Raw genomic sequence first — 61594 nt, 5'->3', positions numbered from 1 at the left:
GGGGGGAGGGGGGGGGGGGGGGGGGGGGGGGGGGGCAAGGATAAACCCCATTTAGAGCTGTGGGGTTTGGGGATTTGCAGTCAGTGCCTTGTCTATGCACAAACAGATGGAAGGATGAAGCCCAGAAGAGGCAGAGAGCACAGTCGCTGTGAATAGTCTCATGGGCATTGATGGGCACGTGGAGGGGCAGAGCCTGAGCTGGGACAGCACATCTCAGGGTGCTGGCATCCAGGGAGTGGATGGTGTGCACCCTGAAGGACAGGCCACTCCTCCACTGGGTTTGCTGCCTTTGCAGGTGAAAGGACACCCTGAAGGATATCCTTGAAGACTGGAGTAATCAGGCTTGGTCTGAGCTTTTATTTCATTCACTGTTGAGAAACATCTACTTGATCATCTCTGGCATGGGGAAATTCTAAGCAAATAGATTTGGTGACACTTAGAATTCTTAGAAGAAGTGATAAAGGGCACAGGAGAGGGGAGGGCTGTGTTCCCTGTGTTCTGAGCTGGGCAGGCTGCAAGGGCAGATGCTCTGCACCCTTCTTTAATTAGACAGTTAATCACAGCACTACCTTTGGAGGGCAAGCCTTGCCCCTGGTGGCCCTGTGCTCCTGCAGACATCCTGGGAGGATTGGAGGGGAGCCTTCGTTCACTGAGCAATGCAAGGGTTCTGACATTTCCTGCAGCACATGGATCCACATCACTGCCTGCCTCCCTCCACCTTGTGGGCTCAGCAGCCACCTGCCTGGCAGGAGATAAATCATCCTTGGAATGGCAGCCCCCAGATCGGGGTGAATTGCTGAGCAGATCTTGAAGGCCCCACAGCCGTGGGGTGAGGGCTGACATGAAAACCGTGCCACCCTTTCCCTTGCCTTGGGGCTGTCTCCACACAAGTCCCTGGGGAAGGCTGTGCTGCCTTTGCCCTCACGAGCAGGAGGAGTGGACTTGGCCTGAAGCTTGGGTACCTGCTCACGTGCTGTACAGCTGTGGAAACAAAGGAGAGCAGGAGCTCAGAGGATGCTGAGCTCCTGAGCTGGCCATGAAGGGCTCACAGCACTGCCTGAGCCTGGAGAGTCACTGCTTCCCACAGAGAGGGGCCTGGCTGTGCCACTGACAGAAATTGTGACAGAGATTCTGCCCACGCCTGCACAAGATGGAAGTGGGACTTCCTGAGGCTGAGATAGGCTAAGAGGAAGCAGGGAAGCCAGACTGGCAGGGAAAGCATGGGCAAGAGGCTGCATGGGGCAGGGGAGGCATTGCTCAGGAGCCTGCAGCTCCAGAAAGCCATGATCACAGCCAGGCAGGCATAAAAATAACATGTGGAAAGGTTATGTGGCACGGAGACAGGATCAAGTCACAAGAGTTCAGAATCTAATGGGAGCAAAAACACCCAAGTGTTGGAGATATGAGAAAGGCACCTTGCAAGACAGTGTGGGCATGGGGGCTGAAGAGTTTCTCATTAGAAGGGGGAGATATGGGAAAAGAAAGAGGAGAAGGCTGCTGTAATACCTATAGAAACAAGGTGCTAAATGCATGAAAGACAAAATCGTTGTGGCATTAAAAATAAAATATATCAGGAAAGCATGGGCCAAGCAGGCAGCATTTAAAACTTGTGAAAGAAAATAGTTATAACAACTGTGAAAAAATATGATTCTGCACACCCAAATGATGGTAGAGGAGTAGGGTTATTGTTGGCACTATAAAAAATCAAAGTAACTGGGGTCAGTCTTGCAGAAAGCAGTGGGTGAGACAGAGACTGTTTTAAGAACAGTTTAAGTTCTTCTGATACACCATTTGTGCCTCAGCAGCTGGAAAGGGAAACAGGGTAGGAACTGAGCAGGGAATGGAAAATGCCATTTTCCTCAACTTTAGAAAGTTCCCTCTTAATTTTGTGAGGAGGGAAAGCAGTGAAATTACAGTAAAAGCAGCAGCAATCACCCAGACGCGTGCAGGGTGGGAGATTTCTGTATTCCTCATCAGGCTGGGAAGGAGGTGACAGTTTTAAGTCAGTGCCAAGAGGAGAATGGGGTTTTTTTTTATTTTCCATACACTGCATTTAAACCTCCTGCATCAGTCCATCCCTGCTGTGTCTGAGGAGGTGCATCCATTCTGTGTGACAGCTGCTGAGGGGCACACAGGGCACATCCTCACCCTGCCACAGGTGTGGCAGAGCTGAGCTGGCTGAGTGAGGGAACAGGAGCAGAGGGGTGGTGCTTCCAAGCCAGCTGTGCTGTGCAGGCAGGCCAGCTGTGCTGTGCAGCAGGGCAGCCGGGAGCGCCCAGGGTGTGCTCTGAGCACAACCCTCCGTGCCCAGGGACAGCCAGGGCTGTGGGCTGGAGACCTCTTTGTATCAGGCACTTTGAACAGGTACCCACTAAGGCAGGAGGATTGTACCTAAGCTCCTTGAGTATTCTGAGAGGTGTTAGGGTGGTTCTGTGAGGATGCTTGGGAGGCACCACCACATCCTCACTTAAACACCTCTAAAGCAAACCAGAGCAAATGACACAGGCAGGGTGGCCTTAGGAGGAAGGATTGCTGCCTCTCAAATGCTTTGCTTGTGACTGTAGTCTTGCAGTTAAATATAGCAGTCAGTGTAAATCACTGTCTGAAATTCCTGCACATGCCTTATCAACCGGTGACATCTTTGTTTGCCTTGACTCCTTATTTATCTGAAATCTCAAGGTCAGAGAAGAATCCTGCATGTTTTCCTTCAGCAGTATAAAATCACTCCTCTCCTGCCTCAGCTGCATGCTTCCCAGTGAGTTGTAGGTCCCCAGTGTAATTCTGCTGCTCTCTGGGGTACTGTGCTGTACCCTAAGTGCTCTGGTGCTAGTGGGCACCCTGCAGGGCAGGGCTTTGCCATTGGCAACGTTCCCCCTGCAGCCAGAGCTCTCCTCTGACCCTTAAATCCTGTACCAGCACAGGGAGCAGTCCTTCCTGGTGCCCAGAAGCACAAAGGATGTGGCAGCACCAGGGCACAGGTAGCCTGGCCAGCAGAGCCTGCACTTTGCAGGACAGTAGGAAGAGGGAAGAGGTTTTTGGATCCTGGCCCACAGGTGTAATCTGCATAACCTAGAGTCCAAATATTTTATTTCGGTTACTTTGATGCCTAGAGAGGCTGCCTGTAACAAAGGCTAGACAGTGTTAAAGGAATCAAGTAGGGATTTATTAAAAGGCCTTCAAAGGATACACCTTGGGCAGTACAAGAACCTGACTGTGGCTACACCCAGATGGACCCTGGGTCACGAGTTTTCACACTTTTATATTTTGGATCATTTTCATATTGGGGTTAATTGTCCAATTACAGCTCCAGGTTATGCAGTCCCATCCCCCTAGTTTGCTCTCCTCAATTCCCTGTTGTTTGCACTTTTGGGCCCAAAGCTGTGACAGTGTCCTTGGTTCTGGGGCTGGAAAAGGATTGTTTTGTGTGACTGAACTGTGAGGAGAACTTGCCAATACTTTAGATGAAGTTCAGAGTTATATACTAATGCAGTACAGAGTCTGGAAAATACGAAAGCTCAAACTTAAGGCATCAACTTTGACAAGTTACACTGCTGAAGTTTCACAAGGAAGTGCTGGCTCTGTCCTGCACCATGTGCACGGCATGAGTGGAGCCACACTTCCGACAGCAGGGCTAAGAATCTATCTGGTTATGCTGCTTTTTATTTTGGTTTTGTACATTGTGAAAAACAGAGTTCACTCCTTAGAATTTTTACAAGTTTAATAATAGGATTAAAAAAGGACAATATTTCCAGCACTGGGGTGCTTTTGACAAAGGGCCAAAGAGCACAGCAAAAAACTTAAAATCATGTTCTCTGTATACAGTTACATTGCTGGAGTGACATGCATATTCATTAGCTTATACATTATTTAAACATTCCTCAGAGCTTTTGATGATGCTAGGACTCCTTATGTTTAGGTTTCCCATCCTGACTCATCTGTATGACATCCTGAGATCAAGTCAATATATTTTATTCCTTCCTGTGATTCCATCCCCATTGTTTCACACTTTTCTGATAAGAAGAGGTAACGAGCTCTTCTCTGAGTCTTCTCTAGTGTTCTGTCTTGTGTACTGTTATCACCTGGAGAGGTCAGTCCATGGCTGGCTTTACACTGTTCTCTTGGTTACACAACAGCCTTTTCACACCTTATGTTTTGCTCAGGTCTATAGTAAATTCACTCATCACAACGCTATTTCTATAAGTGATACTTAGATATCATATTCATTACACTACTATTTCTATGAGCAACACAGGGCATACTTAAGATGATGGATTATATTATATTATATTAACAAGCAGCTAAAAAAAGTTATAATTTGTACCACATCTAAATATATTGTATTTGCAGGGTTACCAGACAAAGGAAGGAATGATGAATCTGATTTCATGTTCTTAGAAGGCTAATTTATTATTTTATGATCTATATCATATTAAAGAATACTCAACTAAACTATACTAAAGAATCCAGAAAGGATACTTACAGAAGGCTAAGAAGATACTAATGAATCTCATGACTCTCTTCCAGCACTGGGGTGCTTTTGACAAAGGGCCAAAGAGCACAGCAAAAAACTTAAAATCATGTTCTCTGTATACAGTTACATTGCTGGAGTGACATGCATATTCATTAGCTTATACATTATTTAAACATTCCTCAGAGCTTTTGATGATGCTAGGACTCCTTATGTTTAGGTTTCCCATCCTGACTCATCTGTATGACATCCTGAGATCAAGTCAATATATTTTATTCCTTCCTGTGATTCCATCCCCATTGTTTCACACTTTTCTGATAAGAAGAGGTAACGAGCTCTTCTCTGAGTCTTCTCTAGTGTTCTGTCTTGTGTACTGTTATCACCTGGAGAGGTCAGTCCATGGCTGGCTTTACACTGTTCTCTTGGTTACACAACAGCCTTTTCACACCTTATGTTTTGCTCAGGTCTATAGTAAATTCACTCATCACAACGCTATTTCTATAAGTGATACTTAGATATCATATTCATTACACTACTATTTCTATGAGCAACACAGGGCATACTTAAGATGATGGATTATATTATATTATATTAACAAGCAGCTAAAAAAAGTTATAATTTGTACCACATCTAAATATATTGTATTTGCAGGGTTACCAGACAAAGGAAGGAATGATGAATCTGATTTCATGTTCTTAGAAGGCTAATTTATTATTTTATGATCTATATCATATTAAAGAATACTCAACTAAACTATACTAAAGAATCCAGAAAGGATACTTACAGAAGGCTAAGAAGATACTAATGAATCTCATGACTCTCTCCAGAGTCCGACACAGCTTGGCCCCAACTGGCCATTAAGTCAAAACAATTCACATGAAACCAATCAAACAATCACCTGTTGGATAAACAATCTCCAAACACATTCCAAAGCAGCAAAACACAGGAGATGCAAATGAGATAATTATTGTTTTCATTTTCTCTAAGGCTTCTCAGCTTCCCAGGAGAAAAATCCTGGGCAAAGGGATTTTTCCAGAAAATACAACTACCACATAAATACTTATGATCAATAACAACATGCAAAAGCTAACAAATAAATTTGAAAGCCAATAGTATCGGGTCATTTTTAACAACCTTCTCTCTCCCATTTTTTGCTTTTAATGAGAAACCAGAAGTCACCTATACTAGTGCTGTAGGATGAGTCCACCAGAAGCATGGTGAAGAACAGCAATTTCTCTAAAACAAGCATGCATGCTGTGAATTTTAAAGACAGAAAACTTTAATTATCCTTGTCATACAAGTGACAGTGGCCATGGAGAGGTCTGACACACAGGAGTCATGTGGTGGCCAGGCACTGGAGCAGTGACAGACTTTTCCCCTGAGAGTATTTTGGAAATCATCCCCCAAAAAGAGGATGACCCCAGAGAGTGAGAGACCAGAGACTGTGGAAGCTCTTCACTTAAGTGCAAAGTCAGGCAGATTTGGATTGACTTTGCAGAGAAGCAATAATATCTTGATATTAAATTATAATAATCGACTAGCTTTCCTGACAACCAACCTCCACAGTGTGCTTCTAGTAGAAGAAATTCTAGATATTTTATTAAATCATGAAGCTGTAGAGCTCAGGGTGAGCATGGTCCCAGTCCCCAGATTGTCACATCAGGGCTCATATGGAGTAAATTTTGCTGTGATGCTACCAATGCAGCCAAGCTTCACACGCATTGTCATTCCTGGAAAGTGCTTTTTCAGGCACTGCTGAAGTAGGTGCTGTGTGAGCTCTTTTTAGCCCTATTTTGGACACAGTTTAAAAAGTCAGCACACCAGATAGCTGCATCCTGTTGGATACCTTGCCTCCCCTATTGTCTTTTCTCAAACAAGGATTCAAAGCATGGGCACAGGACATGCTGTAATCAGCATTTATGGCACCCTTACAATAACTTCCTCTTGCACTTCTTGAGGAAACCAACATCAAGACTGAACATGAAATACTTTTATTTGTTGACCTTAAAATTCCCTGAATAGCAGGGTCTAGAATTTGGAGGAAGTACACTTGAATTTCCAATGAACTGTCACAAAATGAGAAACCAAATACCTCTCACTACTCCAGACAATTCTCTGAAAATCTTAAAAGTGCAGAATCTGCACATTGCTTTGTTAAGCAACATCTTGCTGGGACTATGGGGTGGAGCTTCTTGCCCACATGAGTGTGGATCAAGAGGGCTTTAAAATCTGTCCCTGAACTTCCACATTTGTGACTTGAAAGTGGAGTTATTTATTTTGCATACCTCATGATGATGGATTCAACATCTGAAGGTGTAGAGCATATTAAGGATGCAGGTACATATATGATAATAAAACTATACCCAGGAGAAACAAGGGGAAATTGCAAACTTTCAATGTGAGTGACACATGGCAAGAATATCCTGCTGCCTCCTTGCTAGGGGTGGTGGAAAGCCTTACCCTTTCCAGCACAGGGCTGCTCAACATCAGGTAGCTGATTACTGCAGGAAGACCTGTTACACTTCCATCAGTTGAAAGCACAGTTCTGATTTACAGGAAAGAAGGGGTAATGCAGAGTTTGTAGAAGCAGGCAGGAATGGTGTGTATTTGGACATGAGTTGGCTTATCACGAGTTCACTAAAAGAGAAGGTAAGCAATAATTTCTCAAATTTTGCCTAACACGTGCTTTAATTCCAGCCCTGCTGTAGTGAGTCAGACAGCTCCATCAGCCAGATGAGAGCACCCTGCAGAAGTGTGCACGGAGCCTGTGCAAGGTCCCCATCACTGTCCCTTTGCCAGGGCCAGGCAGGAGCTGGGAGAAGTGACACCCTCTGATGAGCACAGCCCAAAATCTCTGGCCCAACCCAAAGCACTCCCTGCACACTCTGGGATCACAGGGTGGGTATGAAAACATGGCCTGAGGACACTGCAGATGGGGGTTTCTGCTGAGGCTGCCTTTCTCTGTTCAGTGTGTGCTGAGTTTTGATGCATCTTTAAAGGTTTCTTTGACTTACTGGGCTGAGTTCAGCTCAGATCAGCTCTTAATTCTGCAGCTCCACACAAACGTACAACAGATAGGTTGTGAAACAGGGGTCTGGACACGCTGTTTCTTAATTCTATCCTGGGCTGGAACATCTCTGAAGGAGAGGTTGCATCTGAGGAGTTGGAGGTCCTGATGAGAACTACTTTAAAATATTTTCTTGAATTTATTTTTCCAATTAACTAACCTTTTGCTGGATGTTTTGGGTGGAGGTTTTTTCCCCAACAAATGTAAGAAAAATATTTTTTATTAAATTCCATCAATAAAAGCACTTTGAATTGAGTGGTTTTCATGTTGGGAGTTTCTGGTTTTCATTAAAATGTTCTGTTAACACTAATGGCAGGTGCTGACCAGAGTGGCTGAATTTTTTTTCAGGGTCTGACTCTGGACTGCCTTGTAATGAAATGTTTTTTTGTGCACAGTCTAATTACTATAGACTGACAATCAAACAGGATGACTCAGCCAGCCCCAGACCAAGCTCATTGGATTTTTGAGCCATGTGGATTGTTTGCATTTCATAGGGGACAAAATTATAATATTCCTATAAAAGCAACTTCTGGCTCAGAATATTCCTCTGGACAACAAGAGAAAGACCCTGGCCAAATTCAGGGCACTGTGACCTGTGATGGTTTACAGTAGAGAGAGGAGAGGGAGAAGAGAACAGGGGTTTGGTGTGTTACTATTTCGGGACTGTGCAGTTCACATTCATGGGGAAGGCAGTTGCCTCCTCAGTGACTCCTTTCCCCACCCCTACACCCCCCCAAAAAAATTAAAATAAAACTGCCAAAACACAAACCCAAACACTTCAGAGACCCCCAGAGAGTGAGATACCAGAGCCTATGGAAGCTCTTCACTTAAGTGCAAAGTCAGGCAGATTTGGGCTGACTTTGCAGAGAAGCAAGCTGCTGCTCTCAGAGCTGGGCAAGGGAGATAATCCAGAGCTATCTAAAGTCTGGATTACCACAAAGTAAGCAAAATTTTGGGACTGTCTTCAACCAAAGTCTGAGTGGGGACAGCTGATGGTCATGTCTTAGCTGTGACATCTGCACTCTGCATCTGCAGAGGGAAGGGCAGGCAGGAAATCTTTCAAGGACAGGCACCAGCCTCTGCTGACCCCCAGGAATGAACACTGACCATGGACTGGCTGCAGTCAACTGCTCTCTTCCTGCCAGCCTGAAAAAACAAACATCCAGGAGAAAGAGACTCTGCACAAGGGCTCCTCTTGCCCAAGAGCCTGGCCTGGGGAACTCTGTTCTTGTGCAAGGAAATTTCTCTTGCTCATCTCTTGACCTCCCAGACTGTTGGCTGAGCTCCAAGGAAGACATCCTCCTCTTCTTCCAGAGCACTGCTGGGGCTGCAGCAGCCTGACTTCCAGGAAACAAGCTAGTGAAAAATTCCCAGTGCTCCCCGTCCCCTTCTGCCTGTAAGAGCTTCACCTGGGAAATCCCAGCTCCCTCCTGCTGCCGCCTCAGTAGGTCATGGCTCGCAGGGTAGGTGACACTGGACTTTCTTCCACTATTAGGACATTGCCTTAGATGCTCAGGCAGGAATTTAAAGTTACATTCTGAACTTAACCAGTCTACAGACTGGTCTTTGGAGGACAGCAGGTTCTGTGGCAATATATGGTGGGTTCAGTGCTGGCCAATCACCAGCGCACTCACTAGGATGTACTCACCCATTTCCTGCTGTGAGGTAGGACCAGGAGACAGGCAAAGCAGGCTCAAAACTTTAAAAGGGTATAAAGAAAAATTTATTAACACTAACTAAAAGAAAGAGTAATAATAATCAGAACAAAACCTTCAGGACACTTCTCCTCCCCTTACAACCTTTTCTTTCCCAATGACAATGTAAAGAAACAAAACCTAAAATTTCAGTCAGTTTACCACTTCTAGAATAGGCTTAAGTTCACTTAGGGAAAGAAGTCCCTCTTGTAAATATTATGGAGACTTCTCCACAAGAAAACAGTTCTCTCGTGGCTCTCTTCACAAATAGCAGCTTCCTGGGGAAATCTGCAATTGTGAAATCCCTCCCATTTTACACAAGCTTTTCCCACAGCTGTGTTTATGGGCCATGTCAACTTATGGGGTAGTGTTTTAAAGATGACCTGTCCAAAGAAAAAGGTTCTCATTATCTATTTCTGAAATCATCTTCTTCCTGGGGGCACAGGATTTTCATCACTTTTCTCTCCTCTGTTCAAATTTCTCATAGGGTCACAGCTACTTTAACATCTGCTTTACTTTGGCATGGAGGCATTTGCTCAATACCAATTTGAACCCATCATCTCTCCAGGCTTTCATGTGTTACAGGGAAACAGAGTCCTCTGAGCAGGAACACCATGTCAGAGATGGCAGCCATGGCCCGGCCCCACGGCTCTCTCCTCTGAGCAGGAACACCATGTCAGAGACGACAGCCATGGCCTGGCCCCGCGGCTCTCCCCTCTGAGCAGGAACACCATGTCAGAGATGGCAGCCATGGCCCGGCCCCACGGCTCTCCCCTCTCCCTGCCTGGCAGCCGCTGTGTGGGAATGCCCCAGGCAGGGGCCGGTCCATGGCAGGGGCTGCCCGTTCAGCCTGGCCGAGACAGGGCCGGGCCAGCTGTGCTACCTGGTTACCGGCCCAAAGGGAAAGAGGAAGTTCCCGTGTTTCTTATGTCTTTAACATGTGTTTTCCACAGAGGTGTGTACAGCTTTCCAGTGGCTGGAATCGTTGTATCACTTCTGTAAATGATTCACATGCAAAACCAGCACACAACAGCAAGAGCCTCAAGCTCACCCGCTGATGTTGTGTAACCTCCATGATCTGCAGAAAAGGATTTCCTTATTTTCTTTGTAGGAAGGCTAACCCCCCCTTTTCTTTTTTTCTAACCGTAATCAAGATAATGCGAGGGGAAAAACCTCACTCATAATCTGATTCTGCTAAGCTTAAAAGTATATGAGTTCCTTTCTTGCCTAAGTAACACTCAGTGCCATTTTATTCCCCACTTCGTAGTCTCAAAGAGCTGAAGATATCAGCAATGTACATAATCATGGATGTTGGTTGCAGGAATCATTCTAGTTCTTCATTGTTGAGACTTCAATCTTCTCTACCATGTGAAGAAAACAAAGAAAATTCTACCTGCAGTTTATTTTTAGCTTGGCTGGAACATAACAGCAAAGGGAGTGGTGTGATTTTTCTCATTGGCATGTGCATCATGATCTGGCTTCAGAGCAACCTCCTCCAGTGCCAGCGTGGGAGGAGGTGGGAGATGAATAGGGCTGGGTTACCCATGTCTGTGCATTTGGTGTTCTGCCCCACTGCTGTAAAATAATAATCACAGCCCTGGGAGGTTATAAAACAGCGTACATGGGGTTGTGCTGTGCCCAGAGCACGGCGTGGGGCCCTCCTGCAGGCAGAGGAGCAATGTGGTCAGTCCCCGTGACCAAAAACCACATCTGAGAAAGCCCCAGCTGCTGTGACCTGCCACACTAGGTTTCACTCATTCTCAAATATTCCAACACCCTGCCAGGCCTTGGATTGTGCAAAGAATCCAGCCCCCTGCCAGGGCCTGGTAAATGCAGTGCCTGGGCAGAGCAAAGAGTGACTGCTGTATTTAATGTGTGCTGTGTACTTAACCTCAGACCTTTCCCCCCTGCCCTGCTGTACATAGAGGCAAACCTGGGCTGTGCTGACAGGGAGCTGGGCACAAGGGCATCCCTGGTGAGCCACATCCCCGCTCGGGGTCTGGCCCCCTCTCCCTCCTCTGACAGATGAAGGGATGATGAGCTGCTGTGCCATCCAAAACTCTGTGCTTGTGCTGGTAGAATTGGAGAGGAAACCATGGCCCACAGGCTGCTGGGATTTGTGGTGACCTGTTCATTTGCAGGCAGGATTCTAGCTCAGAGTGAGATATTGCTTTCTTCCATGGGAGGCAACTCAGTGACACAGAATTTTCCAGCCAAAAAGATGGGATCTGCCTGTTTTAGCTTGGGCTGTGTGTAGACTTGCATCTGTAACGTCTGCAACTGAGATCTGAGACAATTGAACCTTCCTAATTGTTGCTGTGTGTATGTATACAGTGCATGTGTGCCAGCATGGATTATACATCCTCCCTTCCCCTTGCTCCTGCTGCCTGGGGTGCGCTGTTTCTGCCACAGTTAAATGTGTCATATTTTTATTGAATAGCAACGTCCCAACTGAAGAGATAAATACAACACAGGCATCATGAATCATGGGCTCTGTGGACTTGCTCAGCCCCAGGAGGCTGGAGCAGGCCAAGGGATGAAACACCGTGGGCTAGCTCTTGTTTTCTTCACTTTTGCCTGCAAAGGGCACCCATGGGAATTCAGAAAACAATACTCATCCTGCCTGTGCAAGAATCCAAGGATCCTAAATGAGCCAGGAGGAAAAGCATGTGCAGGAGACAAGAGGGCCAAGTGGCATAGTGCTCCTCTCTGCACAGCATCCCTCTGTGAGGAGGGGTCTGGCTGTCTGCTGCCTGGGGAGCCTGGCCAGGGGCTGGAGGGCACTGATCTTACCAAAAGATCCTTGGTCAGGCTGAACATGAGCCTCTAATGACACTCCCACTACCAGAAGAATAAATGAAATGAAGAATACAAACAGAAATGCACTTGTGCCCACCATGCAAGCCTTTCCCTCTGCTCAGGGCAGGGCAGGCTTCAGGACAGATGTCAAAAGATAAAGCCTGACTAGGGAAGGACCAGAGATGGGCAGCAAGGAAGAGTGGAGGACTTGGAAACATGACCTGTGAGGGCAGGAGGAATGAAGTGGCACTGATTAATCCAGAGGAAGGAAGACTGGGGAGACGAGTTAAGCCTTTAAGTGTATGAAAGACTACCACAGAGTAAGGCAGCAAATCAGTCTCCTACTGGGGATAGGGGAAAATTACAATAATATTTTGGAAAAGACATTGAGAGAAACTTTCCAACTGTAGGATAAATAAGGACTGGAAAAGATACAGGTTGGCATATCTCCACCAACAGATGTTTTTAAGACCAGGTTAGACAAACCTCTGTCAAGAATGCATGTTTTGGCAGCAAGGAAGGACAATGTGGGGTGTTAAGATTAATTTCAGTATTTTTTTTTTCTTAGCTGATTTCACTGTGCAGAAGCCAGAAGCTTCTGGAGAAAATTTCTGCCATTGCAGAGGGTGAAGGTATTTGTGCACATGCCAAACATGGTGGGACTTCTCTGCAACTGCTCTGCCCAGCATGTGTGGCTTCCCTGCAGTTCAAGGACAGTCAGGTCAGGCAATCGGGGAGGTGGCAACTTTTAATCATAAAGCTATTAGAGCTTTAAGCAAAGAGCTAAGAAATTGAAGATGCAGCAAAATATTTTTTCATGTAAAAGCCACTCAAACCCACCTTTATGGGCCTCTCAGTAAAGGAAGGATTCTTCGAGGAAGATTCCATTTAAAAGCCCCATAAAAGCATTATCTATTTTTCTCGACCTTCTAATATTAGCAGGCCCAGAGCATAAATATTAATCACTTCATTGAGCAGCGGCGTGCTGCTCTGTGATATTTCTAGCACTGCACAGGTAAGTGTGCCCCTTCTCTACTGATTTAGTCATGACTGGAAGTCACACACATTTAGCCCACAAAATCAGTAGTGCTGGGACACAGCAGAAGCAGCTGCCAATGCTGGGGGTGGTACAGGAATCCTTGAGCTGGCCTGGGATGTGGCTGGGACAGGACAAGAGCGTGCTTGGACAAGAGCCACCTTTATATGCTGTTCTTCTTCTGACTCTGCCCATCTCTTTAGAGTGACAAATCAAGAGGGGTGACTATGACTCCCAGCACTTTTCCCTGAACTGCTCATTCTGCAGCGTAGGAAAAAATGACTTGGACGAAGATGCTGATGCCAGCTTTGTTCTCCAGAAAGAAGCTCTGCTGGAAGGTAGGAGTCATGAGCCTGAAAAAGCCAGCACAGCTCAGCACAGCCCTGTGGAATTTGGATGCTCTCCCTCACTCCCTCTGTGGTCTCCAGTTGCTGCTTGCCTGGGGGCATGGCAAGGTGAGTGGGTGAGGTTCACCGCCCAGAGGCTCCTGGGCTCCAGCACACTGCTTTAGGTTATCTGTCGATTTTGTAAGTTTCCAAAGGTAGGGGAAGGGTTGTTTCCACCATGGGTGGTCCCTGTTCAGGTACCCTCATGGTCTGAAGCCTCATTACAGCAAGAAGGGAGGGGGTGAGCAGTGTGTGTGTGTTTGTGTCTGTGTGTGTTGGGGAAGTGTTACAGTGGTTTGGGGATTTCTGCACTATCCAGGCAGGTGAAATTTTTAAATTATTCTTCTTTCTGCAAGCAGCACAGCACAGGGGGAATCTGAGATGGAGTCAAGGAACAGTGAGAAGGGGACTTCTGCGAGAGGGGAGTGGGTAGAGGGAAGAGGCAGAAAGCAAGCCCTGTGTGTTCCTGACCTGAAGGGGGGAGCAGGGGGCTTTTGTGCAACTCTTTGCACTGACAGCAGGTACCTACCTCCACACGGTTTAAGTACAAAAGAACTGAGAAGATGCTGAGTGAAGGATCTCAGCCCAGGCTAAGACCTTTCTGAGCAAATATCCACATAAACCTACACCAGTTAGTGGTAAGTGTGGGCTGGCCAGCTGCCCATCTCACTTACATCCCTACTCAAGAGAGCCACAGGAACTCGTCTGCCTTCGGGTTCAGCACATATGTAAGGCTTAACTAGCTTTTAAAGGCCAGGAAGAGCCCTAAACCACTTTGCCTGTCCAGGAAAGTGTCTGCCTGCTGTGAACCCCCAGCTTCAGTGCTCATGCTCCAAGAGCGGCACTCTCAGCCAAGGGTTCTGAAGGGCACAGGGTGTGTAAACCCACCCGAGACCCGAGTCCTGCACCTTGTCCAGGCAAGCAGACTCTGCCTCCCTGATTCTCCCAGGCAGTGCATCAAACTGCTTGCAGGGAACATCCCATCCAGCCCCTCTGCAGCCAGGGAGAGGCACCAGGAGACATGAAAGCCACAATTCTCCCCTGTCAGCTCTCCCTCCAGCACCTGGCTCAGACTGGTGCTAGCTGTAATGCGAGTACCTGGGGAGTACCTATGAGATTGCAATGTGAACCTGAATGCTGCAACAGCTCTGGGAGCTATTTATTTTCTGTGGATTTATTTTGTAACACTTTATGTATCCTTGCAGGTGTTTCATGCTCTCTGATGCTGGAAAACCCTTGGGAAGACCTTGCTCCATCCAGTCGGAGCAGAGATGTACATTGTGTGAGGGAACATCATCTGCAGCTAAGGTGGGAGTAATGCACAGTGAAATGCTGATTTTGGACACAAACTTGTAGGATATAACCCCACACCAGATGCTGACTTCTTTCAAGTTAGAAAAACATGGATGAACCCCAGAAATAGTTTGCTTGCTCTTTCCAGTTAGCATTGGAAGCACAGCAGCCAGGATAGGCACAGTGGTACCGTGTCCTGCAGCCCCAATGGGGACTGGTGCTGATTCAAGCAGGGCATTTGTTCTGGCTTGCATGGCTCAGAGTCTGAGCTTTTATGATCACAATAATCAGGTTGCCTTGCCTGGACCCTGATTAGTACATAGCTTGGCAAAACGTATTGCACGCACTAATCCCTGAAGAGGCCAAAAGTAGTTTAAGGCAGTAGCCAGCTGCAGGCAGGCAATAGCCATGTGCCCCACTTTCCATGCTTTGGGCATCCCTGGAGGTGCAGAGGGTGCCCTGAAGGAGCCATGGTCCGGAGGGCTCTCCCTCCCCAGCACTGAAATAGGTGCTGGGGGAAGCTGCCTGCGCCTCGCTAATGAACTATTGATGGATCTGCAGCGCAAATTTGAAACGAGCCCCCAGCGACGGAGTTAGATGGCAGCTCTGCCAGCGCGGGGCTCTGCCGTGTCCGTAACGGGGCACGACCGTTCTTTGTGCCTTTCCACACAGAGCTCCCCCAGGCAGGCGGGCAGGGCCGGCTCGGGGGCTCCCACCGAGGCCGCTGCAGGGTGTGCGGCACTTTGTCCCGACCGAGCCAGCCCCCTCGGCTGGAGCTGGGGCTGTGCTCCGCAGCCCGCTGCCACTCGCCGCTCCCCGGGCCGAGGGAGCACCCAGGCTGGGCTCGGGGCTGTCGCTGCCGGGCAGCCGCTCCTCCTCCCCGCAGCTATGCCGTGAGGGGCGGAGGATGAGGAGGGCGAGGAGGATGCCCCATGCCCGCCGAGCAGCCGGGCTGGCGGCGGCGCCTCCCCCGCGCGGCGGCCCCCGCCTCCCCTCGCCTCAGCGCCTTAAATGCCTCGGCCGCGGCGGCAACAAAGGCGGGCGGCGGCTGTGAGTGAGGGGCCGGCCGGGGGTCGGCGAGGCGGGGCTGGCGGTGAGTGCCTCAGGGTCGGTGGTGAGTGCGGGGCAGCGGGGCCGGGCTGGCGGTGAAGGAGCCATCGAGGGTAGGCGGTGGGCGAGGGCTGAGGCGCCGCGGGGGTCGCAGGTGCCGCGGGAGGGCGGGAAGGGCCGTGCCCCGCCCGGCCCGGCCCCGTCCCGCCGCCCCCGGGGGTCTCGGCTGTGGCGTGAGGCGGCCCCCGGGTGTGAGTGGGCTCGGGCGGGCAGCGTGGGGCGGACGAGCGCCAGCTCCGCTGCGGCGCAACTTTTGTTATTTCTTATTATTTATGTTTATAACCCCATCAGTATAAAGTTCTGAGAGCGGCAGATGTGTATGGCGGCGCCTGCCCGGGCTGCCTGTCCCCCTGCTCCTGCTGCTCTCCCCGCTCGCCGGCGCTTTGGCAGCACAGAAGTCCCCGGTGGCTGCAGAGCCCGCCCGGTGGCGGCTCCGAGGAGAGAGGATGGGCGGGGGATGAGGCAGACCCCGGCCCCTGCCTGCCTCCGGCTTGTGCGCGCCCTTGCCTGAATTTGACAGACCCCTGCTGGCCTGGGTCAGCCGCGGGGACCCGCCAGTCCCGGTACCCGCCAGGAGCAAGGGATTTAATTTTAGATGTAGCTGCATTCGTCTCTACTAGCGCGCAGCAGGTCAGGCTGCAGAGAGAATAAATAATGTGTAGCGTGTTTTTTGTGCTGCCATGTACTAGTCTTTCAGGGCCAACCTCTGTTCCTGCGTTTATGAGCCCTGGTAAATCAGGGCAGTGGATGGGGATCAGCGGCTCAAGGAGTGGGAGCTGCTGCTGCTTTATGCTGTTTCCGTATCTGCTTGCTGCAACTGGATCTAATCACTGACAGTGTCAAAACAGAAATATCTGCAGGGGGAAAGGTGCCATGGCAGAGCAGCTGGATGTAGCAGGAGATTTTCTTGGCTGTGAGTGAGTGAGAAACCAGAGCTGCCTATTAATGTGTGAGGAATGAGTCTAACTCTCTCTGTGTGACTCCTCCTTTAGTGGCACACTCACAGGACTGCACTTGCCTAAAGACTGGTAGCTAACTTGGAATACTTTTTCTGAGCTGGGATAACTTTAAATAGATGGGAGTGCTGTGATACAAGGCTGCATCATCCTCCTGCTCTCAGAGGGGAGTCAGTGGAAGGAGACCCCAGAAGAATGGGGTAAGTGTGCATAAGGTGTGTCTCTGCGGGGGAGAGGGACAGCTTTCTGTTCTCAGCTTTTGCTGCAAAACCTGAGTATTACACTGACCTTGGTAGAGCATCTTGGAAAGTCCTCCTCATCTCTGGTAGCTAGGACGAAATACAAACACTCATCCCTTGTGTTTCATCACAGTGTCCGGGATGGTTTAGGTGGAGCTCCAAATGCCTGAGGAGCTCATATAGATATGAGTGATGCTAAATCTTCCCCAGGAGGAAGACTATTAGCAGGAAAAATCTTCCCCAAAAGGCCCCTGGGACAGAGGCCAAGAGTCTAATGAGGCAGACTTTTCCTGTTAGCTGCAGTTCTTGTGGGAGAGTGAGGGCCTGGGGGGTTGGAGTGAACCCATGTGGGGATCTCAGAGGGCAAGCAGCCTATCCCCAGGTCTGCTTTGGGCAGCTGATCATCTCACCTGGGCATAAACCACTGCTCTGGAGGTGATGCAGCTGCTGAGTCGAGACAAGTCATCTGTTTTCTTCTGGTCCAGCAAATAAATTGGTTTGGTGATGGTGCTGCAGGGATGAACAGCTCTGTAGTGCCAAGGTGTGTGCCCTGTCGGTGTTGGGACAGGACAGCTGTGCAAGGCTGCAGCTTGGCTCCAGATAAATCTATCCTCTGCTTTTCTTTCATTCAATGGTTGCTTTTCTTAGGTAAGCTAAATACAGTGGAAGGAGCTGTGTTTTGTGGGTGTAGTGGGAACATTGTGGGGTCCTCTGCCAAAATGTATGCCTCTGGCAAAAGTGGTGCATGGCCTGAAGATGGAGATGCTCACATTAGTGAGCTGCCCCATTATCACTGGAACAGCAGTGCTCAGCTGGCAGCAAATGTGAGGTTAGGTTTCAGAAAAGAGGGATATCTGACCATATCTACTTAATTCCTGGACACAAAAATATTTGCTGACATGGCTTTGAGCAGGCTGCCACTCTGGTGGCTGCTGTTTGTGTGCTCTGTGACTTGGTTAAAACCAAAGAGTGGAAATGCAGGTGTATCGTTGTTCATGGAGACCTAGTTTTCTAGGGACAAAATAGGTGAGTACTTAAACCTTGTTTTGCAGTGACTGCTGGCAGAGTCATCTCCTGCAGGAGCTGGAAATACATGAGAGGAGTTAGAGGTGCCAGTATGGGGTGGGCAGGGGTGGTGTAACAAAGGGCAGAGCAGATGCAGCCAGTAGTGTTCTGTCTTAGCTGTCCTTGAGACAGTGCTGCAGAGGAGCTAATTGCCGTACATTCAGAGGTTCATGTCCCTTGGCTCTGTCAGAGGACAGGCAGGTACTGAAGGGGGTACTGCACCCAGGGGTGTGTCCCCAACACCCACACAGACACCTCAACCACAGCACAGTCCCACGCAGCTCCTGTCCTGCTCTGGGCTGGGGGAACCAGCCAGGGATGGTAACGGGCCAGGTTGTGTTGCCCTTTGCTCTCAGGCTGGCTGGTATGGAGGACATGATTGAACTCAAGTTCTTTGACTGCCAGGGCTTCTCCTCACACCCTTAACCTGTTGTACTGGCAGTTTTTGGAAGGGCAGAAGTGCTGCTGCAGTCATTATCCTCGTCCCTTTCCACAGGAGAGGTTCAGTGATGTGCACAGCCACTGGTGAAAATGTCATTTTCCTGTGCTCTAGTCAACATTCGTAAAGATCACTGTAATAGGTCTGACAGAATTGTTTTGATGATCTTTTTCAAAGTATCCAGACCTTTTCCGTAGCCCTCAGATTTTGGAAGCGGGACGTAAATCACAATTCTGCACAGGATTAGCAATCAGAGAGCATTATGAATAAATCTGATACTTTGTCTTAGTCACAGCCCTTCTTAGAACGCTGACCTACATATTCCAGCTTTCACTGTAACTGCTTCACCAAGGACAGGCTTTGCTTCCCAGTGTGAGGTGGCCCAGTGGCTGGACATGTTTGTGTTTGAAGAACATTCCTGGTGGCTTCAGATGTGCTTGAAGTCTGTGCTGTTTGACTGGTTAACTTGTCAATGAAGTGTGAAATACAAGTGGTTCCTTTGAATGCTCTTTTAATTATAATTGTGCTGATTAAAAAAAACTAGAAGATGAAATGAGATGCTTTCTCTATAAAGAGAAAGCTCTTAGATGTCAAGCCAGTGGGGATCATTGTTATCAGATCCTCTAATCACTTGTGTGATTAAAAGCCTTGGAAAAACATGTTTGAGCCACTTGGTTGTAAGTAAAAATGAAAGTTTATTGCCTTTCTGAATGTGTGCTGTAGCTCAGCCTTTGGTGAGCTGTGAACCCAAAGCTTCTATGAAATATCTCCCTGTGGGTCACTGATGGCACTGAATATGAATGCACATCTGCTGGTTCCACTTGCAGATGAGTTTTCCTGCTGATTCCCAGAGCGACGAGGTGAACAATGACGATAAGGAGAGTCCAGAACAGTGTCTGCAAAGCAGTGACTTGGCTGATTTAGGGCAGCACTTAAGCCCATTTCTACCTGTCATTATGATTCCAGCTCTGCAGGATAGATTCTTTGGTTTGAAGGATGGTGGGAAGCAACGAGAAATGCATGTACTGGTGTGTGTGTGCTTCCCAGCACGTACCAGTAGCATGGGCCATGGTGAAGGTCCTGCTGGGTGGAGCGTGTGTGTACAGCAGCATGTTCACAAGCAGATCTTGTGTATGGAGCACAATTTGGCTCTATGGGTGTCCAGGAGCTCTTCTGTGAAGCCAGAACAGAGGAGGTCTGCCTTGTAGCTTTTTGTCTCAGCAGGTTCCAGGAACCTTTGTCTAGCTGGGTTTACTGGTCCCTCTGCAGCATTTGGAAGGTCATGCATTTGCCTGGGATGCTTGGCTTGGAGTGTCTCTGAAATTAAGAGCTCTACCACCAAGTCATCCAGGGGACTTCAATGTTTGCTTGTGGTGTGTTGCTCACAAGTTCCCACAACCTCTGCTCTCAAACAGAGGTTGGTTTGGAAAGCTGCAGCACAGCATCTTGCAGTTTCTTTTTCTATAAATAGCTAAAATAAAAAGGTCTGTTTGTGAGATTGGAAATGCTGCACATAACAGCTCACCTTCTAACAGCGCTATGCTGAAATTCAGGGAGGTCTCTGCTTTTCTACCTTTACTCCTGTGCCTGGGGGTGGTTTGTCTGTACAGGCAGAAGGGAGCTCCGTGCCAGACTGTGCTAACGTTTCTCTGCGCTCCTGATGTGTGTTAGCTCTGGGAACTGGCAGCTACTGAAAATGAGCTGAGCAAAGCTGCTCCTGGTACCTCGGTGCTGCTGAGGCACTGGAGAACCCAAATGCCCCCAGCACAGGATGCCTGTCTGTCTGTCTGGCTGTGCATCCCACACTGATCCCTGGGCACTGGCAGGTGTGTTTGTCACAGAGCCCAGCTTGTGCCTGGGACTCCTGGGGCTGGTGGAAACTGGAAACAAGCTAATACTCCCTTCTTTAATATTGCATCTACTCTGCTTACCGTGGCTGCAGCAGTTTGGATTTTCAGCTGTAAAATTTTGCAGAAAAATAAGAGTTGTTGACAGCAGTGATTAATTTTTTAATATGCATTGCAGCATATACTGTACTTTGTGGTACAGTGTTTGCTGATTAGGAAATCAGAGGGGCTCCAATCAGCCTGACTGTCTTCACTGGATTTTCTGCAAATACCCTGTGTGTGCCAGCAGAGTCCCAAATGTGTGGAGAGAGTGTGATGACCCTCACTGGGATGGAATGACAACAGAAAATACCATGGCAGTTGTGCAGCAATGACAGATTTCTAAAATGGATCTCCTGGGGACTAAAAGACATCTGTGCTCCTGGTTTTCCCCTGGTAATCTCAAGAACCTGCTTTTACCTTGAAATAACATCTAATGTAAAACATCAGAGTAATGAGTTTTTTGTTCTAAATTTGTTTGTAAGCCAGAATCTTTAGGAAAGGCTGCAAGTAGAGCTCTGTCTGAGCTGCTCTGTTTTGAAGGCACAGAGCATCCCAGAGCATCCTTAAACCAATAAATTAATAAAAGACTTCTGAGAAGATGTCTTCATGCTGTGATCTGCATTGCCTTGCAAGACTGAAAATTTGGGTGTGATCCTTTGTTAACTAAGTTGGGTTAAAGTTTATTTATTTGGTTGGTTTTTGTTTTTATCTCCTTCCCTCACAGTTTAGTTCTTCCTAAATTCAGGATTTTACTTTGGTCCAGGGATGGATGATCACTGTGTTAATTCTTGGTTATCCCTGTGACCTGACTGTGTTCCTGCCATTCTTTGTGCTTGCAAGGGGTCCTAAAGAAATGAAAAATTTAGATGTAGAAGATTGTAATTGTTGGGATAAAATCTCCCTGTTGGTCTCATGAGACCCCTCCTGGGGGGCTTCACCCACCTGGTCTGGGGTCCCCAGCAGAGACAGGAAATTTGCCTCTTGAAGCAGGTCCAGAAGAGGTCACCAGGATTACTAGAGGGATGGAGCAACTCTCCTGTGAGGAAAGGCTGAGAGAATTGGGATGGTTGAGCCTGGAGGAGAGAAGGGATCAGGGTGACCTCATTGTGGCCTTCCAGTACCAAAAGGGAGCCTGCAGGAGAGGGGGAGAGGGACTTTTTATAGGAGCCTGGAGGGACAGGACAAGGAGGAATGGCTTCAAACTGGCAGAGAGTAAGTTCAGACTGGATATTAGAAGAAATTCTTCTGATGAGACCCTGGCACAGGGTGCCCAGAGAAGCTGTGGCTGCCCCTGGATCCCTGGAAGTATCCCAGGCCAGGCTGAACAGGGCTTGGAGCAGCCTGGGATAGTGCCAGGCATCCTGGCCATGGCAGGGGGTGGAACAAGATCTTTAAGGTCTCTTCCAACCCAAAACCTTCTATGGTGATTCTATGTTACTTTATATTTTTTGAGTTGCTTACATTTTATATAGATTTATATTTGTCCTCCAGCAGAGCTTCAGTGTCAAAAATTGTCAGGGAGTTGGGCACTTTGCAAGTGAGGTCCATTAGCAGAAATGTAGCAAAGATGGAAAAGTTGTGTTCAGGCTCCTCTGGGCTGGATTTTCACAGGCAAGTCTGATTATTACTTTATATGTTTTATGAGAGTCTGGAAGGTGCTGGATGGGTTTTGCTGTCATCCAGATGATGGTGTCTGTGAATGTGAAGCTTGCTTCTTATTAACAGCCATTCTTGCAATCTTGAAATCCACTTTTCACAAATGCTTATGTCCATGAGAGTGTTGCTTTCATGGGAAGATCATCAGAGTGACTGGTTAACAAATTTGTTCCAGAGCTTGATAACATTCATTTTGTGAAGTCTGTAGCTGCCTAGGGAGCTACCTTGCGCTTTTCTGAACAGAGCCCATTGTGGGGGGAAACCTCCTCCCCAGGAAGGGATGGATGTGTTTTGACTTGCTTCCAACAAATGCTGCAGGGGCAGGTTTCATTTGGACAGGGGGGATTCCCAAAGGCAAAAATGGAATTGGTAGAAATAAGTGTTGCTTGTGCCTGTGACATGAAAGGGTATTTTTAGAGATATGGGAGTCCCCAGTCAGACAGGAAGGAAGAGTGGTGGCTGGAATGTCTTGTGTAATGGGTCAGTCAGACTTTCTGCTAATGGGACAAAGTGAGGGATCACTGGCATTTTTAGGCTCTTCAAATTTAATTTAATGCTTGTTTAAAGAACAGCTGTCTTGACTCCTGCAGACTGAGCAGCTGCCTGTGGATTGAGTAGTTTGAAAAGGTGGCGGAGCCCTGGAGCTGGGCAGTGGCTCCCTGTGCTGTGTGCAGGGACCGCTGCCAGGCTGCCTGCTTTACCAGAGGGGTCTGAGCAGAGCACAGAGGTGGGGGAACCGTGTGCATGCCGTGTAACTTTCTGTAGATTTAGCTGCTGATTTTCAGAGCAGTTGTTACTTGTATCTTCTGTTTTATTTTTTTATAACATAGTGTGGGTGTGGAGTGGCAATTATTTTAGGTTCTGTGGTTGTGGCTCAGCAATTTCAAATGTGGTTAGAAGTGCGTTTTAAAAAATTGAGGTTAGCTCCTTAAAGTATGCACCTGGGATAACAATCAAATTAATTTTCAAGTGTGATATTGCTCCACTCTCAATTTTGGAAACTTTTTACCACTTTGTAAATCACTTTGCAAAAGACCCGTCTCTTTCAGATGAACTACATGTTCCAAGGTTAAGAAGTTTGCCTAGTTATTAGGGGAGTACAGTTGGGTACCTGTTTATTAAATATCCACGGATGAATTGTCTAATTGGACAGATAATCATATGCTTGCAGTCTAAGGAGAAAAATTCAGAGAGGTTAATTAAGGAATGGTTAGAAAATTTGATGTCAGAAATGGTGCTAAGTTTCAGCCTGGACGCTCTTAATTAAAATTAGTTTAGTTCATGCTGGAAGTGAATGGAAATGAAGGAAATTTAAGCTTACCATGGCTACAGATGTGGGAGTAGCAAGGTCAGTAATGCATATTAACTCATACTTCTGAAATTAATTTCTGGCACTAATTTGGCTTGATTTTTCCCATCTGTCTTCATGCAGACAACACTCTGGAAGCCTCCCTTATCTGAGGTATTGCAGAAATGCCTTCCCCCCCCTGCACTGTTCCTTTGCAACCTCTGAGCTGAAGTTTAACTGGGTGTGGACGGCTAGTCAAACCCTGCAGGTGATGCTGCAGATGCTTAATTGTCCACCTGAACATTTTCCTGCTGCTGCCAGAGCTTCACATCTGTGAGGTGTTCTCAGGCAGGAAGGTCGTGTCCTGCCGCACGTGGGGTGTGAACCAAGGACAGAAACACCCTGGCTCAATGGGGCCTCTGCCTCCGAGGCTGCGGGGCAGGCGAGGGCCGGCTCTGTCCCGCTGTGTCTCCCAGCTCGTCCTGGCTCAGCCCTGCTCAGCCGAGCCTCAGCCCGCCCGTGTGCCAGAGCCCGTCTCTGCACCTCTGCTGGGAGCACATCGGGGGCTGAGCTCATCGAAGCAGTCACTGCTGTCAGAACATCTCTGGTCTTCCTTCCCGCATTCTACCCATGTGGATTTCCCCTGGTTGCTGTAACTCCCTAATCTGGAGGAGAAAACCGTGGGGTGTGGTTAAACGCTACGCAGGGCTCCCAGTAAGCGAGGGGAGCAGCTGGGAGTGTGTTGCCAACCTCCCACATTCCCCTGGCTGCTTGTGCTGTTCTTGGCCAGCTGGTGCTGGAGACTGCAGGATGGTGGTGATGACTTCTGGAGAGTGTGGACCACCGTGGCTGCCCTAAGCCCACCTGCCAGTGTTTCAGTAACCACAGGCTGTGTTTGTGGCTTACTTTTTCCGGCACTGGCTGCTTTTCTGAAGTAAAGAACTCAGGCTGTGTGAGAAGGTGATCATATCCTTCTTCCTCTCATCTGAGATTACCCCACAGGAGCATTTTAATGCTGTGTCTCATAGTCTTGAAGTTGTTTTGGAGCATTCCTTTGTCCAAATTCCTGGCTAGTCACATGCTCCTAGAAGTCTTCTCATCCTTCTGGTATTGCTCCTTGTAGCCCCCTTCAGTTCCTGCCAGATTCCTAAGCAGCCATCTCTTAGACAGTTTTCAGTCTCTCTGGTCCTTGAGCATCTTCTAGTCCTCCCACATCCTTGGCTTTTTCTCTTAGGCTTCATGAAAACAAACTCCCGGAGGAAAAAAAAAAACCCAAACCAAAATCAAAAATACCACTGTGAAAATCCCTACCCACTCTCCAAATGTCCAAATATCTAAATACGTTCTGCCTCTTTTCTCTGTAGTTGCACGTATTATTTTTCACAAAACTGAATTTAGCTGTTGGTGTTATCAGTAGTTCTAATGATTTTTTTTTATAGCCAGTTACCAGGAGACTATTAGCTGTGTGTTTGTGTCAAAAAGTAGGTGTAATGGTTCAGAGCAGATGAGCTGCAATAACTACCCCCTTAAAAAAGGCCTGTGGAGAAGCTAAGTTGGTGTTGCTCACTGGAGAAAGATTCTTTGTCTCTGGTTTGGGGAGGAGGCTCAAGAAAGTTCAGTTCATCTTGAGCAAGATGGGTTTGAAATGGAAATATTGGTCTTTGCAGTACCTGGGGAAAGCAGTGACAAAGTTGGTAGATAGGGGAAAAGGATCCTGCTGGGGCATTGCTGGGATGAGGCTGTGGCTGGGTGAGAGGTTGGATCATCCATACCTTGCACAGGTCATCTTTTGCCATGGCATGGCTCCTGCTTGAGCTGTGGCTGTGGGGCTTGGCAGTGTCCCTTTTGCTGCATCTTGTCCTGGAGGCATTCAGGAGACCCCGTCCTGCTTCAGCTTGCCTTGCAACAGGTGAGTTTCTCTGCTCCTGGAAACAAAAGTCCAGCAGCAAGGGATTTCCTCTCTAGGGTATCCCAGTAATGTCCTGGTAATTGTGTCTGTCTTTCCCCAGGCCTGTGGCCAGCCTAGCAATCAGTAACTGGTTTTTCAATTCCTCCTCCTGTTCTGGGTAGCAGAGGTTGAGGTCTGGCAGCAGTGATCACATCAGTCACATCCCTGACTAAGGCACTGCCCGAGTGCCTTTGCTGCTCTCTGTGTTCTTGGTTCCCAGGCCTCTCTTCTGCAGAAGGGATGGTTTGGGCTTGCTTGCTCTTCTGTGCTGCTGCTGAAGTTACAGTATTTGCACAGAGCCAGTTCCTCTGAGATGATGATCATTCTTCTGTTTAAGCACAAGCTGCCAACTTACAGAATTAATTGCCAGTAGTCTGCAGTAGCCCTTGACTTGTCCTAGAACTTGCTTTAATAAAAGAGAATAGGTCCTTAATGAAAGTGAAAGGACTTCTGTATTTTCTCTGGAAATACAGAAGGGGTTGCAAAGCCAGGCTCTCAGAAGGCAGGACAGCTTTTAAGTAATACAGCCCAGATCTGACCTCTGTGCACTGCAGGTTCTGATTGCGTGGCTCCACAGTTGCTGCTTGGCTTGATGCTGCCTTGCTCACTGTGCATCACTGATCTGCATTTGTAGTTGTCAGCTGGGGTTTTCATTTTCCTTTTTGCAGCTCTGAGGTTGTGCTTTACTTGTGTGCTTAAGCTCTGCCCCAAGAACGGAAACACAAGTTGTCCAATAGGCTCCTCCGTGGTGCTGCTCATAAATATCTGAGCAGCTGCAGTTCATGGTGTGTTTGTGGGAAAGCAGCTCTGTAAATGGGGAGCTGAGGCACGCACAGGGTACTCAGCCAATTCTGGGTGCTCTTCAGGGAAGCTTCCAGGAATTCTCTCCTCTTAATTTCTCATGAAGTGCGGTTCTGTGGCTGAGAGTTCAGCCCATGTGCAGAGCTCATCAGGGGTCTCTCCTTCTGCCAGGGTCTGGCAACAAAAGATAGGAGAAGTTTAAGGTTTGTTTGATTTCATAGCAGCTGTAAAATAAACAAGGCAGGAATCACTTTTTTGTCAACTTTTGTTTGCCTCTCCTGAGACTTCATCTGGCTTTTGTACCTTATTTACTACACATTAAAAAAAAAAAATCTGCTGGAAAAAAACAACCCACCCAGGTAGAAGGTTATTTCAACACTGTTATTCAGTGAGTGCTTCTGCTGTGTGAAAGGAGTATGCTGTGACAAAATGAGGTGCAGGATTAGGTCTTTTTTGTTTGTTTTACAGAGAGAGGAGAGGGCTGGGCTGTCCACCACACAGGCTCATCCTGCTTGATTCATCCCCAGGCAGTGCTAATGAAACATTGTCCTCCCTGTGGAGCCTCGGTGGGGAGGCTGGGCTGTGCAGTTGTGTTGGATTTGTTGGCTGGTTGACACCAGCGACCAGGGGAACCATGGGCTCTGCCAGTGGCCTGAGAGCAGGTATTTCTTTGCTCCAGTCAGTGCTTCTCTTCAGGCTTGTTCCCAGCCTGCCTTCCAGTCCTTGCCTTAGTGGTCTTCATGCAACAGTCCTGGTCTGAAGCTCTTCAGCAGCATCCCCTTCCACTTCTGGTCTGTGATGTTGTCTGGGTTTCACATCCCGGTCCCCTGTGTCTGGTAGACCTACTCCATTCTGGCTTCTTTGTTCCCCACATTTTCTCATCTGACTGATGTGATTAGAGGGTACTGCTGTCCCTGCCAGTGGTGGCATTGTTCGTGTCCCTGCTGCCCAGCTAGTCTCTGTGCCCTCCCAGCCATGCTGGCCCCCATCTGAGCCTCTGTGCTATGGGGCCTGGGGGCATTCCTGGCTGGTACTCTGCTCTGCAGAGGCTTTAATGATTTTCCATTTAACTGTGATTAACCTGACTGGCAGGGCTTTGCTTATTGCGTTCTGGAAGAGTTGTGGTGGCAAGATTGCTAGCTTTGGGATGAATCAGCATTAGCAATTTAACAATTAAGCTGTAAACAAATACCATTTATTTTACAAGACGACAGACAGCAGGATGTTTTCCTCTGCCAAAGCGTCCATCAGGCTATTGGTTAAAGTCTGTAGCTGGTAAGGAGGGAAGGAGAAATAATTCCTCACTCATAGAAAAAAGATAAGTCATAAGTCTCTGTTGACTGCCAGTGGGAGGGATGCTGAATGACAGAGGAGGCTGTTGCCTCCTCCTCCTGGTCCCACAGTCTGGTGATTACTGGCTGTTAGTGCACAGACCTGTCACATTGGAGCCTGGATGTTACTAGGGTGTATTAAATCCCTTCAGGCAGACAAACTCTGGGCTGGTACTTAATTTACAGCACTCTCCAGGATCTTTCCATATAGATCCTCTGTCTTAGGAGGGAAGAAGAATTAATGATAAATTAATGAAGACTCTTACATTGTTCTGAATTTGGGGGTAATTTTAGGCCCCTACTTAACCTTGTCATCTTTCAAGCTTTTGCCTCTTTTAGTAATTATCTGCTTGTTTTCCCAATGGTTAAACTTGCCATGTAGAAATGTTGCATTGATGAATTCCTCAAATTCTTTTGGTTTGACCAGAAGGCAAGGAGGTCTGATCACTCTTGTGCTCATGGCTTTCAGAACCAGTGCTGAGAATTCAGGCTCTGCCAAGGGACTCTGCCCACCTTGCAGCTGGTGGCTCTCAGCACCCAGTGTAGGCTCTGTGCACATCTGGCAGGTGCTGGGCTCTCAGTGCGCCTGAGCTGGCACTCTTGCTGTCCTGCTTTGCTCAGGGGCACATGTCCCCTTGATCCTTTTGCCTCCCAGAGATGCTGGTGAATATTTTTGAGCATTTTGCCCTGTTAGCAGGAAGGAGTGGGTGGATGGCTGGGAACCTCCCTTGGCCCCAGCCTGGCTGCTGTGCTTCCTCTTACAACTCTGTGGTTGCCCAGGCTCTGCCACAGTAGAAGTTGCATTGCCTCTGGTGGCATCTCTGGGCTCACTTTCCAGTCATGTATAAAGGCAAGACTTCAGCAGGGAGCAGGTGTGGATTGTTGTATGTTTTTAAAACTGCTGCCCCTGAAGAACTGCCTGGCTGGACAACCAGTGTGCTGGCCTTGTTCAATTGTCTGTGCTTCTCTCCCTCCCTTTTATCTCCCCTTTGCATCATTTTTCTCACTTAAATGCACCCTTTCTGCAGGCCACAAAGGCTGGTGTGAACACAGCCTGCAGCAAGGGGATCCTGCTGAGCTTGCAGGCTGGGGACTCCCTAGCCTGGCATGTGAAAGTGCTGTGGCTCTGGCTCACCATTACTCATCCAGCCTTCTTGGGCTGCCTTACAGCTGTCCTGGGGATCTGCCTGTGCAAATTTCCTCACTTGTTGTGATGGCTGACCCCTTGCTCAGTGAAGTGCTTCTCAAAGATGCAGCTATGCTGAGGTACTGCTGCAGGCTGGCAGACACCAAGAATGTTATTTTTCAGTCTAGCAGGTAGCTGTTTCTGGTTTTTCCCTTTTGACCTAACCCTCAAGTATCATTCTAGCTTCACTCTCTCTCGCCTGGCAGGAAACCTCACCAGCCTGTGCTAGTGGGACCTCAGTGCTTGAGGTGGGACACTGTGTGCCAATGTCTCTTTGCATGGGCAGCACCCCTCTTTTTAATATATTCCTCCTTTCTTGTTTTTTACCTCTCTTTTTCCCCGTCTTCCTTCTTTTCTTCATCACACAAAATGTGTACAGCCAAAGCTTACCTTTTTCCCACTGCTTTGTTTCCCCTGCTGTGGTGTGCTGCTGTGGGTTAGGATCCCTTGGATGGCTCCAGCTGGCAGTAATTTGGAATAGGGACATATTGGGACCTCTTACTAAGCTGTGAGTGCTTGGGGTCCCTACTGAGAGCAGAAAGCTGAGCTGCTGGACTTGAGGTGGAGCATATGCCAGGCCATGCACATACATTGGAAATGTGCCCAGGGCAGGATAATTATGAGAGGCAGTGTTTTCTCAAGTGGACTGTGTGCTCTTGCTTGCTAAACAGTCTTGTGATTAATATCTTATTTAAGAGGATTTTAGGACATGTGCTCCAGTTACACAGAGTTTCTTTCAGAAGTAGGGGAGAGGTTAGGAATATAAACTCTGTAAAGGCTCTTTTGTGTTTTCAGCAAGGGTCACCAGGTAATTGCAGTGCATCCCTGTTCTGTTGTGTCAGAGTAGGCAGTAGGTTTTGCTATGGATGGTTCATTGGGAGAGGGATCCTTGAAGGGCTTTGCAAATGTTTTTGTACAGGCTGCGTTCTTAAGATCTCCTTAGGGACCTGTAGCTCCAGCACTAAGGGTGAGTTCTTCTGCCCTGATGTCAGCATTACCAGCTCACCCTGGCTCCTGGCATTAGACTCTGATGAGTTCTGCAGCCAGCAGGTACTCACCAGGAGATTTTGCCTTCAAAACAAGGCTGTGTGTGGTGTTTTACTCAAGTAGTGTTTCAAGGTGTCAGCAGCTCGATTGTTTGCCTTATGCAGGACACATGGTGTGGACGCAGCACTATCTGCATGCTCTGGGTATTTCTGTGCCACTGCTGATTTGCTGGGTGGTCTTTGCTGGTGGTTGTAGGTAGTCTCCTTTCTGATCAGTCTGATGTGGCTGTCTGACATCTTCACCCTAATTTCTTTCCTAGGCTAGAGAACTCAATTAAAAGGGACATGGGAGCATGAAGAATTGCATGGAGAGCACAGATGTGCTGCCCATGGTGGCATCTCCTACAGCTCTTACCTGGCAATCTGCTGCTGCCTGGAAGGGGTTGACAGGAACCTCTGTGGACAGCAAAGGAACCTGGAGATGAAGGTGATGACCATGGCTCTTAATCTTTTTTTTTTCCCTGCCCCTTTTGTCACTTCCACATGTCTGCAGCAAGAGCAGGACTGTCAGTGTGACAAGGCCACATACATTGAGGCACGGCTGTTTGCACTGGGGCTATCTTGTGTTACTATCTGGAAGGATAGTAAAGAAAATGGGGAGGGTTCCCTAATACTCCCTTAGCAACTATCCTGTATTTCTCTTTTAAAGCAAAATAAGACATTTATTCTGCTTCTTTTGGGAGCCCTTGTAGAAGCTGCCATGTGTTGGTTGTGCGCCAGAGATTACTCATCTGATAAAGAGTCTGATATCCAATGTTTATTCTGACTTGCATAAAATGAATGAGATGTGTACTGGGGCTCATTTTGGTAAAGCTTTCCCTAGAAACCCTTTGGGGACATTGCCTTTGGCTCTAGGTTAGAGTAATTAGCTGCCTACTTACAAGCTGACCTCTGCCGATCATGCCTGGAGTGCTTCTGTTGGTGGTGCCACTACTTTTCCTGTCACTCTTCCCCACTGGCATCCTGCCCCTTATCACAGCATTGCAGTCCTTTGCCTGTTGCCCTTGAGGATGATGAGCATCATGTGAGCCATTGCAATGACTGCTGCTGTTGCTGGGACCTCCCTTTTTCTCTCATGCATGGAAAAGCTAACTTGCTAGGAAACACTTTTAGAAGCAACTGCAAATGTAAGTATTGGGTTTATGGCTCTTTTCATGTGTGAAGAAAGTTTGGGAGGACCTCATTATATAGCTGCTTCTCTAAATATTTAACTTGCTGGCATCAAGAATGTCAGCTGTTGCTCCTTACTTCCTTTTCTGCTGGAAACATGCTAATGTCCTCTCCTCCACTTAAAACCTGATCTTCAATATGGAAAATGCAGCACCCTTTCTTACTTTCTGGCTGAGCAACACTTCTCTCTCCCAGTGTTGTGTTACCTTTAGCATTGCAAACTCTAACACTTGGGCAAGGATGGTGGAGTTCCAGCAGCCCGCTTGCCTAGGGCCTGCTGGACTTCTAACCCCAAAGAGGGCAGAGAGCAGCCAAAAATCTGCACAGAGGTCAAGACAGAACAGTATGGAACGTGGGGAGCATTGGCAGGAGTGGGAATGTTCTGCTGGAGGTAGGTGAGTAGAAAAGAAAAAGCATAGCCCTTTGCCTTGACTATCTCTGGCAGCTGCTTTTTTCATGGGGAAAGAAGAAAACTAAGCTGGAAACAGCTTGATTTATCGTTAGGTGGAATTTGGGTGGCGAATAAAGGATTAAAGAAGCAGGTCAGCCAATCCTCCACTGCAAAGCTTCTTGTTTTGGTTGTTGTACAGAAACAAAGAGTTCTTTACTTCTGGTTTTCTTCCTTGTTCCTCTGTGGAAGTCTGCTCGCTGGACAAAGACATGACTTGGGGTGTGATGCCAGGTGAGCTGGGTGGATCTCATGTGGACATGGGAGCACAGGGTACATCCTTGTGCATGTGCAAGGCACAGATAGGCAGCAGGGACTGGGACTGCTGGCTTTGATTGGGTGCCTGCCTTTGGGACAGCTGAAACCCAAGGCCAAGCTGACTTTTCAAGCTCAGATAAACTTTTTTGTGTGGAAATATTCCTTCTCTTAATGAGCATTGGTAGCACTGAAGACTCGCCTTCTGTTTGTGCCAGAACAAAATCTTGAGCCCCTTTTGAAATGCTCAAAGTCTTCCTTGGCAAACAGTCAAACCCAGCCCTCTGTTACTAAGTCTGGTTTCAGACTAGGCAGGCCTGGTTAGGCCTGGTTTGCAGGATGGCAAGGCTGCTGGAGGAGATGGATATTTGAAAACCAGTAGAGTGATATATTTGGTCTGTAATATCTGTATCTCTGTCCAGCCTCTTCTCAACAGTTACATTGTTTTATATGTTAATATATAAAAGTGGAAAAGGGACTTTCCTCTGAAATAGGGAAGTAAAACCGAAAATAGGCACGCACCCCCCTTCATGCCCCAGTGCTCCCTGTGGCTGTGTGGGAGCCTCTGACCCTCTCCTGCTTTAGAAAGGGGCAGAGCCTGCCTGTTGGAGCAGAGGGTTTGTTGTGTGTTGGACACGGATGGGCAGAGGAGCGGGTAGGGATGTACTTTGGTGTGTGGTGTCCAGCTTTAGGAGTGGCCTTCCAAGGTGGGTGTCCAGGCAAGTGGACACCAGCAACAAAGGCTTTGACCATGTACTGAAGTAGTTTCCCTTCAGGATAATGGGATGATGCACATGGAATGGTACTGTGTAAGATAGACAGCACAGTTAATTCTACTTGTGCTGAAGTGCAGTGTGAACCCATCTGCTTGGCTTGGCTGCAGTTTCATGTGTGCTTTAGAGAGAGTCCCACCAGTGCTATCAGTTTTGGGCAGTTCTGTCAGGAGCAGGGTGTTGGTGTATGTGGCTCTGTGACCTCTCTCCACACTGGTGCTCGCTCTCTTTCTGTGTACCCATGGCTTATCCTCTCTCTGAGGTCCATGCTGTGGCAAGTGGCACTTACCTCAGACACTGCTTTGCACTTGAAGCATTTTGTGGGACTTGTGCACAAGCTCTGAAATGCCTGGGGTGAGCAGAGGCTACGAGCCCAGAACAGGCATTGCATGCAGTGGGTCTGGGAGAGAAGCGGGGGAAAAGCTGACCAAACCTGAAGAAAAGGGAAGGGCTTCCAAGAAGGAAGGTTGGTGGAGGGTGGAAGGACAGCTGGTAGTAGGATCTCACCAAGGCAGGAAGGCAGCTCTGGCTGCACTATGGGGAAAGGCCACCGAAATTAGGGCATCCCCTTGTGCTGTGTGGATGCTGGAAGGGATGTGAGGGGCCTTAGGGGAAGATTTCCCAGGGGGAAGAGGAGAGTCCTGGAGATGCAGACAGTAGGAAAGCACCCAGTTTCTCGTGGGTAGCACCACCAGCCTCCCTCCCCTGCTCCACAAAGCGCTGTGAGTCCCTGGACTCTGGGCTGAGCTCTTCACGAACCGCCGTGCGTGGCGATGGGCGCTCAGCCCCCGCGCTGCGGCTCGGCGGGGCCGGGCAGAGCAGAGCCCGGGGCTTTCATCTGCAGCAGCAGCGCGCCGGCCGCGTCCGAGCCTCTGGGGGAGCTGGCGCCTCCAGACCGATGTGCGGGGGATTTCTGCTCTGCTCCCCCCGCTCTCATGTAAATGATTTTCAGCTCTTTGGGCCATAATCTGCCGAGATTTCTGAAAGAGCTCTGATGTTAGCTTTTAAAAACCTCCCAAAAATGGCACTGGAAGTTTGCAAGTTGCTGAACCGCTGGTGCTTCCCCTATTTGAGATGCCGCCAGATAATGCTGTGCAGAGATCCAGACAAGATAAAGAACCTATGAACTAGGGCTGGCTTACAATTTTTAGCCTTGTACTTTGGGGAAAATATCCTTAAATTGCTCTTCTAGCAGACTTCAGAAAATATTCATCAGGCTGATGCATTTTAACTAGTGATTTCTATATTTGTTACTTCGGAGTGAGGAGGAAAAATTCAGAGCTAACGCCATGTGAAAGTAATTTCCCTTGACAACACACAACTCTGGCCTATATGTGTGTTGGACAGCTTATGAAAAAGCTTTTATTTCTGAAATGTCACTGTATTATGAATGCATTATTTCTGAACTCAAAAATAGAGGAGGCTATGTATGTAAATATGTAAGTACATGTATTTGTTACAAATCCAAGAGAGAGTACATGTTTCAGTGGAACAGAACCACTTTAGCTGAATTGGCCTGATTCTTCAAAAATAATTAGAAAAAAGCCCCAAACCAAAAAAACCACAGAAAGACCAGTGAAATGCAAATTAAAAATCCTAAAATAGTTTGACAGCTTTGCTAGGCTGCTCTGCTGTTTTTCTTTGCTTTAATATTAAAGTTCTGTGGTTCTTCCTACATGAGGAGTTATTCTAACCAACATAGCCAGAGCTTGAGGATTCTCTGCCAGTTTAGCCTCAGGAGATACAGCATGACAGTATGAGGAGGGAAAAAATGGTGTGCCTCTTGTCAGGAGATATCCAGGACTTTCTACCTTCAGATACCTGTGGAAGCTTACAACACAGTATGGTAGCAGCCAAGTTCCCATCCTGTTAACCTGGAGGGGAGTTTGTGGAGAGGAGAGTGAGGTACATTTCTGCTAAGGATCCTTTTGGCAGGAAAAGGAAGGGAAGGGAAGATGAAGGATCACCTGAGATCAGCTCCCGTGTGAGCTTCGCATCTGAAGTGCCTAAAAACTTGTCTCTTAGCAGTGTTCTGGAGTGAAGGTATGCAGATTTGTTTAAATAAAATTAATGAGTAACTTTTAACCTGAAACTTGGTCTGAGCCAGATCAAATTATTTAATGTTCAGTGAACTTTAAGCCCTGTGCTTTTCCAGTTTGAGCTTGGATTGGATGTTCAGCAGCAAGGAGAAACGGCCTTGTGCTAGAGGTGGCATGAGATCCTCTCCTGATCTGGAACACTGTGGGGTGTTGTGGCACTGGGTGAGATCACTGCTGTTGGAAACACCCAACAGCTCTTGCTCTAAAGCAGTTAGGCATGGTGTCCCCCCAGGGTGTCCTGGGAGTCACCCCAGCAGCTGGCAGCCACCAGCTGCACGTGGAAAATCTCTGCTGGATTTCTGCAGCCTCCTTGTCTGCACTGGGGTGCATCTATTCCTGGCATGACAGATGCCTGACTTCTGTGTCTGAGGAGAGTTCCCTTTATGAAGGAGGAAGTCTGGTGTCTCTGTGGCCAGGTGGCCCTGGGTGGCTAGAAGGAACTGTGTGTGTTTGTGGGCAGGAGTCCAGCCCTTGGCAATAACATCCCCCTCCCATCCCTCCATGTATCATCCTTCCTCACATATCACATCCATCTTCCAGCAAAGGGCTGGCTGGTTGCAGGAGAAGATGAGGACCTTTCATTGCTCTGGGAGGCTCAGAGAGCTTTTTTAAGTCTTACAGCCTATTTCTGAGACTGCAGAAACGTGTTGTACTAAAGGCAGTATGAGAGCCAATATTGAATGGAGGAGATACAAAAAAAGTCTGGTGCCTCCTTTACTGCTTTAGGGAGCAACTTCTGGTTTTTTTTTAATTATCTGTCTAGATCTCTCAAAGTCCCACATACATAAAATGTCTTAAATACCAGAGGGCAGAAAGCTGCCTGCTTCAAGCAGTGGGGGTGTGGTTCAGATCCATGATGGATCCATCCACTTGTCATCTGCAAGCTCTGCTGCCAGACTTGGTTCTGAAGTGCTGACTGTAGGAAGTGAGTGATGTGTTTGGGAGCAGGAGCTGGGTAGTGCTTTCCAGGCTTTACACCTGGTTTTCTGGTGGTGAAGAAAGCAGGCTAAAAACACTGGGAGGAGGTGATAAAAGACATTAAAGTGGCCTTTATTGCCTTCTTGGCCTCTCAGAACTCCAGTAAGCTTTACATGTGTTTCAAGCACGTTTTCCTCCCTCCAGCAACTGTGTAGACTTGTTGTGTTTCAGACCAATTCATGCCATGCCCATAGCAGCACTGATCTATCACTGGGATGCTGGCAGGATATGTAAGTGGATAAGAAAAAGGGAATTCTTTGGCTGTGATGTACATGCACCATGGAGCTGCCAGATGGATGGCATGCTCTTTTTGGGTGCTGACAGCTGGGGGTGGTGCTAGGCTTTGCCAGTCCTCCATCCCACTAAAGAGTGGGGATTGCACATCAGAGAGGCACCTGTTTGTTCCTGCAAGGTGTTCTCCATGCTGGATCCATAAGTGGAGGCCATAATCTTGGGTTTGGGTAGGAGGTGCTGCTGAACCTGCTTTTCTTTCCTAAGCATCTGGGAGGATGCTGAGGGAAGAAAATAGCAAGGAGGTTTCAAATGCAGGCTTTCTCAGGAAGGTTGCATTAATGTTTCCTGTTCTTCTAAATAGGTACATGAAACTTTGAGGGTGGAGGAGTGTCTTAAGCTCTTTAAATATCTTTGAATATGTCTAGGCGCCTAGTTTTGTGCTATGCATTTGTATTGCCTATGATTTATAAAATTGAATTGTATTCAGGCAAGGTTGCTTCACTGGCAATATTTTTGTGGGATTAATGACAGTAGATATATTTGAAATGCTGATACAGGGGCATAGTATTCCCAGACAAATGTGTTTGAAAAACAGGGCAGCACTTGCTGTTACTACTGAAGTTCAGCCGCACCAAGAGCTCCCTGTGTGAGGAGGTGACTTGATGTGCTTTGGCAGAAGATATTTGACATCTGCTACTGCAGGTACTCTGACTTTTGAGAACCTGGCTGCTGCTTCAACAACAGATGACGCCCAGGATCATGGGGTGCATTGACTCCTGTGTGTCTGCTGCCTTGGCTGCTCTGCTGCAGCCTGACACTGAGCTTGGACCTGGGCTTTCTCAACAACTTCAGTTATACCTGGCTTTCCTCTGGTTGTTTCAGTCTCAGTTTAACCAGTGGAAATGGTGATGTGAGATAAAAGTGCTATCAATTAAGTGTTCCAATTGCAGTGGTTATGGAGACTAAAACCAAGTGATTTTGATTTGTAGAAAAACATGGGGTTTTTTCCTGCATCCTTTCTTATCAGAGACAAAATAATTAACTCTAATTTGGAAGTTTCCATTTGTCCTCCATGCCTCAAGTTTCTTGCATGGAAATGAACTACTTTGACTTTTGCTGGATAAATAATTGAACTGCTTGTTACATGATTGTTTTTACAATTTCTTTGGTAGTTATTTCCTTTACTGGGTTCTAGCAGGTGTCCTTTCTAGTGCTCTTTTAATTGCTTCTAGTTGCCTGTCTCTCAGGTCCTGCCTTTTTTTCACCACCTATTACTTTTTGATAAACAGTCTTCACAGCTGTAGGTGTCTTTGCATTGTAAAATACAGATTTCTTAGTGAAAACAATTTATTTTAAATGTAACACAGGAAGTATTTTGCTTAACATAGAGTAGTTTGACTAGGGCTTTCTGAAGTCAGTGGTGAGAACTGACACTTTGCTTCTTTCTTCCAGTGAAGTTAGTGTGGTAGAACACTGCTGTTTTTTTAATTGCTTCTAGTTGCCTGTCTCTCAGGTCCTGCCTTTTTTTCACCACCTATTACTTTTTGATAAACAGTCTTCACAGCTGTAGGTGTCTTTGCATTGTAAAATACAGATTTCTTAGTGAAAACAATTTATTTTAAATGTAACACAGGAACTAGTTTGCTTAACATAGAGTAGTTTGACTAGGGCTTTCTGAAGTCAGTGGTGAGAACTGACACTTTGCTTCTTTCTTCCAGTGAAGTTAGTGTGGTTCGTTGTGTGCCAGCCCTGCCATCCCCAACAGGGATGAACTCTGGGTATGTAGAGAAAAATAAATCTTGGTAGTGCTATTGGACTGAAAACCAGCATTGATAGATCCAAACTTGAGCAAGTTTATTTCACTTAGTGAAAGACTAGGTCTGAAGTTAAATTGAATTAGAGTCTTCTTTGAGCAAGTCATAAAGAGTTACTGCATTGTCCTTGAGTCATAAATATGTTGTCCCCACCTGCAAAAGCTGGTGTCAGATGTATTATCCTGAGGGGTATGTCTGCAGCTGGCACACAGGGAATTTTATTGTCCTGGGGCCATGGAACACCAGTTACATGCCTTGGCATGCAGTGATATTTGCAGAGGCGTTAGTGTTGACCTGCCACACACTGTTAATTTCAAATAAAGAAGCATCTCCCGTTCATTTTGAAGGATGAACGTCATAGAGGAACACATGCCTGGGGGGGGGATGATTTGAAGGTGTAATGTTCCACGTCAAGTAAATAGCCACAAATGAGCAATTGCATCCTGGTCTTTAAAGCTGGGCAGGGTAGGGGGATTTTTGCTGTTGGCTTCAGTGTGGGAGTGGCTGTGATAAAGCTGACTAATGATGAAATTCTCACTTGTAAAGCCCTGACACTGGGGCTCTGGGTATGGAAGAAAAAGTAGCATTTTCAGAAGCTGGTGCTGTTCATGCCTGTACTTTTCTCCAACTGAAGGTGAAATTGGCAGCTTTAGAAATGGAAGAGGTTTGTTGCTATGAGGGGTCTCCAGGTATCTTGCTAAGTGAGACCCCCATGGGCACATGCCCATCAGGAGATGGCTTCTGTGCTGAGCTGCACTGAGAGCTGCCATGGTGGCCACCTGGCAACTGCACCCAAGTGGGAGCATGCTACAGGAGAGCAGAGCTGGCCTGGGCATGGAGACACCCCATGCAGATGGGGTCTCTTTCCTGTCCATTGCGGTTGACAAGGAACATTCAGCAGTGTCTGTCTGTCTGTCTGTGGGGTAGGAAGGGGGGTTTTGTAAGGGAGAAGTGCTGGTTCCACCTGCTGAGGGCTTGGTCCTGTTATGGAGTTCATAAACATGCTGTCCCTCTGGGTGAGCAACCCAGCAAAGAGGATGCTAAGCATGGTCCACTACGTTCACTTTTTATTTGGTTCAGTGTATTTCATAACTGGAATCCATATTATCAGCCACTAAAAGCACCCTCTATAGCAAGACTAAAACATAAACCTGATAAATCTGATATCCTGGATTTATGTGGTATCCTGTGGCTCAGAAAGCAGTTTTAACTTGTAAATATTATTATTTAGAATACTTTAATGGTAAAACTCGAGTATATGTATACCATGGTTAAGGTACTAGATCCATATAAAATACTTAGTATATAATTATTATATATAAAAAGCTGCTGCCTTTTAATGAGGGCTGAAGGGGAGGCAAAGTGCTAGGCACAGCCACCCTCCAAAACCAACATGGCATGTAAAAAAGAGCAAGAATAAAGGGCTGACACAGTCAGAAATAAAGGCTTCTGACTTACATTAAATCCCAATGTTTGTTGACATATAAAAAACTGAGATGAAACACATGCTTAAACTTACCCCTGTGCCTCCCCCCAGAATCTGCCTCTCCTGTTCTCTTGGGAAGATTTTTTTTCAGCTGTGACAGCAGCATATTTTTACTGGCACATGCAGAGGTTTTTAATGCAGGCAGGACTAAGTGAATGATTTATTTCATTACAAGTGACCTATATAGCTCTTCAGTGTGTCACCTGAAATTTAACCATGTTTCTCATGTAAAATGCTTTTTTTTCCTTCAAATCTCTATGTAAAGTTTCCTTCTTCTCCCCGTTCTGTTTGGTGGCATTGGAAACACTTAAATGTGTGGCTCAACAGATGTTTTATTTTCACAGCACAGTGATATTTTGGAAAGAAACCAATAATTGCTAGAAGAAAGCCTTCCCTGCTTATATATTTACAAAATCATGATACACACAGTTGAATTAACAGGCTGGGCTAAATAAGATATCTGAAACTTGGCTCCAGAGGGACAGACATTTAGCTTGGAAAGTGTTTTATTACCTTTCATGTGGCGTATCCAGCATGTGGAAAGTGTAACTTCTTCATTTGCAAAATGGCATGAGCATAGTTTGTTTATTACTATTAAGGGTCTTGATATTTTTTTCCTCAGGACAGGAATAGGGAATTTTAAGAGCAGATACAGTTTTGAGGTTATTTTTGAATCCACATTTTTTCTCATCTTAGGTTTCCTTGAGTATGCTATTTTGAACAGAAGAATTCAAGCCATACATTTCCATGTCTTTCTTCTTTTCCACACACGTGGGAACTCATTCACCCTCTGGTACCAGCCACTGCCCTTTTCAGAGATGCTTTACAGTGGGCGTTGTGTGGAGGAAAACGTTAACATTGAGAATGTATCCAAAAAAAAAAAGAATAGGAAGGTGTAGTTAAGTATAAAATCTTCATATAGGGCAGCATAAAAACATTCAAAAATACATCAGCAAAAGTTGGGAACAAAGCTTTCCTACTTTGTGGGCAGGCACAGCATAATTGTGGGTGCAGATGGATATGCATAAATGAAGGAAACCTGGAAAGAAATGTAAATGCTCCGAGTTTAAATATGAAATATTTATCACATTATCTAAAAAAAATTGAGGGACAACTTGCCAAAGTAAAAAGCTTTTTTGCATCCATCAGAGAGAAGAAAATTGCAGCTGAATTATGCTGATGTATGAATGGCAGGACCAAGGAGAAGCATGGTAGACCAGGTGGATGTGATTCCTGCATATCCTGTAATCCCCAGGGGTTACATCTCTGAAGTCACCATTTAAATTAAATTAAAGGTCTTACTTGGCATGGTTATGTTTGAGGCACTGTGCTGGGATCTGTTGCTTCAGACCAGTAAACATAATAAAAATGACACCTGTGGAATATGTAAGAATTAATGAAGAAGTCTCATCATGTGTTTACAGAAGTGTCACATTTCAAATCTATCTATGTATTTCCTCTTCTGTCATTTTCATTTTGTGAACATGGAGAGAGAGAGAAACCTTGAATTTTCAAGGTTTTGGTGAGATTGCTCACCAGGATCCTCAGAAAAAGCCACCCTAAGCTGTCATGGGATGAGAGGGCTCCTGTCCTGGATTAGTGGCTGCCTGGCAGGTAGGAAAGCAAGAGGTCAGGTTTCACAACATCACAGAAGGCTCTCAGGGATTTTCTGGGATCCCCACTCCTGAAAACTGATCACGATCTGCAGAGGAGAGGAGGAAGGGCTGAGTTCTGAGCTTGGCTGTCCTTGTCACCAGAGGGGCTGCTGGAACTGGGGGAAGCCCTGAGCAGCTGCAGAGGGCTCTGGTGATCCTGGGTGGCTGGGCAGCACCGGGCAAAGGAAGCTGCCTCTAGCAGGGGTAAGATAATGCTCTTTCAGGTGGATTTATTCCTGCCCTGCACCGGGGCAGCTTGCAAAATGATCTGAAGTCATTGCAGATTGTGTAGAGATCAGGGCTCAGAAGTGGTCAAGAGGGGAAATAAAGGAAGGAAGTTTCACAAGGAGAACAAATCAGCCCCATTGTTGTGCTGCTGCTGGACCATGTGGTGAGAGCGTGTTCAGCCGGGGTGGCCGGCGTGCCTGCCTCGAGGGACGGTCACGCCCTGCTGATGGTGCTGGGAGGCTGACCAAGAGCATCTGGAGTGTGGAAAAGGTGCTGTGCAAGGAGTGTTGGAACAAGTGGGACAGAGCCTGGAAAAGCAGAGAGAGGAGGGGTTGTCTGTGCCCTGTGTGCAGCTGCAGAGTTCATTGCCTCAAGCTGTTAGGGATATGTGGGTGGTTTCAAAAGCCAATTAAACAAATGTGCAGAGGATGGGCATTGGTACAGCTGATGACACAACTTTGGGGAAGCTGTGTGCATTTCCTGGAAGAAACATATTCATACCTTTGTCCATGCTCCTGTGGTTTGCCTGTGTACCGGCTGTCGGGCGCAACAGGAGACAGGTACGGGCTGTTTGAGATGAGGATACTTGTTAGCATTTTTAGGGTGAATCTGCTGTGGGATGTGGAAATCAGGACTTCTGGATGTGCTCTCCTGTGGCATTGCTGGCTGCAGCTCCCTGGGCAGACAGCAGCCTCTGGGACACCAGAGGAGTAGGATTTTCACACTCTTGTGTACTTTGCTGGTTTAAGATCTGAGACCACTGAGATAATTGGACAATAAAGGTTAAGTATTAGAATGTGTGGACAGAATGTGACTGCCTTGAAGATATCATGTTCCTCACTTGTTCTCTGCGCAGTATTAACTTATCCACAGAGGACTTGCTGTGTGGGCTTAACATGCCAGCCAGTGCTGTACCCTACAGCTGTGTCAGGTTCTGGGTTTCAGGGGGACAGCTATTTGTTTGATATGTTTTATTTGTATTTTTCTAGGTTTAGGGGATTTTTTTTTGTCCTTTCTTCATACTCATAGCTGTCACCTTGTATTTTGTGTATGTGGCAAGCTTCCAACACCTTTGGAAAAGTACCTTTGTACTGACCACTGCCAGACAGAAGTGCACACAAGCAGCCACTTGTGGGCTATCCTACTTTGCCAGGAAGAGCAGATTCTTCTCTTCTCCACAACAGAGATTTGGTGAAAGAATGCTTGAGAAGGATCCCATCTTAGGGCACTGCTTGTGCAAATAAAATAAAATAAAATCCTATCATGTGAAGTAGTAGTAATAATTAAGCTGAATTGCAAAGTATCCATGGGGAACAGAAGGTATCTTGAAATGTTGTGGCTCTGCTAAAACATGTTTGCAGAGCCTACTTTGCCAGCTTAAAAATCAAAGCAGACTAACTGTTCACATTGCAGCAGCGTGTACAGTCAAAGGTGGGGATAATTTGTGCAGAAGAGGAGTTCTCCAGGTGCCCTTGAGTGGCCTGGAAAGGAGAGGAGTTGTTGTGACTTGCTGGGCATCCTGAGCTGTGCACCACCACAAGGAGTGTCTCAGCAGGAACTTGCAGAGAGCTGTTTCACTGTAATGAACCTGCCACCCCTCTAGATGATTCAAGTGTGAGAAGCAAAAGCGGATGGTTACTGAGATGTGCCTGCTGTCACCTCCACCTGGAAACCCCTCAGAAGTTTTTGAAGTCAGGGCAGAGTCCTTCAGGGCCTGGAGCAAGGAGCTCTGCTCTGCAGGGTGGAAGGCTGCTGGGCACCCCCAGCAGTGCTGAGGCTCTGTCCCCCCTGCACAGAAGGTCTTAGTTGGGTTTTCTGGAAGCCAGATCCTTGCCTCTTGTAAAGGCATTCAGCATGGACAAAGTCAGGCTGGGGGCTGTGTGGTGCCCAGAGGGAGGTGTCTCAGTTCGGCACTAAGCTGACACAGGACAGCTCTGCTTTGGTGTTCCTCTGGATTTGGAAAGCATTGCTGTGTGTGTGGTTTGCCAGCAGAGCCCTGACAGTGTGGAGGCTGACTCAGCACAGCTTTCCCCATCAGCACACGGCTTTGCAGTCAGCTGCCTTCACATGGTGCCTTTTGCTCTCCCTGGCACGGGGCAGGCCCCGAGTGCGTTGTCCCTGTGGGTCCCAGATGCAGAGGGGATGGCAGGAGGGAACCTTACTCCTCACAGAACAGAGCACAGGGGTGCCCTGCATCCCCTCTGGTGCCCCACCTCTGAGGCCAGACTGCTCTACCTCTCCTGGTTCAAAAAGACTTCAGGGTGCCCTTCTAGTGCATTTGTACTTAAGGAAATGAAAATATATACAGTCTGTCAAGGCAGAGCAAATAACTTCAATAAAAGCTGGAGCTACTTGTGTTGCTTGGATCTTTTTGTTGCTGTTGTTTAAGAACTGGAACACAGCAATATTTGCTTTTTCATTGTGGAGTTCTCTGTAAAAAAATATTTGTTCCTTAATAAAGTTAAAATATAAGTTTTCATCATTAGGATGCTTTAATAATTTAGTATTTAGTCTCGTAAAGAATAACGTTTGTAATTTAGCTCATGTGACATTGTATTGACTCAGACTTCCTGTAAAAGCAAGCTACTTTGTTGATTTCTCAGCTAATACTGTCAAATCTCCCTTTCTCTTGCTGCATTTCCTTGTCAGAGTGAAACTGTAAAGTCTAAAACACATTTATCTATTTTGTGAAGATTTATGGATTAAGATACATTTTTTTTATCAGCTTTCCATGTGTCTTGTTCCAAAAGAGCAGGGAGTCTTCTCTGCAGGAGTGCCTGAATTACTCAAGGATAGGCAGTAAGAAAGTTCCCTGGGGAAAGTTAGCTTTTTCTTTCTTTTTCCCTTTCAGTGTGTGAACCACCATCATGAGGTTATTTCCTTCACTGTATTTTGGGCGTATCTGGTGCTCAGGGTGGATCTGGTTGCTCTGGTGGACCCAGAGAGCAGGCAGCCTGTGAGTCTGTTCTAGCTGGGAGCAGATTTCAGATAAAGAGGAAAGATGTCCCTTTCGAGTGGGCATTTAGACATTTGAAATGCTTATGTGGTGTTAATGTGTTTGCTGCTGTCCTTCCAGGCTTTGGTAACAGCTTCTTTGGGACCACAGGGTTTATCTGAGGCAATACTTGCTCATCTCTAGAACTTCAAGGTTTTTCCTTAATATGTTTTCTTTTTTCCTCTTCTTTTTTGCAGGTATTTCTTGAACTCTTCAGCACATCACAGAACTGTTGTTTTGGGATATCCTGCTTAAGCCCTCGGAGGAAAATCTGCCAACAGCCAAAAATGACTTGAGCTGGAGAGCTGCTGCTTTATCCACAGGTAGTGTTTGCAGCTCAGTAAGCTCTCAGCAGTCCAGCATTGCAGGGCTTGCTCTCAGCAGGTTACTCAGGGAGGAAGTTGCTGCTGGTGCCTCTCTGGGAATGGCAGTGATCTGCATGTGGTAGTCTCCTGAGGACACCTGGAGTCTCCATACTCTTCCCATGCATTTGGACACATCTGGGGCAGCCATGTAGGGAAATGAGCAGCTGCCATCCTGTCTTTTGTGGTCCTGTGTGCTGCTTGTGAGAGGTTTATGCATCAGTGTGTATTTTATACACCAGCCCCCCTCCCCCATAAATCAGCCTAGTTTGAGCTGCTTTTTGGGCAGTCATCATATTGGATTCCCACTTTTTTGACTTGGTGGGATCTGGAGGTATCTGCTAGTGTGAGGCAGTGCATACCAGGGCAGGCAGTGCTGTACAACAGCATCTGGCTTTGCTTTCTCCAGAGGTAACTTACCTGGAGTCATGTTCATCCAATGAGCCCCAACATGCCCCAAACCCTACTGGGGCTTGAGTGGCTTCCAGCAGATGTTCAGTGAGGTTTGATGTTGAGACTGCACTCAGCCCACTGCAGACTTGCAGCAGTTCCCTGGAAAGTCACCAAAGTACCAGGCTGCTGAAGCTCCTGGTGCACATGAACTTAGAGCTTTTTTTTTTTTTTGTTTCCAGTTCTGTGCTTTATAATGTTCTTCATCAATGTTAAAGCCTGTGGTCAAGTAAAAACTCAGTTCTGGAAGTGCATTTTTTGGCATTTGGATGTTGACTGTCAGGGATGGAGATGAAGCAAAGCAGTGTGGAGACTTACCCTGCTTGCTGGTATGATACTGGCAGTGTTAAATTTAGCTGTCACTTGTGGAAGGGAGTAGAAAAAACGTTTGAGTGGCAGTGGCCTCAGGTCACCATTACATAGCATGTGATGGCTGATAGCCAGCTCAGGTCTTTCTGTTTGGTGTTTGAGGTGGTAGACTTTGAAATGAGATCTTTGAACAGCCTGAAATTTTAGAATTACCCTGATGTTGTCTCTCTCCCCTCCCACTGCACATAGATCTCCATGATTTTACCTGTGCCTGCAGCCTGACTGAGCTGTTTCCTTTTCCCAGGGCAAGCTTCCAGTGTCCCATCTGGGGATGCACCGTGCACTATGGTTCACATCAATGTGCTGAAAAAGTTCATGTGTGTTCTTGTGGTGGTACTGGTAGCACTGACAGTTTGCCTGTGGAGAGAAACCAGAAGAAGCTACTATGATCCTTTGAAGACCAGGAATGATGATTTGCAGGGGCATAGGAGCTTGGAGAAATGGAACACTGTTAAATCACAAGGCCTTTTCCATGAAGCAGCCAGTGAACTGGGGCAGGTATCCAAAATGTGGCTTGGTCCCCAAAACAAAGTAAAAGGTAGCACGTCTGAAACAGCTGAAAAGTCCAAGAAAGCAGCCTTTGGGAAGGTATGGGATAAGGACAGCTCATCCAGAAATCTCATACCCAGGCTGCAGAAGGTCAGGAAAAACTACCTGGCCATGAACAAGTACAATGTGACTTACAACGGGAAGAGGAATGCTAAGCTCAGCCCAGAGAAGTTGCTGTGCCAGCTGCGGGACAGAGTCAATGTGACCATGATCCAGAGGTCGGATGGTCCTTTCCGTACCTCTGAGTGGCAGCAGTACTTGCCAGGGAAAAGCCTCAGTGAAGCAGTGGGACACCTGGGTCGCTGTGCTGTCGTGTCCTCAGCAGGGTCTCTGAAATCATCTCGCTTGGGACAAGAGATAGGTTGGTATTTTTCAGTTTGCATGAAGTTAAATATCATTGTTTATAACTTGGGCTGAGTAGAAGTCAGTATTGCTGTCAAGCAATTACTGATAAGTCTCTTGTGGTCAAAAGGGTTAAAACAAGTGGAAATGTTAAACTTCTAAAGTCGGTAAATATTTCAGCCTAGCTGGAGATGGGAGTAATAGGTGACTGTATTCTAGCAAGTCCTTTTGATTTTTGTGATCCTTTTGGCATCACTGGAGGGTCACACAAATATTGGATACCAGAGAGCAGTCTTGGTTCCTCAGGTGTTTGTTTCTTGAGAGGGTTTGGGGTGGGTTGTGTAATGCTTATTGCGCAGTCAGAAAAAATTTCACACTGGAAGATATTTTCAGAGAAGAAATTAAAGAAAATGATAAAGGGGAAAAACCCTTCTGGACATAGCCCTGAGCAGTCTGTGTTGAGCTGAGAGCTGGGCACAGACAATCTTCAGAGGTCCCTTCCAGCCTCATTGATTCTGCAATTCTTGCTCAAGGCTTTCCAAAAGTGGTACTACTTCATTCTGAGCCATAAGGCAGCTGGCTGAATTTGAGTGGCCCAGAAGACCATCAAAAGGCTTTACAGGGATTTAACTCTTTGGATGAAGTTTGGTGATGCTTTGCAGTCTCATCTAACCATATTTACCTGAAGTTAATGCATTAATTAATAACTGCCAAAGCTTTGGTTTTTTACTGTGAATTATAAAGAAGCATGTTTTGATGTCAAAGCATTTTGTGTCTTTACAAAAGCAGCATGCTAGGGAAACCAACTCTTCAGTCTTCAACTCAGGATTTTGTACCAGGCAGAAAATTCTTCAGAGCCTGCAGCTGAAGGAGAAGTTTTAAAGTCTGGGAGTTTTCTGTCAAGTGGAAATTGTTTGCAGGCTTTGGTGTGTTCATAAGTTGTCTGTTGGATCAGGTCCCTTTGGCCTGCACTAAGCTGTAAGAAGCCTTCATCTTTTGAAACAGATAGATGGATAGATTTTAATATGTCATTCATGGACAACTTTGGCAAAGCCTTCAGAATCATAGTCCCTTTTGGGAGACTGTGTTGAGTTCTGGTACTTGCTCAGAAGTTCTCCCCGAGACTCCTCTGTGTCCATGGGCAGGTGAGCAGGAGCTAGAGTGAGGTTGATCAGTTGGAAATGTGTTAAAATGCTATGAAATATGCATTGAAGAACAGCATTGCCTCCTGGTACAAATTGCAGGGGGGAGTTGGTTGATGTAGTTGTTTCTGTCTCTTAGGAGTGCTTGAAGTGAGATGGGTCAAGACTTGGGAAAGCAGTTCTTCCTTTTCAAGTACCTGTCTCAGGTTGTTTGGGTGCCTCTTGGAGTTCAGAGCTAAAGGTTTGCACAGAAGTGACCTTCTGTTGAACAGCTTCCCCAGCTCAGCTGGCTTGTGCCCAGGGCTGTCTGTGTTAGGCTCCAGCATTACTGCCAGTGCTTGTTGCTCTGGAAGGAGACCCTCACAGGAGTGGGAGGTGATGTTCTGGAGTGTTGGAATGCAGTCCCTGCACCTCTGCATTGGGTATGGGAGCAGCCAAGCGGGGTGGGCTGTGCTTTGGCTCCAGCACAGATGTCAGACAGGCAAAGCCCTTTCATTGTTCCCACAGCCACTCTCTGAGCCCTCCCCACACTGAAGCACTGGTTTGTTCCAGGTCACAAGGGATGGATGCTGGGGAGGTCACTGTGTAGTGTGCCTGAGTCAAATGCCATTAACCCCTGCTGGTGTCTTTGCCCTGTGTTTCTTGTGCCTGGGTCACAAGCTTTCACCCTTCTGCTCAAGCACTTAACTCTGCTAGTGCTTCTGCAGAGTTTGAGCACTTGCAGCCTTGAGCTAGGCAGAGGAAGTGTTAAGGATTCAGGAGCAACCAGTGTATTTCTGTACTGTTTTCCTCACTTTTGCCATGTAGGAAATGTTGTGGTGTTGTTGGAGGAAGTTGTCGCAAAGGTACTAAATCTTACAAGCTTAAAATTAAATATTTGTGTTAATGAGCACAATGGATTGCTGAGTTGTTACTCCATGAAATATTTGTTCTATGTAATCATGTTAAGATATCAAATTAGCAATTAGATAAAGTAAGGGAGGCTGACAGAGCAGCACAGGGTTGTAAACGACCTTTTACTGTGCTCTTGGTATTATTGAAGGTTATAAATTGCCACTGAAAAATCTGATGTGAGAGATACCCAGTGTAGCACAACCACCTGGAGACAGAGAGTCAGCTACTCTGCCTGAGCAGTCACTAAACACCCTTTTAATGTGCAAACTTTGGGCCTAGGAATGCTTGGTGTCTGGCTGAAGTTACAGATGGGGAAATCATAACCCTGTATTGCGTTAGTTCAAGGCAGGATGTGGAGCTAAGGGTCTGCAGTGGAAACCACAGAGCCACTTCTCAGCATGGAGACACTTTTCCAGAAAATCACCTTCCTTGGTTTTGGATGGTGCTTTGGAAGGGCTCTTAAGAAGCCCCACTTGTCCAGGAGAAATAAAATTGAGAAATCAGTCTTTGCTGCCAGGGATTACTGATCCTCCAGCATTGCATGTTAGAACACTCCCATTTTCAAGAAAATTATCTCAAAAAGACCCAGTTCTGGACCAGGTGGGTCCTTCTGCCCTAGAACTTGGCAGTTCCCACAGACCCTGACTGCACATGCTGTGTGTTGCAGTCCTGTGGCCTCAGTGTGAATGCAGGAAAGATTGCCCTGCTTCCTTAGCTCAGCCCCTCTGCTCACAGGGAACGTGTCCTACCCAACTGCAGCCACAAGGCCACAAGGGAGGAGCCAGGCTGACAAGCACAACCTCCCTTCATGTCACAGCAGCAGCAGGACTCTAGGATGTTACAGTGGCCTGGCTGGCTGTGCCAAGGCAGAGGAGGGTGCTGGAGGAGTGCTGTGCTATCTTGAGAGATGATGCCAGCAGAGGAAAATGCAGTGAATGCCAAGGCATGTAAGAAGCTATGTCTGTTGAAGGCACAGCAGTGGGTTTATTTCTGTGGGAGGCATGCTGGCAGGCTGAGGTCAGCTTGGCTTTCCACTGTGGTTGGTTTACATGTTTCTGGAGCTGGTCAACCTCCAGGCTGGAAGAGAGGATGCTGTCTTGCTACTGCTTCCTAGTTTCTTGGTTTGAAGCTAGCCATATGGTAAATTAATTACTGGTCTATCTCCTGGTAAAGTGTTTGGAAGGAGGAAGAGGGAGAGCAAATGCTATGGTCGTGCTCTCAACCTGGCAGCTGGTTGTAGTTTTAGAGAGTAGAGTGTATTGGTCATAAAGTTGGAGCCACACCTTCCCCCAAAGAATCTGACTTGCTACTTCTAATGTTACATTGAAAGCCAGGGATTAACGAGACGGTACTAGGAGTGCAGGTGAATAATGTCACTTGTTTGTGTTATCACTCAAACCCAGTTGTTGGCTCACAGGTTTTCCCTCTGTTTGGCTTTCAGACAGCCACGACGCCATCCTGCGGTTCAATGGGGCTCCTGTCAGGGGCTTTCAAGATGATGTGGGGCAGAAGACAACAATTCGTCTTGTGAATTCCCAGGTAGGTCTGAGGAGTGTGCACCAAGCAGGCCAGGCATGGCACAGCTGTGTAGCTGCATTGTCTGGGAGCTGGGAAGAACATCTGACCATCTGATTTCTCCAGTCCCTAGCACGTGGCTGTAGGATGGGGATGCCTCTCCTTGGAATGGGGACAGTTGGTAAATCTGAGGTGACTGCAGTGGCATTGGCATGCACTTGCAAACTTGCAGAAACCTGCTTGTGATTTACAGCAGGCACAAAGCAATCTGTGTTTTGTCTTTGCTCAAAGGCTCTGTGTAGGCACAGGAAGACCAGCTCCATGCTGATTGTGTGCCCTTGGGGTGAGAGGCAGGAACAGCACCACAGTTCAGCCAGTGCAGGTCAGTGAGGAGGGGTGTGCCAAGGGATGACTTGTGCCTGCCCCAGAGATGGGTATGAAGAATGTTTCTATGGCTTTGAATAAAAGAACAGTCTTTCTTTACTGCCCAGCAAGGCTGCAGACTCTGCAGGTTACCACATTAACGAGGGCTGCTACATGGCTGAAGACAAAAGACCCACCTGTAAAGCTGTAGCCTGTGCACAGCCAGGAGAGGGATGGGCTCTGGTGGGTCCAGGACCTCATTGCAGAGCATGGCAAAAAGTGCCTTTAATGCAAGGCCTTGCTCACAGAGTTAAATCTTCCCTGCCTCTGAGAGCTCCATGTAAGTACCAAGGGGTCCCTTTGCTGATTCCCTTTGGCCAAACTCTCCAGGGTTGGAGCCATGTGCCACAGTGCATTAGCAGAGTCAGTCTGCCACTTGTCCAGGAACACAGTGAGACTCTTTCTCTTGTAGGCACATCTCAGAGTGTTTGCACCTTTCCTCCATAGACCTGTTACCCTTCATGGTTATTCTTTCTGGGGGGAGGAATCTTCAAGTGTAGACATGCAGACAAAAGGGGAAATCTCAGTAGAATGTGCTGGTGAGAGAATGGAGGAGGACTGAATGGGTCAGGAGCCATTTGATGAACAGACCTGGTGCAGCACTGAGTTCAAGCATCTCCTCACCCCACAAGAGGAGAAAGAGGTTGTAGGCACATGAAGGCTGAGGAACTGAGAGAGAGATGAGTGGCTGAAGTGTAGCTTTTGTAAGCCTGAACCAAAAAGGCAGTTTCTTTTCCTTACCAAAATTAAGATTTGTAGGCCAGGAGTTTTCTCACCTGCCTCTGTATGTGGAGAGCGTGGATGCTGCTGTGTAACCAGGTTTGTAGTTTCTCAAAACAGCAGCAGGAGGTTGACCATCCTCTTCAAAGGCAAGAAGACAGAGCTAATATGTAACCAGTTTGCCAACTTCATTTTGTACGTCTTTTAATGGATATTCTTGCTTCTTGTGTGAATGCTGTTGCTACCTCTTTCAGCTCTTGGGTCACTCTCCACTTGCTGCCATGCTCTTTGCTGTTGCTTGCTGCATCTTGTTCCCCTGCATTAAGCCCCCAGTCAGAAGTGTGACAGTTTGTCCTTTCTGAGCCAGTCTGGTTTGAGCAGACAGATCTGACTGCTGCCTTCTGTGCCCTGTTTGACATTTTTCTTTTTTTTTTATCTTTCCTGTCTCTGTGTATTTTTCTGATGTCAGATAGGTGTTATCACTTAAGCAAACTTTCTCTGGAGGATGTGCTCATGGCCAAGCTTACAGTGATATGAAGAGAAAATATGTGCATGACCTATGTGCTATCAGTGTTATCTGCTCAGGGAGGAGGGTAACTGTGTGGTTGTACAGCTGTGATGTGACTCTCCTTGTGGATTCTCCTACTTTGGACCACGTGGAGTTACAGCCATGTCATTATAGTGCTTCTGTTCTCCATGCAGATCAGCCTGCAGTCATGGGTGATGTTCCCTCTGAAAGGAGACCCCAGCTTAGGAAACTTCAGTTACAGGGAGAACAATATTGCTGCAGTTTTTAGAGGCTGAAGTTGACTCAGAAGGCAGCGTTGATCTGGCTGCTGACCAGGGAAAAAGACGTTTTCCATATGTATAGTGCAGGAGTCTCTCATCTGGGGTTTCTAAACTGAGCAGCTCTGACTGCAGTTTGTTAACTTCAGAGACCATTGGATTGGAAGCCTGGTTTTCTTACGTGTTTTTACTTGCACTTTGAATGGTTCAGTGCTGTTTTCAGTCTTGGTGACATCAATTAAACCTTCTTGTTAGTGGGGTGGCCTGATCACGTTCTCCTTTTAGCTCGCTGCAGGAGCTGTGCCTTATCTGGCCTTGCCCAGAGCTCTTACAGGCATCAGGTACTGGACAAGCTGTAATTTGTTCTTGTTCTGGGCTGGCTTTTCTTGTGTTATAACTGGGAAAAGGAATGGGTTTGGGGATTGGCTGCTTTTATTTTGGCTCTTACTGCTGATCAACCTCAGTCTGCTGCCAAAGTGAAGGAAATGGGATCTCCTGAATCTGATCTGTCAAAGCTGCTCTGTATTGAGTAATATCTCTGTGGCACACATGGCCAGTGGCCCTGAGTTTCTTAACAATTATTTTAAGATACTTTTCTGTAATTTTCTGGCCAGTCTCTAGGACATACATGGGGGCAGATGTTTTTAACAGTAGAGTGAAGTATCTTGTACATCTGTGTGCATAGAGAAAGATTAATGGATTGGTACTGACAAGAAGGCAAGAAATTTGGGACCTCTGGATCTGAGGATATGCTTGTAGGCCCACAAGCTTTGTGGTCGTTCTAAATAAAGAATTTATTTAATGTTGCCTCATTTATTTTCTCAGGCCTTGACTGGTTCATCAGTATTGCTGCTTTTTTAATGGCATGTTTTCCTGCAGTCTGACACAAGGCATTGATTTGCCCTGGGAAAGCTGTCACATCTTGTAAAAACAAGGGCAGAAGTACAGGTGAGGGTGTGCCAATGTCATGCTGGAGGACACAGCTCCTTTCTGCACAGCTGACCAAGGGCCAGAGTACTTGGTTCTTCCCAACCCTTGTTTCCAGTTCTCCTGGGCTGGCTTCTTGCAGTCACAGGGAACACTCTCTGCTTTGGCTGCCTTTGCTGTTATTGGCACTAACAGTCTGCAGGGAGGAAGAGAAAGGAGATAGCACATCAGTGGAATGGAGGAAGGCTGTGGTGGGAAAGGAGAGCATGTTTAGATTGCAGGACATTGACTGCTGGTAGCAGGAAAGAAGGAAATCCTTGTGATATGGCCAATAAATGTACTAAGAGGATAGGGACTGTATTAACAGGATACTGTTACACAGTGAACTGGCTAAAGAAGAAATCAGAAAACCAACAGATCACTTAACTAATTAGGATCAAAAATCTGGGCAAGACAAGTCAGTCATGTAGTAATTGAAATGAATTTTACTTAGAAAGAGTCAGTTGCTATTAAAAAACAAATGGACACAGGGTAAACGGGGAGCCAGATTCTTTCAGCAGACAGGGTAAGTGACTGATAGCTAGCAGGCAGTGTGTGGGAGGACACACTAGAGCTGTGGAGGTGCTCCCCACCTGGTTTCCTGTCCCTTTGCTTTTGTGCCTGTCACAGCTGTCTCGGGGTTTGTGTGCTTCTGCCAGCTGGCATGGCTATGGAAACAACAACATGAAAATAAAGTGCACGTGCCCCTCTCCACATCCCTGCTCCTTTGCAGTGCTCCATCCCACCTGTGCCCAGTTGAGGGGATGGCTGGTGCCAGCTGCTGTGCCCCTTTTTGCCCCAGGTGTCCACAGGGTGCAGGCAGATACTCACACCTGCAGCACTGCACACTCCAGCTGTCAGTGACCTAGATATTTTAGCTACTGTAAGGAAATTAAACCAGGCAGTGCATGTGGTCAAGGCCAAGGCCTAATCCCGTGGAGTTAAGAACAGATGTGAGGAAACTTTTTGCTTTTGGAATAATTCCCATCTGGGCTGCCTGCAGCATCCTTGTACTCTGGTTATTTGGGACAGCCATGCAGGCAGCCAGCTGCTGAGGCAGCCAGGATGCTTGAGGACTAATTGGCTAGATCATAATTAGATCTGTGGAGAAAATGAGGACAAATGGGAGCTGATTGTTATGATTTATGATTACAATGTTTACGAGCTGTGTCTGTACAGGTCATGGCTTTGGGTGAGTGGGGAGGACAGAAGATAAATTGTTTGATTAGGATTGTTTTCTTTCTCCTGCAAACCTGGGTTACCCTTGGGTGTCCCAAGCAGTGGTGGTTATGTCCACAGTATGGAGAGAACTCTGTTTGAAGCTTTCCTTCTCTTTGCTGCTCTCAGGAGATTCCAACCTCCCCTGCCTGAGCTGTCCTCTCCCTGCCCTACAGAGGTGATGGAGGGGCTTGGCACAAGGCAGGATTGGCTGGGTATGCTGTAGTCTCTCATCTCTTGCACTGGTGGTCTCAGCAGGCTGAGCACTGGCTGCCTGGGATCCTGTTGCTGAGGAGAAACCACCCATCTGCAGGCCTTTTTTTTTGGGTTAAATGAAGGTTCTCGATAGATCCAGCAGTGTATTTGCATTAGGCTCTGCCTGGACTGTCCTGGTGACTGCTGGCAGCAGCTGCTGTTCCTCCTGCTTCTGCTGTCGTGGTGCTGGGATCCTCACACAGGCTGGGTCACTCTGCAGCTGCTGTCCTTAGTGTGTTACTGGAGATGGATGGAAAACCTTGGAAAGCATTATGGCAGCTTCTGTTCTGACTCTCCACAAAGTCCTTTGCTGCTAGGCAGGACTGGCTTGGGTTGGAAGGGGATTGCTGGCTGCACACAGTGGGCCGTGCTCAGTAACCAGCAGTGGGAGGGTCTGGCAATTTTTAGGTGTGTTTTATTGCTTGGCTGCCTGCTAATTCTGATAATATACTGCATATCATTGTATCTGTTGTTGTTTTCCAAGCTTGTAACTGTTGAAGAGCAGCAGTTCCTGAGGGAACCTTTATATAACACTGGAATTTTAATTGTCTGGGATCCAGCACCATATCATGCAGAAATTCATGAGGTAAGGCTGAGTTGTTTTAAAATAAAATCAGATTCACGTGCTTTGAAGTGCTTCTGTTAAACCACTTCCTCCTAATGTGGGCAATCACTCATTCCAAGGCCTTACTTGTCTGCCTTTTTGTTTTATGGATATATCAGTGCGTACTTCTGTGAGTATCCCATGCATGAGTGCTCCTAAGAAAACACTTGCCTGCTTCTGTGAAGGGCCTTAGGCCAAGAATAATGGGTCACTACCTGTACTTTCCCATGGGCTGATGGCACAGGGAGGAGGACACTGCTGGATGCAGCAGCTGTCTCATTATAGGATGATTTCCTCTCTCTGACAGTTAATCTAAGATTCGCTGATGGTTGATGCTCGGATATTTCAAGCAGCAGTCAGCCATGGGATATACTTGATGCATTATGAATGGATTGGGAAACCCTCTGAAGGTCTGTGTCAGCTTTCATCTGTGGGCAATCCCCCTGGCAATTCACTTTTGATTTTGAGTACAAAAAAGTGTTGTTTGATATGCGATGAGCTCTGGAGGCTCACAGTGAAAGCAGGTAGGAGTGAATAGTCCATTCTTTACTTTTATTTTAAATTCTGGCTGTAACTGAGAGGTCTTTGCATTTCCTATTTTCTCACTGATATTTATTTCTGTTCCTGGTCCCACAGCTCCAGGAGGCATAAGGGGCTATGACATCATGTTTAAGAGTCAGTAAAACCAGGATGGGCTATTTATAACATAGGGAAAAAATCTCAAAATTACTTTAGGAAAACATAAACATTCCTAGTTTTTACTGAAAGGGGAAATTTAAGGATGCAAATCATCTCAGCCTGGTTCAGGAGGCTGAGCTGGGAACTCTTACCTGCAGAATATGCTGCTTGGAATTACAGTGTGGAGAAGGATCTGGGTCAGGAACATTTAAGGCAGAGTTCTCAACGTCGTCTGCTGTTGGGGAGTGCAAAATGAAATTATGAAATTGAATTACCATTCAGTGGTCCTTCAGTGATATTTGGGGTTTTCCTGCTCTGTTTACTGAGTCAGCTCACCACAGTGACCCAAGGGGACAGTGAGTGAGGGTGTGTAAGCAGGATCTTCTTCCCCAGCAGCAGCAGGTTCACTCATTCTTGTTTCCTGTTGGTTACAGTAGAGTGGGCCAGAAATAAAGAATCTGTTTCTGTTTTGCAGTGGTACAGAAAACCAGATTACAACTTTTTTGAAAGCTATAAGGCGTATCGTAGAGCGCATCCAGAGCAGCCCTTCTATATCCTGAATCCCAAAATGCAGTGGCAACTCTGGGACATTCTGCAGGAGAATTCCCTGGAGCATATTCAGCCTAATCCACCATCATCAGGAATGCTTGGTAAGATAATTGCCCTCTAAACTTCCGGTTCAGTTTGCAGGCAGGAACTCTCCAAGATGCCTTCTTTCAAAGACAGCTACAAATTTATGGTGCTTATCAGAGTTGTTTTTACAGTGTTTGTCCTGTGCCAAAATTTAAGCTTCCTGTCTTCAGAGCAGCAGCTCAGTTGTATTAAAGTCAGTGGTTTGCAGCACCCCTCTGAAACAGCAGTCACAAACATGGCCCAGTTCCAGGTGGAAACAGGAGAGCAGGCTGCAACACTGGGATGGTCTCTAGATTTGTAGCTTCTAGTGCCAGAGCACTTCCCACAGAGTGCAAGAGGAAGGATGTGTCTCCTGCAGGCTCAGATCTGGTCAGGCAAATAAATCTGATTACTGTAAATGAATTCTAAGGGTGTGCCTGTTTCTTTTCCATATATTATTTATATATAAATATATGTGTGTGTATGTATATAAAGACTTACTGGGGTTGTGGAAAGTCAGACTGAATAGTTGCCCTGAAAAGGTCAGTGATATGCTCTCCTCAGCAAAGGAACTCCTTTTTACATTCTGCTGTTGCAAAAGTTTTCCTGCTTAGTGGAGAGCAGCTCTCATGACCAGCTGAATAAAAAGGAGTGAACTTCTGGGGAAGCTTCCATGTATTTGAAATCACAGCATAGAGGCAGAGTCTTGTTTGCCACAGACTGTCCAACTGCTGTGCTTCCACCCTTTGTCTGCTCCCACCTCTGTTCATCACTGCTGGGGCAGAGGCACTTTCTGTCTCTGTGTAAACAGAGTTGCTTCATGTTTTTGCCAGGCCCATCACCTACTAAATCATTGCATCATTGCTTGGATATGTGTAGAGCAGCTGTGTAACAGCACAGTCAATGACTTCAGCAGCAGAATTGCTAACTGGAGTTATGGGCTTGAAGACACGTCAAACAGCTCCAGGGCTTAAGTTTAGGCCAACTTAAGTTCCTCCAGGGCTTAACTTTAGGCCAACTCTTCTTGCTTTTTGTTTTGTAAAACAAACCACCTTGCCAAATTCAAGGGCATAGATGAGTTCCAGTTTCCACCTCTGTGTTCCCTGGAAGTCCTGTGTGTGATAGAAAATTTTTGTTTGAAAAGGTGGATGAAGACATGTTTAAAATATACTTTAGGTTCTTTTAATGTTTTACAGTTCCTCATGATCCCTGCTGTCTCAGACACTGCGTGCATTTTCTGTGATGTTGCACACTGATTCAGTTTCTCTGGTATATTCTTGCTATTTCTTGCACTTAGAAGAAAAGTAGCTGGTAACTGTGGCTTCCATCTGACCCGGCTGTGCCCAGCACTGCCTGGTGTGATGTCCTCGGGTGAGAAGACACAGGAGGGCAGCACTGCTCTGCTCCGGGGAGCCTGAAGAGCAGAGGCTGCTCAGTCTCCCCGAGCATCTCCCAGCACAGGCCCTTCCATGTTCCCTGCACTCACAAGAGGCAGCTGGGACAAATGTGAAGGTCTCATCTCTGCTTATCCAGGCAGGTTTGAGATGGGCTGTTCGGATCAGCTAATTGCAGTGCACGCTTGGCAGACACCCAAGTTTCCATGAAGGTCACAGATAATGGTAGCACTCTTAAAAATTGTCCTTTTGGCACGGCTGTCAGTGTAAACAACTTGCTGAAATCACGTTGATCATACACTTGGCAAGGGAGGGCTTCAAAAGAGAGCCTTGTCTGGCCAGACTTGTTCTGTGCCCCTCTGCTCTGAACATTAATAACAGAAACCCGCTCCTTGCTGGCTGCCTGTCCCTCTGGAATGTTTAATGCTGTCTCTGGTGTGACTGGGGTGTCTGCTCTCTGTCCCCCCGCAGGCATCGTGCTCATGATGACGCTGTGTGACCAAGTGGACGTGTACGAATTCCTCCCTTCCAAGCGGCAGACGGACATCTGCCACTATTACCAGAAGTTCCACGACCACGCCTGCACCATGGGAGCTTACCACCCCCTCCTGTTTGAGAAGAACTTGGTGAAGCACATGAACCAGGGCACGGATGAGGACATCTACACTCACGGCAAAGTCACCCTGCCTGGCTTCCGAAAAGTGCATTGCTGACAGATTGGTTTTACTGTGTTTAGTTTTCCTTGACTTTCAAAGCACTTTCTAAATCAGGGTTGTCAGATTTGTTAGGTCTAAGCACTGGTGTGTTTTGACAGCTCTTCCATGTAGCAAGGCTTGCTCTTAGGACTTTGTTGACCAACTGTGAGCTGTAAGGCTCACTGTGGTACAGCCACTGACCTGCATGAGTCGCTGCAATAAATGGACTCCCACTGGAGCCAGGCTCTTGCAGCACGTGGATACCTCTGGCTTCATCTCATCTGATGACGGGTTAGGGGAGGCACGGGAGAGGCTTTCTAAGCAGAGATTGCACAAGTCGGGATCATTCAATGAACGTAGTTTGGTTTGCTTCAAAGGGGTTGTGACAGCCAAAACCCTGGGCCATTGGGAAACATGAAAAATCATTTAAAATTTGTTCCTATAGTCAGGGGCTCTTCAGAGTAGGGATGATTTATGGAAATGCTGTCAAGCTGTGTAATGATAAGCGACACTTCTAATCCAAAATATTTGATTTTATAAACAGTCTGTGAACTTCCAAATTGTAAGACTTCTGGAACCACTCAGGTGACATTTTTGGCAAAGGAAGAGGAAAGCAATTCATAATTCAGTGAATATTGCAAGAGTTTTTAATCTTCTTTTTTTTTAATAATTTAAAATAAATTTTAGCAATCATTTACTTTTCCAGTACAGTGCTGGGCTTGGTACAGAAGAATCTTTATTATTGGAAAGGTTTTGGCACAAATGGGAGAACACACTGGAAGTCGGTGCCTTTTTCCATCTCTCTGCTCCTCTACCTTTGCAATTGTTGAATTACTTGCTGTACCCATTGACACAAACACCACAGAGCTGCTGCTAGATGAGTTCCAGCCCTCTGCAGGCCAACAGAGAGGCTCTCTCAACTGCTGTGTGCTTTTCTGCATAGCTGGGGAGCAGGTTTGCCACTTCCATGATTCAGGAGTGATGGGGAGGGAGAGCGTGCTCTGCAATCTCAGGGTGTTGGTGAAAACACCTTCCCTGTCTTCTGTACTCGAGTGTTTCATCAGGTCTGTAAAGAAAGCTTTCTCCTGTTTTGAATAAATCCTGTGAAGTCATTGGCCTGCTTTTGGTGTGTGGTAAATGTCTTGTCCCATGGTCCTGGGGATTTGTAGCAGCCTTGTGCCACTGCAGGCACAGCTGCTCCCTGCTTGTTCAGAGAGCCCTCAGCTTGTGCTTTCTGCACACTCATCTCTTGGGATGGGTTGGATGTGTCAGTGTTCACAAATTTCATACAGGTAGGAAGGTCCAGGTCCTTGCACCCCTGCTCAGGAGCCTCACGTTCCACTAGAACAGGAGTGCAAGGAAGGCAGCTTGGAAAGCATTCCTTTTCACTGCCAGGGAATGAGGGAGCTTACAGAGGAAAAGCCATGAGGGGCTGCTTAGGAGAGCCACAGTAATCCTCTCCCCATCTCCACTCTTGGAGATAGCCCTGGCTAAATCCAGTGGTAACCCTCTTTATAAGCCAGTGGTAACCCTCTTTTTCCCCCCCCTTTTTTGGTTTGCCTAGATCAAAATCTAGTATAAAGTGCAAATGTTGGCAAATAGCCTTGGCTTTGATAGCCCTACCTCTCTGTTCCTTGGATGAAGGAGCTATCTGCTACAGCAATTTGCCTTCTTACTATGTGTTTAGTTGAGATTCCAATAGCTTCTGACTTTTTTCCTAGGCTGTTTCATCTGTTAATTCTCACAACATTGTTTTCCACCAACTCCCCCACTGTGGAGACCAGCCCAGCCACCCTTCCTGGAATGGATGGAAGCACAGTCTGCTCACCTGGGCTCCCAAACCCACCTGCTCCCCTGCAAGGCTCCTACAAGGAGACAAAATGTCCAACAGATTCCCCAGGTCTTTCAGAACCCTTGGTTACTTAGGTGCAATAGTCTTGCACAAAGCATGGAATTTCAAATGTTATACTAACAGTTTTAGCTACATCTAACATGTGATTCATTTACAGTCTAAACAGAGTTTAACAGGAATTGTGACAGAGCTTAAAATAAGCCAGTGGTAACCCTCTTTTGTTTCTCCTTTTTTTGTTTGCCTAGATCAAAATCTAGTATAAAGTGCAAGTGATGACAAATCTGGTATTTAGAAGAGCCAGGTGTAAGTTAGTGGGCAGTAACAGCTAGATTGTAACAAAAGTCTTGTCCTCCTGCAGTCTTTGCTTCCAGAGTGAACAGCTTTCTGTCCATGTAGAAAGGGGAAAAGGGGCAACACTGCCCTTTCTAGTTAAGCACTGAAGGACTAAGGACTGGGAAGGATGCTCTGTAATTACATGGGAAAGCTGGAAAATTTCCAGCTGGAACCTGTTTTTACCCCTCTTGGGCTTTGCGTTTTTAGAGAGCCATGGACATGGGTGGGAAGAGGTTATCTGGCCAGACCAGAGGCCAGAGGAGGTGACTGCCACTGTGAGCAGTTCATGTCTGGACAAGGAAGTATTTGGGTGATGTAGAAGAAATGATAGTATGTTACTGGCAGGGGAACACTGGACTTTGTTGTCATCAAAGATTTTTCCTTGTCTGGGCTGACAAAGCTTTCTGTGGGGTTTTGTGGGTTTGCTTTCACTGAAGAAAAGGGGGGAAAAGTCCCAGAAATTCAAACTGCATGCACCTGAGTAAACACACCCATCCTAGGTGCCCTAAGAAAAATGGAGTGGGTGAGTGGGAACTCGGTCTGACAACACACAGGAAATCAGCAGTAATGGTTAAAGACATACATGGAGGCACTGCCTGAAAAGAAACAGGATCTGCCCCAGCCTTTGTTTCTGTGCTTGCAGGCAGCTGAAGGTGTGGGCACAGGCACGATGGCTCATCCTCCTCTGCTCTGTGAAGTCTGACGCTCTTGCCCAGAGCTGTGGGTGTTTGATTTCACTTGTGAATTGTACCAGCCTGGCAAGGAAACTGCAGCACTTGTAGCAGGTGATGATACAAGGCACAGTAGGGAAGCTTCACTTCGGAGCAGATAATTGGTGTGCATGGCTATCCATACCTTAGCTCCCCTCCCTGTGCATTGACAGGAGAGGTGAAAGTCGGAGTTTGTGGGGTTACCTGGTCCAGCAGGGCATCCCCTGCAGCTCGTGAGTTCCCTGGGAAATGCTGGGAGCAAGCTGAGACCCGGCTGGCTTTGTGCCCCACTCCAGAAGGAGCTACAGATCCTTTGTGAAGACAGAACTTGAAAGGAAGAGAACATGCTTATTTCTAGCTTGGTTTTGGAAGTGCAGATGAAGGTGAAATTGTGTCTCCCTCAGCTCTAAGCAAACTGCTGCTTCTCTTTTGGACCTAAACTCGGTGAGCTGCTAAACAGCCTTGTCTCGTGAAAGGTCTGGGAAATGGCCTCAATGCACGGGAACATTGGAGGGGGGTCTGGTGTCTGATGCTCAGATCCTGTCATGCACAACTTCTGGGCTGTTTTGGCAGTGGTGTGCAAGGCTTCTTTCGGGGGATTGTTCTAAAGGGCTGCAAACACAGCACCCTCCAGTGTCTCCACTGAGAAGGGAAGGAGCCCTTCAGGGGCCAGCCTTGGCACCTCTCATCTTCCACCCAAGTCCTGTGAAATACTTCCCTCTGTAGGTAGGTGGCTCCTGCTGCTCCTTATCCTCCAGGCTGTCACCTCCGCAGGGGTTTGTGTCTCCAAGTTTTGAAAGAGTTTGCATCTCTGTGTTCATTTGGTTGCAGTTAGCTTGTAGCTTCATGTGTGTTAAAGGGAGCAGTTAATTTAAATTGCATCTTTTGACAGC

General features: G+C 47.0%; 1 protein-coding gene across 6 annotated transcripts; it reads left to right on the top strand.

The window, feature by feature from the left end:
* Positions 1–13419: 13419 nt before the first annotated feature.
* ST6GAL1 (ST6 beta-galactoside alpha-2,6-sialyltransferase 1) lies at positions 13420–58926 on the top strand. 6 transcript variants are annotated; one of them, XM_041416398.1, is made up of 9 exons: positions 15716–15836; positions 16846–17009; positions 29958–30124; positions 44030–44155; positions 45258–45923; positions 49382–49479; positions 54308–54409; positions 55581–55755; positions 57583–58926. In XM_041416398.1, the coding sequence occupies exons 5-9, from the start codon at positions 45299–45301 to the stop codon at positions 57822–57824; spliced, it is 1242 nt and encodes a 413-aa protein (XP_041272332.1). In that variant the 5' UTR covers positions 15716–15836; positions 16846–17009; positions 29958–30124; positions 44030–44155; positions 45258–45298; the 3' UTR covers positions 57825–58926. The 6 variants fall into 6 exon arrangements, with proteins under 6 accessions (XP_041272338.1, XP_041272332.1, XP_041272337.1 ...); XM_041416404.1 differs by lacking the exons at positions 15716–15836; positions 16846–17009; positions 29958–30124 and adding exons at positions 13420–13519; positions 14656–14758; XM_041416399.1 differs by lacking the exon at positions 16846–17009 and having other exon boundaries at positions 15731–15836.
* The last annotated feature ends 2668 nt before the right edge of the window (positions 58927–61594 follow it).

The sequence above is a fragment of the Onychostruthus taczanowskii genome, unplaced genomic scaffold, assembly GCF_017590055.1.
Source record: "Onychostruthus taczanowskii isolate IOZ18803 unplaced genomic scaffold, ASM1759005v1 scaffold51, whole genome shotgun sequence".
NCBI classification, from domain to species: Eukaryota; Metazoa; Chordata; class Aves; order Passeriformes; family Passeridae; genus Onychostruthus; species Onychostruthus taczanowskii.
This window is presented reverse-complemented; position numbering and strand designations above follow the sequence as displayed.

What these genes read in the sequence shown, in the direction of transcription:
- ST6GAL1 (XM_041416404.1), top strand. Translation starts at nt 45,299, where the DNA reads ATGGTTCACATCAATGTGCTGAAAAAGTTCATGTGTGTTCTTGTGGTG. An exon ending in ATCATGCAGAAATTCATGAG is followed by an intron (nt 54,410 to 55,580) that starts GTAAGGCTGAGT and finishes TCTGTTTTGCAG; the next exon opens with TGGTACAGAAAACCAGATTA. An exon ending in ACCATCATCAGGAATGCTTG is followed by an intron (nt 55,756 to 57,582) that starts GTAAGATAATTG and finishes GTCCCCCCGCAG; the next exon opens with GCATCGTGCTCATGATGACG.